Source organism: Oxyura jamaicensis, chromosome 26 (assembly GCF_011077185.1).
Source record: "Oxyura jamaicensis isolate SHBP4307 breed ruddy duck chromosome 26, BPBGC_Ojam_1.0, whole genome shotgun sequence".
NCBI lineage: Eukaryota > Metazoa > Chordata > Aves > Anseriformes > Anatidae > Oxyura > Oxyura jamaicensis.
In genome coordinates this window covers 6,318,232-6,389,886 of record NC_048918.1, presented here as the reverse complement: position 1 = coordinate 6,389,886, position 71,655 = coordinate 6,318,232, and the positions used below count along the sequence as shown (strand labels likewise).

Here is a 71,655-nt window from a genome sequence, read left to right as displayed (position 1 = left end):
AACTTCCAATCTGTATACATTTTTTTCTTTAGATTAAGATTTATTTCAGTGCAGTTCTGCAGTTTCTCCAAGTAGAAGCTCTACTTCCAGTTGAAAATTTCTGCTTACGGAGCAGATGCTGAATGAGACACTTAAAAAATATAATACAATGTAGTCACAGAACTAGCTTTCCTTTTCAGCTAGATGGGGAGATTGTATCCTTAAAACTGTCTCAAGCTATACAGATTATTGTTCTTAAACTCATGAAATGCAGTAGATCTTATTTATTAAGGAAGCTTCTCTTACTGAGGAAAACTGACTTTTTTTTGATAAATATTCTACTGGTTCTAATGCCTTATGTAGGCTGAATCCTGAAAAGCATTTTTTAATTATTCCTAGTGTTAAGCTTAGTGCTTTAGCTCATGGGTAGTTGGGCTCTCATAAAAATTAATTTTCAGTAGATAACTTCTGTATGGAGTCATATTTCTGATGCATGTGAAAAGTTGGCTTATTTTGCAATGAACCTGTCTGATATAGAAATATTTGGACCTTACATGTGGAATGTGAATTGTAGAGGTGCACTATGTAGGTGTTATTACTAGGTGGAAGAAAGGAAAAATATACTGAATATCAAAAATATTTATGGTGTTGTGCTGAAACAGAGTAGTCACTGAGGTAAGATAGGCATTTCTGAGATGCCTTAAAGTAAGACCACAAAAAGCCCTGCGGAGAATACATTATAAGGAATGGCAGGGGCAGTATTTTTCTGTAAAATGTTACCTGAGTTCTGCAATATTTGGGCTATGTTTCTGGCTCTGTGAAGAGGTAAATTGAGGTACGCACGTATACATTTAAAATCTCAACTGCTTCATGAGTACACTAGTAAAGACTGAGGTTAAATACTTCTTAGAACTGTGATGCTGTACGCTGTAATTGCTCACAAGTGTTTGGGACTTTGACACCCCGACTCCCTTATGTCTCTATATATTAGGTGGAGGTTATTGAGCACTGTGGAAGAAGTTGCAATTATGTGAACTTCTCAATCAAGGGAATTAATGAAGCATCTACTGTAGAGGAAAACATGCTGCAGCTCTTAGGGACAAGAGTAAAACAAGGGAGCAAGGACTGATGGGTGTGTTTAAAAAAGGTGTTTCAGACTTGTCTTGCTGTTTGAAATGCTGGCTGATGGCAAAAGATGAGTCACCTTGACCTCTCATAACAATATCAGGTCTAGTGCCTCTAAGCCATATTCACTTAAAAAATAGAAATCAAAGTGGGGTATGCCCCCCAGGAAGGTAGTCTCATGGAACACTTAAATGATAAAACTGAAGTGAGGTTTTTCCACAATAATGTATGGGCAACTTAACTTTATAATGAAGAAAACAGTCATGAGTAGAGTGCAACTTTTAAAATGACTGGGAGCCACTTATTTGTACAGAAGTTATGTGTTTTGTCAAAGGTATATTACCTCATGTCGCCCTCTTAAGACTGTTTTAAACCTGCTTCAACTAAGTTTGAGAACTAAAGTGGTGTAGTCCATAACAAACTGTTTTCTTGTTATGGCTGACTTTAGTCATCCAAGCCTATGCAATCTCATAACTTTAGAAAGGATTATAATTTCATTTTTTTTGACTCTGGTATCCTTTTTAGATGATGAAAGTTGTTCAAGTTTATGCAGAAACACAAGAGATTAATTTGAAGGTAAGCGTTTCAGACCATGCACACTTGGTGAAGGGATGTGCATTTCCAACAGGTGAATATTCCTGTCTTCTTTTATTTACAGGCTGATTCAGAAGTAGCACAGGCAGGGAAGGCAGTTGCATTATACTTTGAAGATAAACTTACAGAGATCTACCCAGACAGGACCTTCCAGCCTTTGCCTGAATTTGAGCAGGAAGAGGATGATGGTGAAATAACTGAGGACTCCGATGAAGATTTTATACAACCACGTAGAAAACGCCTAAAATCAGATGAGAGACCAGTGCATATAAAGTAATCTAATTATATGGACCTCAAATTTATTGTAAAAACTGTTACTTAAGTGTTCCTGGAATATTACCATGCCTACAGTGGCCATCTTGAAGAAGCTGGTAGCTTTTTAAACAGTATTAGACTACAAAAAAAAAAAAAAAAAAAAAAAAAAAAAACTTGTACAGAAAGGCATCAAAAGGGGAAAAACTGTATCGTGAATTTTTGGTGTTTTTTTTTTGTTTGTTTGTTTTTTGTTTTTTTTTTTTCCTTGATTATTTTCAGTTTCCCTTTTTTTCCTGATGGAGGGGACATGCTCATCCTGGTCGCAGATAGAGGTGAATGAATGTTGAAGAGAAGCAGATTTGATAAAGAGATTTTCCATGTACAGATGAGACTGCTTAGTAAAATGATCTGCAGGACTGGACCAATACAGTTACTGTATCTTATTTTCATGCTGAACTACAGTGTAAACTGTAAGCAACGTTCCTGAAATCCCCTCTTTGTGTGAACCTAAGTGTGTGTTGGGTCATTGCTTTTATCATCTCATTTAAGTGGTATTGTGAATAACTGATCTTCTGTGTTGATCCAGTTACCTAAATTTGACTTTCTTTACTACATTTTATGTATAGTAAAAGAAAAAAAAATCATTAAACTGTTCTGAATTGGCAAGTGCAGGAGTGTGAGTTCTTGACAGGTGCAAGACTAAACTGGCTGTTGCAACAATTGCTTTTCAGTAGGCCTAGGTGTATTTATTACAAATCCTGTACACGGAATGTTTTAATAGCATTTGTGGCACAAGTCCACATGTTATATCATCTGTCCCTGATCTCCCTAATGAGGCAGAATGTTATTATCTTCAGTATTTGTTACCGAATTTTCTGTACTCGAAGAGGGAATGAGTAACTGGTTGGGGTGTTTTTCCAGTCTTCCTAAATATCAGTTTCTAATAGACCACTTGGCAAACAATAACCTAGTAACTACCAAATGTGTAAAAATTCCTGTATTCACTTTGTCTTATTTGTAAATAGTGAACTGAGATTTCTTGCAGATCAGCAACATTTGCTGAACTGTTTTTAAGCTAATACGTATTCTTATTGTTCCTATCAAGAAAAGATTTGTAATATATGCTATTTCTAACATTGCATTAATTTTGAGGTTCTATCTTTTTATTAGAGAACTACTCAGAACTTTCTTCAGAAACAACTTGTGAGCAAAATGTCTAGAAAGATTGGAATAAACCTGCTGAGATTGAGTAACTTGTCCTTCTATGGAAAAAAGCACTTGCACAGGCCAGGATTTGGCGTTGAGTGGTTTCTGGTCAAATACTGAAAACAGGTCAATTTCCCTATTCCTCTAAACCCTGTGGCAGGCATCTCTGCTGTGCCTTCCCACTGCATGCTCTGTTCAATCTAGCATTTCTGGTTGGAAATGAGGTCATCACAAAGTAATTACACTTCGAACAGTTATTTCCTTCTTTACTGACGGAAATCAATACTAGAACTAAAATGTAATTTCTGGCCATCATATAGATCTTGTTAAAAGCAAAAAAAAAAAAAAAAAAAAAGTGTAATCAAATGAGGTCAAGCTGGTAGACTAAATTTGCCATTAAGATTTTGTATGAAGCATGGGCAATTCCTGTGACTGTTCATTGTCTGTACTTTACTATAGTAATGGTAAAGATCAGTATTTTTAGCACAATGTGTCAAATTGAGATATGCTCTCAGCAATGTTTATGCAAACCACTTGAGACTGATTTCTTTTTATAGCAACAAAGTAGATGTACATTGTGACTTTACCTCTCTTACAATAAATAAGGGGACTGAAGGTATTTGAAACTTCAATCTCACTTCTTTAAATAAAACAAACAATACAGTTGAGGCAAACTTTTTTTTTAAATTTCTAAGACATTGTTATAGTGTCAGCTTCAGTTTAGTTCTTACCAGTTGGGTTCAAAAGGAAGTTATCCTACTAAACATGTATTATATTAACATATAGCCCATAGAAAAGGATGTGTGAATAGGACACTAATCGTAACAAGGGATCATTTAATGGCTCTGTGTATTGCCTACTTACGCATTTCTAGTTTCTCATTTTCATTTTGGAAAAGAATATTATTAAAATTAAAATAAGATACTTGTGAATTTTCTTCAATTGGGGTTACTATTTTTATGGTGCTTATGCACTCCAGGTTCAGTACCTTCAGGCGTCAACTTCTTAACTGTTCACTTTGAGAGGCACCAGTTATCGACTGCAGATACCTACTGCCTGAACTGAAGCATAGGACAAGCGTGATGGCATCCTAGACTCGGTCACAGAGTGGGAGAAGGACCACAGCACAAAACTGTTGTTCAGGGGAAGCATGTGCACCCTGGCTGCTGCAAGGCTGGTAGCATACTTTTTTTCCCAAGTACCAGACCCCAGACCAGTTGTTTAAATGTTTTTAAGATAGCCTCTTCGATAATTCTTCGGCCTTCTCATTGAGGGTGAAACAAACTTTGTAATCTTGCAAAAGTCCTGCAAAACCACATGTGATGCTAAGCTTCAACCTTGATGAAAGTTGACACAATTCTCTTGCACATAATCCAGTGAACTTCTAGAACCGGTCCTTCCATTGAGCTCATTAGTCTTCAGTATGTTACGTGGAATTTTGACCTGTGTGCAAGAAACTTTAAGCATTTATTTTAAATGAAGGAACATAACATTCCGAACTCCAAACAAGGTTGTTTTGAAATTAGCTACGTTCCATTCATAAATACTCAAAAGTATAGATAAGCTCTGCTAGTACATTTCCTGATCCTATGGTCAATAAATGGTCATCACATAACTGATCAGGGTTTGCTCAGTCAAAGCAATGTTTTGGTGCCACATTGTATGTAACTTGTTCAAGAGCAAATTAGTGAGTTTTGTATTAATAGGCCATTGTTACTCTGAGCATCTTTTTTATGCCAGATGATGTGAGTGCAATATGTGCAAGTGACAGTGTTACTCTGGGAATTAGCATAATTTCCATAATTTATTGCAGATAAAAGATGTGGTGGGTGCACTGTCCTTGCCAGCTGCTTTATCTGCTTGGTTGTAGTGTTTTAACATGATAGCAAGAAGGTAGTCTGGCATATGATGTAACTGTATGTTCTCATTTAAGGCATTTCTGCAAAAAGACCATTTGTGTCTTAATTTTTGTTGTAAATGACCCTGAAGTTTAAGTTAATCCAAAGAAGTAAAAGGCAATTTGCTTTTGAAATAGGAATGAGAAGTGTACAGTATGCTACTTGTGGATTTCTCTATTACCTCAGCAGGTATCCTGCCATGTAATTACTAGTGATTAGTGCTAACTTAACCAGCTAAATAGGTTCAGGTCATAAGTGGCCTATAGTATACAAAGGCTGAGTTACTATCCAAAAAAAGGATATTCCCCAAATGTTCAAAAATGGAAACGCTCTGTTATATGTACATAGCTTTTTTTTTTTTTTTTTTTTTTTGAATGTCACCATTGCTATTACTTGTGACATTTGACTGTGTCAGCATACTCAACACTGGATCAGTGAAATGTTTTATAAACATTTCTGCAAGCCACTGGAATGGAAGCTTAAATTTATCATTCTCTTATATAACCTAGTGTATTGGCTGACCTCTGTAAGTTTAGGTAATGGCAACAGTGTTTTAAAGCTGTGTGTATGATGTACTGAAGTAGGCTTTTTCTTGTTTTTCTTACTCTCTTCCTTGGAAAAAGCAATAAAACTGCTTTATCTGTTGCCTATTAGCATGACAGGAATCCTTTCCTTTGGATAGTGATTTTATAGGAAAGTTTGTATGCATATCACCAAGCCTAGCTTTTAAAAACAGAGTGTGCAGGAGTTATTGACAATATAGTGTGGCATTTTATTTTAAAAATTGGGGAAAGTTACATATTTTTTTAAAAAGTAGGTGTTTGAGTAAATAATGAAGGTACTTTTTTAAAAATAATTTAAAAAAATGTATATGCCACAGTTTACATAGACATATTTCAGATTGAACGTATGCATTGTATCTTCAGATATGACAATTTCTTTTATTTTCTCAAAATGCATGTGCAGTAACTCTTCCATCTCGTTCCTGTGTTAGCTTACAGGGATTCAACTTTATACGCTTTCTAAGGTAATGGAATTGGTTATCAAAAATTGCAGTTAATTTGGAAGTCTTTATTATAATTATTAAATGTCTGAAATGCAGTTTTGGCCTTTTCTATTGAGTGATCTAAGCAGCTCAAGGCTGCTTTCTTTAGAATTTATTGAATTTGTATAAGGGAAGATACTAAAATAATTTTGTAAGTTTGACCAGTTGAAGCATTCACTCTAGAGTGAGTGCAACATTAAAAAATTTTAAAAGTGCATGTCTGCTAATGGCCTGCAAATAGGGGAATTTCTTCAGAACACCATATATGAATATATATCTATGAAGATTTGTGCAGCTGAAAGCCTGTTTTTACATGTAAATGTATTAATGGAAGGGTTAAATTCATGCCATTCTTCGATTATTTCTTGCTTCTAGTAATTAAATTGCTACGTTTTTGCACATAGTAAACTTTGCTCATCTTTTAATATGATTATCAAGAAAAGTGCTGTTTCTGTGGTATTGTATTATCTAAATAATCATATTTAACTTTTTTTTTTTGAACAACCTTACAGTTCCTAATTGTTCTGTTTCTGTTTTTTTTTTTTTTTTTTACTTTTTTTTTGCTGGTGTGTAATAATAATAATAAAAAAGTTTTTCTTTAAATAGTTATTTAATACATTAGTTGCCTGTAAATATTTCTTGTTAAGTGCTCTGGAATGTGCTGTAGAAGTTGTATTAGATCAGTTTAAAGCATTGTTTGAAAACCATTTTGTTTTGGTTATTTCTATTAAATTAGAAAAATGAATCTTTCAATTTGAGTTTCTTTTTTGCAAATCAGGGTTAGGTCATTAGGTTACTAATTCACATCTGGCAGAAGAATTTTCTGATAATTGTAGTGAGAAAGTACAGATAAATATCTGGATAAAATTTTAAGTGTGGCAATTAAAATATGACCACCTGGGGCTACGTTGTGTGCAGCAGCAAGCAGCAGTTAGCAGTTCCAAGACTGAAAATACTCAAGTCTAACAAGCACTCTTGTATGGTATGAGTCAGCAGATGGTGCTCTAGCACAGCTGTTCATACACTGATCTCGATGAACAAGCAATGTTCCCCATTTACTTGATGCTAAAAGTTGTATATCAGAGTCCTTTTTATGATCAGAGCAAGCAACCAAGCTAGTAGCCACTGCAGGTGCACTAGGCTTACTGAGTGCTCCCCAAAGCAGCAAGGTCTGAGGAGCCCTGTGCCCTGGCCCTGCAGCTGATCCTGCTTCGGGCTATTGTATTCTTGGTGCTGAGCCAGGGGTTAAGACTAGAGGAGATCTGAGCCTGTCGTTCAGTTTAGCCCTGGATTTTTCATGTCAAATCAGGCAGCAGATACTGGTTAAATTCAGCCTGCTTTGAGCTCTGGTACAGCTGTACTGCAATAGCAAATGTTAACAACAGTCGTGGTACTGACTGGTTTTTCATAGGCAAGCAAGCAAGCAAGGCCTATACTACCCTGAATGAGTTAGGAACAGTATTTAATCCTAGAAAGATGGGCAGTTCCAAAGGTAGTAAGACTGAGGCATATCATTTCTTCCTTTAGAAACAACTGGAAGAGCTGACTGGGGCTGTAGAAGAGCTGCGTGTAGTCTGCCTCCTGCTGGTGCTGCAGTTTCTTTCTGATTTTACCACCCTTGTGCAACTCTCCTGAAAAACATGATTAATCAGAATGTCATGTGTTTGATAATCTGCTTTGATATTTGGAAGGAGATTTCTCCCCCTATCTTGGTGCCTTGGATCCTTGCTTTAATTCTGCATTCTCTGAGCTCCCTTTCTCAGCAAGTGATCTAATACTTAGTGTGCTGCTGATCATGGTGGGGGACTGTGGACATGTCAAAACAAGTGTGCTGCTGATCATGGTGGGGGACTGTGGACATGTCAAAACAATTTAAATCTTCTGCCCAATTATAATTGATCTAAACTTTATCTTGATTGACACAGAAGCAGTATCTTTTTAATGTCTAAGCGGAACGTAAATGTGTCATGCCATCTTATGTGCTGCTGGCTGTTGAAAACTAAGTTATGTAGAAAGTAATCCAATCATGTTATTGTTGGGCTCTGTCCTACCCTCTCCTCCCAAGGAGGCCTCTCTTGCCTCTACTACACACAGTGACTGACTTCACAGAGACAAATTTCTGGTTGCATGTGTCTGAGATGTTTTATGGAGGCCACACTTTAGGTAGTGTAAGATGGCAGAGCTTCACCAAAGTCAACAGAAAAACTTATACTCTTGTTCACTTGATGAGTGAATTCTTCTCTTAAAATAAGCACTGTTTTTTCTCATTTGTTCCTGAGTTCTAGTAATAATGTGCAGAAGTGTTTTTTTTTGCAGTGTGATTCTAGGCAGGACTGCTTGGGCAGAGCAATTGTGAGAGTCTGGGCAATTCTGGATCTGGGACCCCTGGTGTGCTTCTTGGGGCCAGTGCAATGCAGGCACTGGGCTGTCATCCTCTGCACATCTGGGCTGCCCCCAATGGGGATTACTACCTTTGCTGTGACAATATAGGGCACTTTACTGGTGAACAGTGGTGGAGAAGATGTTTGAATATTATCCAAGTAAACCTACTAAGTAATTGACTTGTCAGTGCTAATAGCTCTGTGTCCTTGCCTTGTAATTTTAGAGCCTCATAAAATAATTTTATCAGTAAGTAACTAAATAGATTTTAAAACAAACAAACAGTGAAGTCTTTTGGCCCTGAGATTTGAGGTGAGCTGGAGCAGCAAGCACCCTGCAATGAGGCAGGCACAATCCTTTTCTCTGCTGTCCCAGACATCTCCCCAGAGTGAGCACTCAGGCACCAGTGCTGGGCTGTGATACCAAACATCTTGGGCCTGGTGCAAGCAGCCTGTTACTTTTCTTCTGTTGCATAGCTCTCCTGCTCTTTCTACAGGCAACTGGCAAGGCTTATTCCAGACTGCTGGACCTGATGCTCTTCTTGCTGGGGGTTATGAAGCTGTGGGGAGGTAGATGAATCAGAAACCACCATCTTGGGAAAGTCCTGTATACTGTCTCATGGCTGATAGATGAAGCTGGTCATGTTTCTCTATGAAGATCCTTGTTACTGAGAAAATTGCCATTTTGGATTAACTCTTCTGTTTACTGTCACCTGTGGAAGGAAACTATGTAGTGAAGTGATTGGCAAGGGTTTTCTTTTTCATTTTGCGTTAATAAGAGCAAAAGTCCTGTTGTGCTCCTAGGAAAGAATGTCACAGACAGTGCTCTGAAAGTAATCTGTGCATAAAACAGAGATGCCTGGTGCAGATCTGTATGCGTCTAGCCAGTAAATCACTTGGCTTGCTGTTTGTGGGTCTTGTGGAAGAGGCTGGCATCACAGTCCCAGATGTGTTGGGATTGTCTGTGGCAGACAGGCCTGGCAGCAGGGCCCCTGACCCTGCTGTGGTGTCCCTGGGGGCAGGGATGCATCTGCATGAGTAGGAGAGATTTAGTGTCCAAAGACCTGATGCTAAGCTCAAGTCAGATGGACTGGCTACCACAGAGCAAGGTAGATAAGAAGCTGTCAGTCCCTGGAGGAAAACTTTGGGAAAGGCAGGTGCTCTCTTGTAGAGGTGCATCAGGCCCATAGGTTGTCATGGCAGCCCCATGAGTATAGGATATGCCCATCTGAAAAGCATTATTTGAGACAAGCTTGTGTCCTCTGAGAAGTGCTGAATGAGAAACACTGGAACTATGGGGGGAAGTGGATACTGTGGTTCTGTGATGCTAGCTAGAGAATGATTGAGCAGGTTAATCAAGGATCTCTCAGGTTTCTTTTCACATGTTAATTTCTCTTGTAATAAAATATTACTGCACTTTTTCTCAAAGGCACCATTGTTTCTGCTTTCTCTATTATAGAAATACTGCCATTTTTATTACATATATTTCCACTGGGAGTGATAAAAATAATGAGAATATGGAAAATATTTTGTAAGCACCTTGGGAATAAACAGCTTATAACTCCTTTTTTTTTCCATTACTGATATCAATTTAGCCTGTTTCTTTCTGAAGGTTGAGACTAATATTTTTTTCATAGTTTTTCTGTTTCCATGAAAACAATTATGATTTAAAGTCAGTACAAACTCCAGGGAGGGCTGGGCTTGCAACCTCCTGCAGTCTCTCTTCTACCAGTTGATATTGCCCTAAGTGTTGGGGCATGATAGTGGCAGGTGGATGTGCTCAGTCTCTTTCTGTGCCTTGCAGAAACATGGCATTTTTATGGATTCTTTTATCCAGCTCCTCTGTGCCTAGCTTTTTGCTTTGTTTTGTTTTGTTTTGTTTTTTACTTTGATATAAATTTTGCTACGACAAACCTGTATGTACTACAGTCCAGGGCTGTTTCAAATCTAAAGACTACTCACCTCATAGCTGCTAGAGCTACCTGTGTACAGAGGTTTAGACATAAACTGTCAGTGGAAATCCTTGACCAAAACCCTTGTTGTGGTCTGGAAACACTCTGTGCCACCAGGGAAGACCAGGAGACAACTGCAGTTATGCTTAGAAAGGCTACCTTCTGCTTACTGAGTTACAGTGGCTGAGGAGTGTATCGGAGCCAAGGCTTCTTGGCAATCTTTAGCACTTTATTACTGAATACAAATTTTAATCTGTCTTCTGAATTTTGACACCAGCATTTTATTGGACTTTGAAGAAAGTACAATCTTTCAAAAATAAATTATGCAGTGATACTGGCAATCCGTCCACTGGACAGAGGGTTGAAATGAGACCCTAAAAGCAGCAGCTTGTAATCTGTTCTCAGAAAAAAGAATGTTAAAATCTGTTGTTAATTTTTATACAAAGGCCATCTTAATCCATCTCATACTGCACATCAAGCAGCAGCCACATTTGGGGCTTTCACAACATCACAGAAACATGCTTTTGACCTGGGAGGAGAGAGTGGCTAACTATAAATCAGGTTCAGGAACAGAAATAGGTCTGATTCCAAGTTAAATGTCATTCTTATGGGGTGATGCCGTGTCTGGGAAAAAGGATTTGCTGCCATAATATTCCTAAAGCTTAGGTCCTAAATAACCCTAAGTGGAAAATAGCTGGCAGGCCTTTGTGGCATGATGTTGTCACCAGGAATGTGCACACAAGCATTCTTGGCTTGGGTGCAGCCAGGATGTCATGTCCTTGGGCAGGTACCCCACTGTGACCCCAGGCTCTCATTTGATTCATTTTATGGAGATTGTGCCTGTGTTAACTGCAGATGTTTGGAGGATGGAAGGACAGAGCTGCCCCAGCTATTTAGCTAATGGCTTTTGGTCATGGGTGATAACAATTGCAATACTCATGACCTTATCTGACCTCACAGTTGTCCAGATCCTGCCTGAGCAGAAATAGCTTTTTAGAGCTTCCAGCCCTGCCATACCATGCTGTGACTGTTCACCGTGAGGATATGCAAATATTCCAGGTCATTAAAATATGTTTCAGAAATCCCATCACCAGAAAATAGTTTTTGATGATAGTGCTGCCCCCAGAAAGCTTCTTGTTAGGATGCAGTTGGCTTCAAAGAAGGTCTGCAGTGCAATAAGCTGAAATGCTTCTTGGAAGCAGTGCTTTTCAAGACACTGAGCCACATTGTCTTGCCATTAAACCAATGAAGCTAGCACCAGAGAGCAGTACCTCCCTGACAATATAAGGCAGAAATACTGTGTACCTCTTGTTGCTGTGGCCTTTACCACTATGTAGATTCATCATGTGCTGTGCTGAGGAAGTGAATTAATTGTGAATTAATGTGAATCTTTAAACTCTCACAGTTTGCTCACAGTGCAAGTCCAGATAATGTCTCTTTAGGATACAACTTGGAGGAACAAATTGTGGACATTTTTTTTTTTTTTCCTTCCTTCTTCCTTGTGGTGCCAGGATATTCAAGGAGAGATATGTCTAGAACTGAGTAAGTGCTCCCAAGAAAGCTGATATGGGTTGAGCAGACACTGCGCAGCCAGGAGAGACTTGGTATGCAGAAGTAGGGAAGCAGTGTTTCCTTTGTTTCTTGTACTGCTTTGTGCAATAAAGGGTGCCTTCACAAGTTTTATTGCTCAGCAGCATGAAGGACCAGGGTACTGGAGAGCTTTGCTTTGGGAAATTGGGAAATATTATGCTTAAGAGGAACAGAGAAGTGATCTGAGTTTTTTGTGCAAAGAAGTGTAAATCATTGCTCTTTGGGGAACACACAGTTCAGCCTAACTGCCCTCTCCACTATGGGAGGTGCTTCCTTTTTTCCTGTACAAAATTTTGGCTGCTCCACAAGCTCCCTGGGGTTGAGGCAGGAGAATGTTGCTGGCTGGCAGTTGTGTACAACATGCAGTTCTGTATGCATTTAATACTTCAAGGAGAGCTTGTTTTATTTTCTACAAATAATTTGAACGCCAATTCCTGCTACTAGTATTGTATTTCTTTTTCTTAAAGCCTGTGTCTGTTATGGCAAACAATATTTTCTTCTTCTCTGTGCATAGAGATTAGGTGAAGATGTTCTTTTAGCTTGCCACTTTCATAGTCTGCCACCACAGAAGATCTGCATATCAAAGCAGTGCGTGAAGGTGCACAGCAATATGTGTTATGTTTATACACAGATGGCACACTGATGTTGCCAAAGGATCCAGATCAGAGTCATTTTTCCTGGCAAGAAGCTCTGAATCTTTTACTAGCTGTTTCCAATTATCATATTAACTGGGAGAGTAAACAATGTCATACTATTAGTTATAACCGACATAAATAAATGCTGCTGCTCTCTCTCCAGTCTTGATTATCTAAAAAACAAAACAAAACAAACAAACAAAAACATACAAAAAAAAGAAAGAAAAAAAAAAAAGAAAAAAACTTCAAATACATCCTAATCCAAATTAAAAACGTGTTCTACTGAGTTCTCAGTTGGACAAATATATTTGCAATTCTCCCTTAGAAACACATGCTCCCATAGATGTGACCAGAGGCATTGAACAGAAAAAAAAATAAAAAAAAAATTGTACATATACTGAGCAAGTTTCTGACTACAAGCATAAATAGCCTAAGATTAGATGTGTATTGAATGTACTCTCATTAATACAATTGAAGTGTGATACAAAGCTTCCTACTTCAAATGCTAGGTGTAATATTTTCTTTGGTACTTGTCTTCCACTTTACTGATTAGAAAACCATTATTCTTTCTCAATCTGCTCACTCTTGAATCATTATGAGGGTTGCTGCTTTTAATCTTGTTTACTGAGTGGTATGTGCAGTCCTCTAACTAATGCAAACTATATCCAGTATTTTCATTCTTTCATTCTATTTTTTTTTTGTCTCGTCTGAGGTGATTATTTCAAACTTAGCTGAAGAACTGCATTCTTGCATATAATACATTTCTCTGTGTAATCCAAGTACTTGAAGTCATTTTCCCCTAACATTTGCACAGCGGAATTATTCAAGGCTAAGCGCTTCTGGACTAACTACAGATTCAGCATTTTCTATTCAGCTATTAGCTCTGCCTCTTTAAACATAACATCAGGCCACTGGACAAGAAGATAAATGCTACCACGTAAGAGGAAGGCATGCCACATTTTCCTAAATGCCACATGAATGCAGCTGCAGGGAAAAACTTACTAGACATGAGAAACACAAATGCCAGGGTGGATGCAGGCAAGACAAAACTGCTGAACCCATTCTGAGATCATCAGCTCTGCCCAAATCCCCATGACCTGGGAGCACAGTGGGGGCACTTGCCTTCACTTTTCATGCTGGGGGGCAATTTCATGACTTAGGGGGGCAATTTGGCATCTGAGTGCAGTGCAGCCTGGAGACAGTTGCCAAAAGGATGCTATGCTATGCAGTGGTCTAGGAGTCACACTCGCAGGCCTGTTCTATGGTCGTGCCTCTCTGCTGTGCTTTGACAGTGAGGGAGGGGAGAGGGGGCTGGCAGCAGCAGCAGTTGGAGGGTGGTGAGAGCAGCACCTGGGGAGAGGGCTCTGGCTCCTCCAGAGCTTTCCCTGTGCTGATGCTCGTGGCAAAGTGGGTGCTTCTCAGCCAGAGATGAGGAAAAATCCCGTACCTTTGTAACACATACGTCTATATGAGCAAGAAGAGCTAGGAGAGAGGGGTCTTACTTGGGAAAAGCAATGGTTGGATTTTTGGACATAGCAACTCAGGGTAGTAAAAGCTGTTTTCCAGCCTCCTTTGCCAGACAATAAAAGGTGTGAATGACATAAATGCAAAGGAGTCTGCATTTTTTTATTCTGAAGAAATAATTGTTGAGAAGATGAACACTAATACCAGGATCTCCTGTTAGTGTTACCCAGCAAGCCTGAAATCCTCCTATTTGTAAATGAAGGTGAACAATTGACCCAAGGTGACTTTAAAAAGGAAAATGTTCTTGGCATTTTCTTTGAAATAAAATTAGGTGGTTTTTTGTTTTGTTTTGTTTTTCCACCCAAATAATTGAATTTTGCTATTGATCTCTGTATTACAAGCTCTCAATTGGACATTAACCTTTTTCTTGTGGGTTTGTGTTTGTTTGTTTTGTCATTTTTGTCTACTGAAATATCTTCAAGGTAAATTCAAATTTCAACTGCAGTACTTCACTGATGTATTCCAGGAATTCCACTCTTGGTGCCAGTTTGGGTGGCTTAGGAAAAAGCTGTTACTGTGCTGGGGAGAAGTAGTGATGGTATAATTAGCCAGGAGTTCACGTGGATCCCCTTGGGTCTCACTGTACTCTGGTTTTGGGAGTCTAGGCCACCGGTGCCCCAGAGGAGGCAAAGAAAGCAGGAGCAGGTAAGAGGTGCTGCTTCTTCACCAGATCCTGGTTGGCTCCTTTCTTGCCAGGCCATGAGCAAAGCAGAAGCAACTGCAGAGGTGCTGGCAGGCGTGGGCTGAGTGCCAGCAGTTCTTGTGAAGCACCCTCTGAGGCACTTGTGCAGGTGCCAAGGCTGACCACGTGTATCACTTATTGGTTTCAGTAAAGCAGGAGATGAAACTGCTCCATTTAGAAAAACCTCAGAAGGCTGTGATGAGTGTTGATGTACCTATTCCTTGCTGCTTAGTGTCATTATCTCTTTCTTATTTTGGAGCTGGCTCCCAAGCCTGGGACTCTGTTGCCTCTGAACAGTGCTCACTAAGCACAGCTGTTTATCACTATTTTCCACTTTTTGTGAACACCATTGAAATATCAGGACACGGTGTGTGCAAGCCATAGATGTTTGCCCCACTGTGTTGCTGAAGTACATTGTGTACACTGTTAGGGGAGGTGACACTAACAAATGTAAATTCCATTACTATCAGGGCTGCTTCAGGACCCTTTGCTAGAGACTGTGTGATCCTAGTTTGGGATAGTCCAGTGCTCTGTATGCATTTTCCACACCTTATATTGAAGTACAGATGGCTTTTAGGATATATGGTGTTTCATGGACTACAGAAGCTGTAACAAGGCTGGATTTGCAGTGCACTAAAATTTAGAGTGGCTTCTGTCCTGACTTGCAAATCAATCTTCCCTGACACTGAGAAATCAACTGCTGAAGTGTTCTTTTCCTGCCCTGCAGTGGCCTCCAAGACACTGCATATATTTTAATTTTCCCAGAGAAGTGTAGTGTGGTCCTGAAGGGCAGGGGATGTTGCACTGATCCATCTGTAATCACTTCTGCATTTGCTACTCCATTTCAGACTACTAATGAAGAGAGATCAAATGTATGGGATCTGGTCACCCCGGGGAAGACTAACAGGGAGGAAGCAGTACCATGCACAAACTGGTTGTAACTTAATCCATGCAGTCTCTGCTGGTTTTACTTCCTTTGTGTGCTGATGCGTTACTAATCTGCCCAGGTAAAGAGTACTCTAATTAAAGTAAACCACTTAAGCTTTGTCACAGTTGCTGAATTAACATCACCTCTGATCCTTCCTGCCTCCCCCAGTTATGGAATTCATTTGGATAGGCTCTTGCAGTCTGTTCTTGGGGCTGCATCATGATTGTATCTGCAGGGTGGATTTCAGCTCAGTTCATTTCACATTCGTCTTGCACCTTCCCAGTCAAAGACAAATAGAAAAAAATGTTTTGTAGAACCTTCCACAGTGACATCAAAGTTATTTGCAATTTCTCCTAGGGTGCAGGAAACAGAAGAAACCAAATGGTCAGCTTTGGAAAAGGTCCTTAAACTCATGTTGAAGCAAACCATCATTAACTCCTCCGTACTTCAGTTCACTGAGGAGACTGCAGTAGGTTAGGGCCTAGCTCCTGAGAGATGTTGTATGGACCTAAATGAGGGACAAAAAGGCCCTTCTCTAAGGCTGTGTTGCCTAAGGAAAAGTACTGTGCAATGAATGAGGAAAAGAAGAAGGATGAAGGTGTCAGTAAAGGAAATGTTTGGTTCAAAAACAAGTTTTGGGAACACATATATATATATATTTAAAGATAAATAAGTTTTAGGGAGCTTGTCACAGAAATGTTATGCAAAACTGTACCTGAATTTGAATTCCTTGTAAGTTACTGGTTAAGTTTCCAATCTTGCAAAGATCGGAATCTCTACTCAGTAAACATAGATCTGTGTAAGCCATGGTGCTGGCAGCAAGCAGTTGGAGATGATGGTGTTTGTCCTTGCATATGGCAAACATTTTCAGAAGTACTTCCAAGTTTGCAGGTATATCTCAAACTGTTTGCTGCAAAAGGTGATAGAACACTGACCGGGAGGTAGTAGTGTCTGATTAAAAGTGTCTCTGTGACCAGTTGCAGGATATTACTGTCTTAATAAAAGATTTCAAATGTTGTTATAGCATCAGAAGTTTTTTTTGGAAGAAGAATTGCTTAGTAGGTAAGTTGCTCTTGCCAGACAGAGGTTGCTGTGCTGACTAAAGCACTGTGGTAGAAACCTGCAGCCAGATAGCAATGGTGAGATGCCCCAGATACATCAGTCTAGGCAAGGAGTCAGGAAGGACTGGTGTAACCAGGACGGTCCTGTCTGCAGCTTCACATGGATGTTGGAGCCAATGTCTTCACATGTATGGGTGGCATGTGCACCTCAGCTGCTCCTGGTGGAAGGGGATGCTGGTCCTGCCCAACGTGTGGGAGAGGCACGGGGCAGCGGTGGAGCAATCCTGAGGTGCTGGGTGGCACCAGCTTCCTGGTGCCTTGTGCCTGTCATGTGGTGCTTGCCCCCAGGCTGGTCACAAGACAGTGGAAACGGGCAGGGACCTGGCAGGAGAAGGCTGCAAAAGGGACATTTGGGGTAGATCCTGGTGTTCCCTGCCTGGAATTTCAGGACTGAGCACCTGGAAGATTTGCTGACTTGCATGAGCCTGTGTGGCTGGGCTGGAGTATCTGTGCTCCTAGTGATGCATGGGTGCTTGTATAACTCCTGGGACTCATACAGTATGATAGCTCAAAGTACTTCAGCAAGTAATTAACAGAGAAAATAAACACAACAGCATTAATCTTAAACATATCCTCTTGTGATGTGGGGCTGAGGGACCTGTGTAGCTTTAGCTCTCTCTCTCCAGTGCCCTCATTATATTTGTACGAGCTACTCTGCTCCAGAGACTGCAAGAAATCATTCTGCTGAATGTAATTGTAATTGCCTGTTATACAGTTTCTTCTTTTCTCATGCCTGTCAAATGCTCTGTTGTGTGGCATGACCTGTCTGCTAAGTTACAACAGAAATATATTTTATTTTTTTAAAAAAAAAAGTTACAGAAAATACATTAAAGAAAAACAAACAACAAAGTATGAAATACAATAGCATTCTCAATCTTTATGGCCATCTGCAGCCTGTCATGCTATGACTGGTACAAACAAATTAATAAAACCTACTGCTTTTGTTATCTTTAGCAGTTCTAATAGTTTGTGCAATGTTTGTGGGAACACTTGTTTCTCTGGTCTGACGATGTGCTGTCCTCAGAGCATTCACTCTTTTGTAAAATTGCTCTGGGGCTGGGATTTGAAACTCTGCCTCTGGAGAACTGAGAAAAAGAGAGGCCAGCAATTGAAGGGTTAAAAGGAATTATCTGGGCTGCAGCTTTAAAAACGTAGTATGGAGGGTATGAAACTGAATTTAGTAGGAGGTTCTTTGTCTGGAACACGCCTTGGCAGTAAACAGATATCTGATCTCAGAGGCAATAGGACTGTCAGGAGCATGGCAGGGCTGCAGCGAGCTGGGATTTCTGGAGTCTGACCAGAGGCTCGCTGGTCTGAATGCTGAGGAGGGTTTGTAGAGCTGGAGATGCGCAGGGTGTCTCTTGAAGTGCTGCCATGCCAAAGGGTGGGACTGGTGTGATTAAAAATAAGCAAACCTTCTTCTCTTAGTTTGACTTTCTTAGACAGCCAGGGGGGACAGCAGAGGATGCAGCCTGGGAGATGAGCGGTACCAAGGATGACAGCCGCTGTCAGAAGGCAGTTCACATTGTCAGCAGGCTATGCCGGAAGAAAAGCCTGCCTAGCTTGGACCTGGATGCTTGCAGGGAATTCCTCCTTCTGCCTTCAGACCAGAGCCTGAGTATCTCCGAGCCAGGTACAGTACTCTGGTCCTGTGTGCTTGAGCAATGCTTGTGACTGCAAACAGCCCAAGGCAGGAAGACTCTTGCAAAGGGTAGGAAATGTTTGCAAGCTCACTGTTGGAACCTGGGGGGAAATGGTCTCAGCACACATATCTGTGTCATTATTTTCCTTTACATGTTCCACAGCTGAGCTTTTGGTGCAAGTACTACTTAACCTGTTGATGTGAACCAGTGTAACCTGGGAATAGCTGTACTGAGAAGACAGACAGGGGAAGTGCTGGTAGAGAGATGGTTAATGATACAAAGTTCTGTGAAAGTTCCTCATTTTATTAAAAACCTAGACTCCTGTCCTATATAAAGCAAAAAGTAATAAAAAGCTTATTTAAGAAACAGACAGGAACCATTTGTTGTTACCCCAGCTTGAGAAAAGCAATGATTTGCATGGACTTTTTTTTTTTTTTTTTTTTTAAGTCAAATAAGGAATCTTAATGTACTTTCATGTATTTCTTTTAGTGTCCCCACCTGAAGGTTGTCCTCATCAGCTTGTAAAGCTAGGGAGACACGCTGGCTTTTCAGCAATGGACTAAGAGCAAGTATAGGGCTCTAAAAGTAAAGAGGCATTTCTTTATTGGAATATGGTTAATTTTCTGTAAGCTTCTGATCACAGCTCCTTGTTCCTGAGAGGTCTGCTCCTGCCTGTAACTTAAAGACATTTGCAGAGGGAACTTACATCCCAGGGTCACACTCTGAGGAGCAAAAACCAAATAAACAAAATGCTTTTTAGCATTATTGATAACATTCTCTAAGTTGTTTGTGTATTAGATCATTTGTGCAGAGCGCTTATTTATTTATTTACTTTTGTAATTAGCTGACACTTATTTTAAGGTTTCTGTAGATAATAATTTACTAATCTGGCCTGATTTCATGGCATAAGTTTTCAGAAACCTTTCATCTCCCCACCTGAGGACACCTGTGCAGAGCCCAGGGGTAGCCCATCAGTTCCTGCCCAAGGCTCGTTGTGTCACCTTGCTTCAGGTCCTTCCTGCCAGTGTCTCACACACCAGGACATGACTGGCACCAGGACACACTGACAGCTCTCTGCTTTCTCTGGGGTTCTGCCATCTGTTTGCTTGTAGCACTGCTTCCTCTACTGTTTTGCCAGTATGTTAGGCCTAACACCTTCATTTCACATTCCACTCCTCCTATAACTTGTCATCTTAAAATGTCTTTGCTTTATATCTGCTTCTTCTGGAGGCCTCTTATCTCTGCTGGTACTATGTGTTGCATCCAGTGAAACTGCTTTCTCAATTGCAAATATCTTTATGCATTGTTACCTAATTTTTTACCTTGGTACCCTAATTAATGTTTTCTTGACTGTATGCAGCAGGAATGTCTGTACTGCTGTTGCTCTGCCTACACTGTTAAGACAGATAGGGGCCTGCAATTGTTTATGCAGCCTATTAAGGATCTCATTAGTCTATTTTCAGGTCACAATCACATAATCATATCCCTTTAACAGCTCCAAACATTTGTCTGCTCTGATCTAGTTTAAGTACCAGCCTCTATCCCAGTGCTCTGTGCAAGCTATGCTGGGCTGACTGACTGCACTGGGTGCATTGACAGCTAGTGCTGCTGTCTCTGCTCTGCATGACTGGGACCATTTTTATTTCTAGACAGCACTGAGGACACTGTTTAGGCCCAATAGGTACTAATATTTCTGAGATGCCTAAATGTAAAACTGCTCCAGCAAGCGGAAACACATCTGTTTGCACGAAGCATTAACTAATGTTGTTGACTGTGGTGGTAAGACAACCTCTCCCATTAGTGTCTGTATGTGTATCAAATTATCTGCATTTGTGCTTTGTCCCTTTTCCACTAAAGGCTTATGTTAAGCAAATTTGCTATCAGCCACCTAGACTCCTATGTTCAGATCTGGTGAGCTCTTATGCATAAAGATGTGCAAATAAAAACTGATGTGCAAAGATGAGCAGTGATAAGACTTTGAGATAAGGTGCCATATCAATCCCAACAGGAAAGTCAGAGGAGGAGCAGTGCAGCACAAGTGCTGGATCCTGCTGAGGTGCTCCCAGTGTTGGACTGCACAATCTTGGTAACCTGGGTGCAATGTTTTCTGGTGTAAAATTGACCCTCTCTGTCATCATTGTGTGAATTCAAGGACTTTTCCATCAGTTTGTTACCTCCTGGATAAATCTATTAGCTGATGGATAAATCAGCTCAGGTTGGCAACTGTCCCCGAGAAGTTTGCATTGCTGGCGAGCAGGCAGAGGAAAGCACTAATGCTCCCCAGTCAGGGAGACAGGGCTGCTTCTGCACAGCTGTTTGCCATTAGACCCTGCAAGGTGATCTGCTTTTTTGATATCTTTCAAGTTTTGAGAGAGAGCATTATCTTCTGGGAATGCTGTGGAGTTGCAAAGAAACTAACTGAGTATCAGTAGCCTTCTTGAACTGTATCTGACTGTGGATAAGAAGTGTGAATACAAAAATAATATGTAATGGTTTATGTGAGAATATGTTGAAATGTGCAACTCTGGTTTTATGCAGTGACAGTTCTGTTGAAAGCATTTTAAATTGGATCTGAAAAGTGATACTGTGTATAAAGTAGATGCTTCCCTACTCTCTGTAGTTCAGGTTATGTAATAGCTGATTCCCCTACTTGGTCAATAACAGAAATACAGCTGCAGCATTTCTCTAGCATGCCGTATGGTATTGTATACCAACAAAGGAGCATTGCAGGCTGCTGCTGGCTAGTAATCCAGTAGCTAAGTATGTCAGAAAAATAAGGTATTTGGATGAAGAAGGTACTGGTCATGATGTATCAGTGGCATGTGAGGGTGAGTGTTTACCTGCAGTTTGGCCGGTGGCAGTGCCAGGAATAGAACTGATCTCCTGGCTGTGGGCCCTGAGATTGAGCAAGAGGCATCATCCTTTTGTTGTGCTTATCTAAAATCCCCCCTGTAGCTCACCCCATCTGATAGCTCTCTTCCCTGCCAGTCCTCAGCTGTTGTGCAGCGATGCTGTGAGTGTGACTAGCACACAGGCATAAGCTGTAGGCAAAGGAGATGCCTGTGATATAGAGACAACATTTACCACTGCAGTGATGTGCCTTAAATAAATGGATACATCAGTTCTCTGCCCTGGAGCTGCAGCAAGTGCTCTAGGTTTGCAGAGCTCACCGAGATCATTCGTGGAAAAGCCCTGTTGAAGGGTGAAGTACTTGGACAACCCTGCAGGGGAACCCATGCTCCAAACCCCAGGGCAGTGCTGTGCTGGGCACGGTGAGCTACTGTATGTGGCCTGATGCCCCTGCCTGTAGGAAAGGAGCTGCTTGCTGGAGTGCAGCAGATTCCAGGGGCTTTGGGGAGCAGGGTGCCAAATCCCACTCTCCAGGGCCTGCTAGGAGCCCCTGTGACAGCGCATGTGCTCTGCTGAGTGCTCACGTCTGGGGTTGCTCCCAAGGGATGGAGCCCATGGCCTCTCCTGCAAGCAGCCCTGCTCCAGCCTGCCAGTACCCCTGGGCAGTGGGCATGGCATCCCTCCTTGCCATCTCTTGTCACTGTGAAGGGTGCTATGGACTCATCTACATGGTCAGGCTGCCACTGAATTTGGGCTGAATCAAGGTACTAGTTCACTCCCAGTGTTTGCTGGAACCAGATCCTGCTCCCCATGGGTGCGTGGTGCTGTGTCTGGCTGCAGACAGAGACTGCCCACCCATGCTGGGAGATCATGCCAGGCAGGGGACAGCACACAAGGTGGGAGCTTGAGTCCACAGAGGGATTTAAAAACAAAATGATAATTCTGAAGTGAACATGCAGAGCTGGTGGAGCATGACTGGAGTCTGTGACTTGTGATGCTTGCTGACTTTAAAGGAGGGAATGTGGGTGTGATGTGGAAAGGAATTTACACCAGGACCTGAGCACATCCAGCACTTTTTTTTTTTTTTTTTTTTTTTTCATTTATTTGTTTGTTTTCCCTCATTGTATCCATTTGTCAAAAGCTTCGATGTCCTGTACAATAAGTATAGTCTACACTATGTAGGTGCTGTGCAGAAGTGTTGCAGTCTTTACCCAGAGAGTCACTGTGGGGTTGTGTGCACAACCCCAGCTGATGCCAGCACTGAGTGTGTACCCTCCTCAAACACTTCCTTATGCATTGATTCTCCTCAGAAAAATGCCCTAGTGCTTTCCTAGCACAGGGTACTAGAGATGAAGCTAGAGGAAGAAAAAGGACAACGGGGGAAAATGAAAAAACAGAAGAGTCTTTAAGATAACATTTCCCAGCACACTTTGTCAGATATCCTTCTGAGCTCTAATCCTGCAATAATTCAGTGCATATTTAGCATTCTGCCCTTTGTGTGAACTGCTCTTTTTTAAACTTCATGATGCAGACAGTACACCTGGTACAGCAATGAATACCTTCCTGGCACTTTACAAATACTATTAAAATGTTAAACCCACATGTACATAAATGTTCCTGCTGCAGGCAGAAAAAAGGCTGAATTTTTGTGCAATACAGGGTTTTTCATTGCAGGAATGTTGATGGCAAATGAACATTTTTATATGGAGAAATTGCTTCTGAAGTATTTTTCTTGGAAAACATTATCTCTTGATAGGATGCTTTGACTAATGGGAAAATTGATGGCATGCCCATTCACTGATGTGGGATGCCTATGGCCACTAGCTATAAAATATGGGCAATTTTTGAATTTACTTATTGGCTGTAATAACACACTTCTCTGAATCACTGCTAAAGTGTATTTTAAGTAAATACGGTGCCATAAATGTGAGCATGTTTGAAGTCACCCAGGCAAAACTAATATTAATCACTGAAGCTTATGTTTCCAGAGGCCAAGCATGGAAGTAGAAGCACCTACAGGCAAAGATCTTTCTTATCACAGAGTAATGCACTTGCAAAATTAATTTTGCTTTCCTCTGTGAGTGCCTGGTCCACCAGCAGAAATGGAAACAGCAAGAGCTACATGCAGCACATTTGCTCTTTAGCTCAAGTAAAACATCTTTGTGCTCTGCTCCTGAAGGTGTCAAGTTCAAACCTTGCTACCAGTGGGAAGTTTACAACTATATTAAAATAAGGTCAAAACGAGCAGCAAAAATATAGAAAAAATTATTATATATCCAGTCTATGAATATATGTTTATGTATAGTGTGTATATTTATGACTTTACAGCTGGTTCTATGTGCTGCGATGGTCCTGATAAATAAAATGCACCTATAGAGCTGTGTGGAGTGTGTGTGTTTAGGAGCTTTGTAAGTACATCTCTGCATAGCTGCAGGTTTGAATCTGCTTAATTGCTGTTGGTTGATTCATTCTTGAAGCAGTACAGGGAGGCTGATTATGTTTATAGGTTTTTTTGCGGACCTCAGAGCCTATTCCTGTGCAGCTGCAGTAGCCTCATGCATAGTCAGGGATCAGAATCTAAAACTCCATAGAAACAGGCAGCCAGATTGCTGCTGGTGTTAATTGTGTATGCGAGCAGGCTGAGGACAGTGACCACGGATTGAGCTGAAGAACAGATACCTCTCTGGTAAGTCCACATTTCTGAAGTTACTTTATTATTTTTTCCCCTTTTTCATAATATGGAGCTTCTTTTCCTTAGCAAAGATTTGCTACAGAGGTTTCTGTCTTTGCCATTGAAACATTTTCTTTTGCTTTCAGTGTTTTCCCTGTTTCACCAAGACCAAGCATGTGCTTTTAGCTAGTTCAAATCAGGGCATATTCTTACTCTGATCTTCTCCACTGTTTTGCAGGATGATTCTGAGTAGCTGGTATTTTTATGTTTGCAGGTGTTTGTTGCTTGACATCTTTGCTTTGCTGAAGTCTTAACAGTGCAATGTGTACAGCCTGCTGCATACACCATGTATTCACTTAAATTCACATGGTTTCACATGTGCTCATTCATTGTTCAGAGGCAAAACTAGAACCACACCTGGATCTCAGTTCTGATATAATTTTTCATTTAAGTGTAGTTTCAGCTATCATTGTTTTTCTTACCTGTTTTTTCTTCTTACTGTTCACATTTCTAGGTATGCTCATATTCTTCTTTAGGACCCCGTGTTTCCATCTCATGTTGGTTAAGCAGCTTTTTCTAGCTTTAATATTTATTTCTTATTCAGAGGTGATAATATATGTTTTTATTCCTCTCTGTATAATGTAGAAAGGAGAAGCTTGTCTGTAACAGCCCTTATTGTTTCACTCCAGTAGACTCACTAATATAACAGTCACTTATGATGGCAGTTATTTGAGAAAGATGTGATTTGTCTCTCTACCATGCATTGTCCTTAATTATACTTGTGCACAGCAAAATGGCATCCTAGAAGGACAGAGGAGGGATATTTGGAGTGACTGTACATTAAATTTTCCATGGAGGAAAAAAAAAAAAAAAAAGTTATCCTGAAGGGTGTCTTGTGCATAGTGAAACTGCAGATAATAATTAAGGCCGCTTATATTTTAGTTCAGTTTGTTATGCTGTAGCAGGGCAGTGTTTGACAACATCACAGGAAAATATGTAACAAAGACTAAAGGCAGGATGCCTGAAGCTCAGTTCATAGAAGCCCTTTCAGAGACATCAAAGCATCATACACTTCCAGAGTATTTGGTTCCATTGGATAATAATTGACCAGAAATTCTAGCACACTGGTATCTTTGGTAATATAAGTATTACTCTGTTTTTCTATGCATGTTTGTAATTGCTGCAAAGAAATGCATGTACACTTGTAACAATACAGCATTAGATAGATACAGCAAGCACCTCTTTAAATGTATTTTTTCCACACGCACTACTTTATCTCTTGGACATCTGTGCGTATTTGCTCAGATATCTGAGCTTGATTCTGAATCTGCTCTCTGGTCAAAATGATCATGCTAAAAAGATTTTATGGTGCATGGCACGGAATGACACAAGTCGTTGGAGAAGGGAAAAAGAAGCTCAGAATCCATTTAAAAAATTTGAGGGATCACACAGTCCAGCCTGCATGGTGACTGCCGTGTGGTACATTTTAGGGGTTAAAGATCGCTGTCTTTGTTACAAGCTAATGGAAGCAGCAGCAGCAGCTAATAACAGGAGCAGAGCCATTCAGGGAGGAAGTTCCCTGATCATTCAGCACAGCCAAGAGTCAGCTCCTCTGTCTCTTGAATAAAGCAGTGCTGCTTCCATCACTGCTGCATTATGAACAGGGCAGCACGGGTCTCTGCACGGAGCAGCTGGTCCCAAGAAGGGAGGTGACTGGGGGATCCTCTTGGCTGCTCTGTGTCTTGCAGACACTGTTCCAAACAGGTCACTGCTCTTCTGCCATGCAGACCATGCTGTCTGTCATCTGCCAGGTGTTAACAGCAGTGACACGTTGAGAGAGGGGGAAAGAGGTAAGACATAGGCTTACACGCTCATGCTGGGTATGGATGTAACTGGCAACCTGACCTCTTGGGAACATGGATGGAACATGGAACATATTTTCCAGGCTTTTCAGCACTTGTGGCCAGGGGAGTTTGCATGAGTCCTGCATCCCTCCTGCTCTGAAGAGGTTTACTATGGGATGGGTCCACGTAATTAAAGCTCTTCCAGGTGTGTTCAGGTAGTTGAGGAGTGCCTTTGCTCTGGAGGGGCTCTGTGTCCCTGGGGAAAGTGGCAGTGCTCACAGTGCTGAAGCAAAGTCTCCAAAGCCTCCAGACAGCTTTCCAGGCTACCTTGTCCCAGGCTTAGGGTCAGTGCTTTGTGAGCCGTAGATCTCTGCTTCTTCTGATGCTCGGGCTGTGTCTCCCTGTGTGGCCCCAGGTCCTGCTGGAGGGTCTGTGCTGCACTGGCGATCAGTGTATGCTCCCTGCTGGGCAGGATTCATGTTCTGAGGCTGCAGAGTGGGATGAAGGAGACCCTGATTCTCTTTCTGATCACACTTTTGTTGAGATGTTTCAGGACAGCCTGGCTTTGTGTTTTTTCCTTTTTGAATCAAAATGGAGTCAGAGCATGCCTGCTGCTGTGAGCCTGGGCAATGAGCACAGCTGTGTTCCCAGCCTCTCTGATGTTACCTCACAACAGCTGTGGCTTTGACCAAGGCTTTGAAGAGTAATTTTAATGTCCAGGGTCTTCAGTCGCTTATGGGAGAGAGAGTGATAGTGAAAACCTTTTGCTTATTTTATTTACATTACATCTTGAAATGAAGCCATATTTCTGCATCTCAGAAGGGTCCATAAGATGGTATTTTGCTGTCTGCTTAGCTCTGCTAAGCTTCAGGTCTGGACAAAGATGCACCCCATATTGAACAGCCTCCCTGGCACTCCCCTGCTCAGTTCAGGTCCTCTTTAGAGAGGTCACATCATGGGGGGAAGATAACATTCAAGGTTGGACATGTAACCTCAGCCCAGGGGATCATGTGTGTGTTCAGCACTACTGAGTCATTTACAGGTGTTGCTACAGCATATTGTGATAAAATGTCATGGGATTAGCACACAGCTATGTACTATAATTATATGCAGTGTGGCTTATAATAGTTCATTAGATTGTCATCAGTTAGGCATAAAGCGATGACAACTGTTACAATCTCATTTATAATACTGTAGAGAACAGCTGATTAAGACACAAAACGACCAGAATCACTAGGGAATGTTTTCTTCAGTTTGGAACATTTTTTTTTCTATTTTTTTTTTTTTTTTGTCACTTTTGATAATATAAATGAACATTGTTGACATCTCAAAGTTCCCCTTCTGGTTGCACATGTCAAAAAAAGTTTGAGAAACAAGCATGCCTTTGATGCTGTCTGGAGGGAATGTCTGAATCACTTTTGAGTAAGTAAACAGAGAATACCTTTCCTCAGCAGAAAGCAAGGAGGAGGGGAGAAGAGTTGAGGCTTGTGAAGGTTTTGCAAGTTGAGCCTGTGTGGTAGAATGGTTTGACAGTCCCTTTTGTGTAAAACAGCCAGAATCGTGGTGCAGCTGGGGAGAGTACGCAGCACTCCTGACCCATGCTGGTTCCTCTGGAAGGAGTGCTGTTGAGGTCTGCAGTGACTGCATAGGCTGACACTGCTGGTGAGCTCAGGTTGTACTGGACTTCATGACAGGTCACACTGTGCTCTGTCTCCAGCAGATACTTTTGGTCAAGCTAGCCCTCTGCAGGGTGTGAGAAATCCTGTGGGAGAGGAGCCCAAACAAGTATCTTCTGTTTCAGCTAGAATCCCTTGCAATAAACACACAAAAAACAATGCTATGCTGGCATTTGTGGCTGTCTCTCTCCCAGTACAGACAATCAGAACCAAGTGGCATAATGTGGTGTAAACATATGGAAAAGTTGGAGCTGCACCCAAAACAGGGAGGGTGCTGAGAATATTGCAGATTTGTGTCCCTGCCCTTTCAGCATAAAATCAGAGCTTCCTTGCTTTGCTGAGTTGGTTTCATTCAGAATTTATGGGTTTCTTGTTTCTTTGGTCTTCTGGCAGTTCCTCCAAGAAGTGCCCAGGGGTGTGACAGAGGAGGTGATTGGCTCTGCTCCTATATTGTCCCCTTGCCAATGTCCTTGCTGACTTGGAGTGTGGGGGATAAGGAGCCTTGTTGCTGGGGCAGGCACTCTGACAGTCTCCATATGGTTTGGTTGAAGTCTCCTCTTAATGTCACAGTTCCCTTATCTCCCGGGGCATCCATGCTGCAGCATCCAGATTTTCCTTTTGTTCTCGAGCAGAGTTTATTGAACATTTGTCAGCTGGTAAGAGTTACTTATCTGAAGTGAGGAAAGTGCTTCAGCAGGCTCCTCTCTGCTGAAGTATCCATATTCTCATTATTTTGGGTATTTAGGAAGGGATGCCACTTGGAATCTGTCAGTTTTTCTTGCTATTACTGCATTCAGGCTTTATATTGCCTAAAAAAGCACTGTAAATCTCTGCAAACGTGGAAATCGTGGATCTGTAGAGAGAGTGTAGAGAGTATCAACATGGCCTCAAATTCATTCAGGGTTAGAGAATGAACAGAACTTCATTCCATGTGCAATTGCATTATTCAAATGTTTTCTGCTTAATTATAATTGGAACTGGAATTTATAAAATTTGGGGACTTGCAACCACTGTCACTAGTAAGCTGATATCTGACTTCTAGGACAACAATACAGATAACTGCTAAAGCTGCTAAAGCTGCTAATGGAACAAATTTTTGCAAGAAGTTTTCTCACTGTTCTAGTTGTTCTCCCAGATATAGAACCACATCTCCTAAAGAATTATGGTAGATGTTTAGAAAAAAAGGCATTGTTTAATGAATAAAGTTTTGTCTGGACTGGAATTATGAGGTTGCTCTTTGCACTTGGACTTAGTTGCTTGAAACACTGGTTCCCTCCAAGTTTGTCTTTTCAAACAGGTTGTCCTCATACTTAACATGCAATAATGAGATGTTCTGAATTTTATGATCTTATATAATTACTCTCAAAATAGCTTCTGATTCATCCCTGCCTTTGAAGCCTATAGTTTGCATTCCAATAAGCTCTTGTATGGCAGGAACCCTGTGGTAGCAGCAAATTAATTTTTAAGAAGTTTTCTCTATCTGACTGAAACTTCGGCGTAGCTAGTTAGAGCCTTCCTGTTTCTGTCTTCCCATAACCTGATAGGTAGCTGGGACATGCAGAGAAGGGGTTCCCGCGGAGCCCGTAATCGCAGGTGGAAAGTGGTGAAAGCTGATAGAGCTAGACCCAGTGTCCAAGAACTGGGGAAGCAAATGAACAGAATAAATGTCCTTTCAGCTGCCTGCAGGAGGAAGGTTAGGTCTGCAGAGCTTCAAAGGAAGCATTTCAAAGTATATTTCAATGGTTCCTCTCATGACATCTGCAACATTCATCTCATGAAGCTTTCTGCCCCTCTGCCGGTTTGAGAGGGAAGAAATTTACTATTAAACATATAGTGAATTTTGTATGAAGAAAATTTTCAAATTAAATGATCTGAACAGTCTTCTTGCTTTCATGTTATTTTCAGTTGTACTGTCTTTGGATTTACCTGTGATTGACTTGGAGTAACGAAACAAGATTTAGTCATAGTCTGCAACAAACAGCATCAGAAAGCACTGCTTACTTTCACATAGCAAAAGCTTGTAAAATGTACTTGAGGCTTGGGAATGTAAATGGTGTATTAAAGACCTTCCATCCATCCTGTGGGTCTTAGCAATCAACTGTCCTGAAGAGTTGGAACCTCTCAGGGGCTCCGTGGGTATTTCATAACACTGTGCTGCATTGGAGAGACAAGAGGAATAATAAGTTAATCTTTATGTATATGGTCGAGAGACAAGAAGACCCTGATTTCTTTTGTTCTGTATTGGTCACAGGGTCACAGTGCCAAATATTTGTATTGCTTCATGGTCATTCCGCACATATTCTAAGGATGTTGCACTTTCCTCAGGCGGGGTAGTGCTCTCTGTCTCTCTCTAGGGAAACACGATAAGCAACCAAGCTCCTGTTAGTTTCAGCAGGGTGTTTGTAGATGCAGATAGAGCAGTAGGTGACACCTGACTCTTGTTGCTGTTGCTCAGATTTGTCCCAGGATAGAAACAGTTTGGATGGCCTAAGAAAGGAACTTGTAAGCTGTGAATCTGCAGGTGATACCTCCAGTGCCCAGCACTCTCTGGGTGCTGCTGTCTGACTTGCTGCTACATAGGGCTGCTTTGCATCCCTTACTGCTGCTCACAGCATGAGATAATGCCTGAAGGACAAGAGAAGCTCTGCTCATTCCATAATTGTTTTCTGAGCCAGTTCTTTAAAATCTACCGAGAACTCAATGAAATATTTTCCCATCAATGACCACACCTTTGTTCTTTGTGATCTCGTTTAAGCAGGACTCCCTGCTGCAGTGCTTCACATCTAGCTCCTCTGCTGTTAGGCTACCTGTGAAAAGCAAATTGATGGCAGTTAGACTTTCAAGTGACAGCTGTTAATGACCTCTAGTTCAAGAACATTTCAGGACATTCTTCTATAGCTCAAAGCTGCCTAGAGAACATAGCCAGTAAATCAAGACGAGGTGTTACCAAAGTTTCAGATGACAACCAAATGTCAGTGAGTGGACCTGAAGATGTGACAATGAAGATATCAGATAGAGCACTGGCATGTTGGACACTCTCCCAAAAGAGACAATTAGTGAGCGGGTTTGCAATGACTGCCTCTCACAAACGTTTTCTGCAGACCCCTGTGCACACTTAGCTGTGGGCTCTTAAAAAGAGCTGCTTGCTGCTGCAAGAACTGGAGCTGTGCTAGGTGACAGGAACAGCCTGGTCTTTATTATTTACTCTGTCACCATTCCCACGTCTGTGGCATGCTTGCGGAGGGGATAAGGAGCTCTCTGAGAGCTACACACTGCTGCACTGCAGCTGATTTCACTCATCAAATCCATTGATTTGAAGCATTTTACAATAAGCATTTTACATTTACATAAGATAGCCAGTTTCCATCTCAAAATTCCTGTTACAAAGTGCTCTACTTGCTACTTTACTCTGTGGTGTCTTCTGGGTTTTGTTCTGAACTGTATTCCCAAGGGGGTTGTGCCCTTACTCTGTTGCAATTCTTGTTTTGTCTTTGGCTCTGCTTCTGCTAGATGCTGTGTAGCTGTGCTGGTTTAACATTCGGTTTCTGTTCCATCCATTCCCTGTTCCTTTGAAGCTCTGTAAAGCTTCAAAGCTGAACAGTGTTGTTGATTAAGCATGTCTATAGCTAGGATTTAATGTAAACCTCTTCCTTTTCTCCTGCTATTGTCCTGTGTGCCCATCTAGCCTGCCCCCTCCCCCCCCCCAACCAGGTATCTGAGATTCACCACAGTTTTTCATGCCCAATTTCCAGGCCTCAGCTAATCAGACATTGCTCATGCTTCTCAATTTCAAGAAAATTAAATCAGCAATTGGTGGTGCCTCATGTGGTCTGTTGTAGCCCCAGAGTTTCCTGTCTTCTCTAGCAATAACTCTCATACTAATCCATCATTTGAATGCATGATTTCTAACAAAGCCCTACAGAAACGGAGCAATATATGCTCAAAAGCACTGTTCCAAAGAAAAATGTAGCAGAAATGGACACAGAAGCCTGGAAATACCTCCTCACATGGTATAAGCAATGGCTGATATATTATACTGGAAAACCAGGCATGCAGTTAGCAAAAGAAAGGATAAGGCACAACACTGTCCCCTACCTTCCAGGCTTTGTCATGGTCCTTTAACTGCTCCTCCAGGCAGCATTTGCTGTGGCAAGAAATTAAATGTTCCAAGTCATAGTTTGGAATAGCTGAGAGCTGGGTTTTGTTTAATTGTTTTTCAGCTGAAAGAAACTTAGTGGGAAACAAACCAGTCAGAGCTCTCCCTGATGCTGAGATTTTCCATTGGCCGTTCGAAAGCTTACCAGTAAGAAATGCTTGCAGGAAAGTAGTCCATTTCCTCTTGGAAAGATAAGGTCTGAGGCTTTGTCAGGGTCTGTGCGTGGCCAAGGAGCTGTGGGACCAAAACTGTGATGACAGTGTTGCCAGGACCCAAACTCAGTAGAGATCTGAGTTCTTCTAGCATGAGCCTGGCCCCACTCTGGGCCTCAGCGCGGAATATTTTTTTTTCAGCCCCCTTGAACTTTCACTCATGGTATTCAAGCTTTGTTTAGATCCAACAGTTAGCTGGAGTGGTTAATAGATGCTGGAGTGGTGAGAGAGCCATCAAAGGTATTTTGTTTCCTGTATGGCGAGTGGGTAGAAGGAAAGCTAAATTACATCTCCTAAGATATTAAATATAACTCTTCCCATTAAACTCAGAGCTATCTGTGAATCTCTTTAATGATAGTGCAAGCTACTTAAGAGTATTAAAAGTCAATGTTGCCACAATTAGACCAATATTGTCTTGCAGTTAATAGACTGTTGTAATCATGGCTTTGTCATATTATTAATCATTTTCTGTTTGGACTTTACTAATTATCCCCTTTGGTAACTCAGCTGGGTTAGTATGAAGTCATCAGCAACATAAGGTTGATTCATGGTTCCTCCATATTCCCTTAATTATTTCCCATCCAAGATGAAACAAAACACGTAGCTTTTACTGACAAGTTGCTTTCAGAGTGCACTAATATGAGGGGCAAGAGGAGGGGGCTGTATTAAGTGAGAAAGGATCCCCCTTTCTTAAATTTGCATTTAGCTTCAAAATTTAAAATTAATACACTGTCTCTTCAACCTGCCATGGGTTATCTCATCTTTTATTTGGAAGACATAAGGAATGCAGTAAAAAGTAGTGACCTTCTCAGAAGTTTTGTAATTTTGAGTCATCTCATGGACTTTGTTTGAAAGCTCAGTAGCAAGGTTTTCAGATATTACAAAGAGAGTAAAACACAGAACAAGAAGTCAAGGTAAAAGAGAAGTGAAATCATTCTGTGGTAAAGTTTAAAGGTTTCAGCATAGGAGAGGGAGAGTCTTGGGCCACACAGCTCCTGAGCATCACCTAGCCAGCCTCTCACATCCCTCACCTGCTCCTGCTGCAAGAAAATAAAAGTGCACTGTTGGTTTTGTAACAAGTTGGTCTAAGCTGTTCTGTGCTGTCTCTGAAGACTTTGATTCATTGCTTTCCTTATGCCAGGCTGCAGATGTGGGAGACCAGAGTCTCAGTTGACTCAGTTTTCATGTTTAACTGTACCTTCCACTGCATAAGTGGTGATAAGTGATCATTTAGCATTAACCTCCCAGGTATTGTTTCCTTTCTCATGTAAGAGAAACCATTCTCCCGACTCAACAAAGGAAAGCTGAGAAAAATAAATGATCAGTGTGGGCCTTTCTGTGGATGTGCTTGCATATGTCCTGGCAGCAAATGGCTTACTGGTTTAGAAAGCTCTATTTCTCTGTATAAAAAATGCCATTTAACACAGATGGGATGTGCTCTTCAGCAGCAGACTCTTCTAATCACATCCTTCAATTCATCATTGGACTGTTCTGATGGAGAATTTGTGGCACAATTAATGCAGCACTTACTCTTGCCCAAAATGAGCCTTTTCCAAGTTATCCTGGTATGGAAAAACTTTTGGTGAAGGTCTCTGCTTTATAGTGGAGGTCCAGAGCTGCTGGTTGATTATCACTTCTGGGACACTGCTGTAAGATGCAATAGTACTTTGTTTCTGTAGGGATTCAGTCAAATTCTCAGTTCTTTTCAAAGTCCAAGTACACACAGAAATATACAGGGTCACAAATTCACAATTTCTTTTTTGCATTATGTACCATGCTAAACTGCTACCTCAAGAAGACCTTTGTGGGTAAGACAACTCCTGAAGGAGTTGTTTGTGTGTCACCAGGTAAGTAATAACTCAGTGCCTTCTCCTAAGCATATCAGCTCATGCAGGCAAATGTTCATGTCCATGTCTTTCCTGCTGCTTGTTGCACCTCCCTGCCTAGTTAGTCATATGAGAGCTGTCACTAATGCTTTGTAGCAGGGCCTGAAAAAAGCCAAAAGCAGCTTCAAAATGAAGGTTCCTCTGGAAAGTGGCTCCTGCTCCCAGTAGGGGACCGAGACTGGAAAATAGACATGTTAATTTGTACTTGCCACTGTCTCCTTTTACAGAATCACAGAATAGTCTAGGTTGGAAGAGACCTCCAAGATCACCGAGTCCAACCTCTGACCTAACACTAAAAAGTCCTCCACTAAGCCATATCCCTAAGCTCTACATCTAAACGTCTTTTAAAGACCTCCAGGGATGGTGACTCAACCACTTCCCTGGGCAGCCTATTCCAGTGACTAACAACCCGTTCAGTAAAGAAGTTCTTCCTAATATCCAACCTAAACCTCCCCTGGCACAACTTTAACCCATTCCCCCTCGTCCTGTCACCAGGCATGTGGGAGAATAGACCAACCGCCACCTTGCTACAGCCTCCCTTCAGGTACCTGTAGAGTGCAATAAGGTCACCCCTGAGCCTCCTCTTCTCCAGGCTAAACAGTCCCAGCTCCCTCAGCCGCTCCTCGTAAGACTTGTTCTCCAGACCCTTCACCAGCTTCGTTGCCCTTCTCTGGACTCGCTCGAGCACCTCCATGTCCTTCTTGTAGTGAGGGGCCCAAAACTGAACACAGTACTCGAGGTGCGGCCTCACCAGAGCTGAGTACAGGGGGACAATCACTTCCCTGGACCTGCTGGCCACACTGTTTCTAATGCAAGCCAGGATGCTGTTGGCTTTCTTGGCCGCCTGAGCACACTGCTGGCTCATATTCAGCTGACTGTCAACCACTACTCCCAGGTCCTTCTCCGACAGGCAGCTTTCTAACCACACATCTCCCAGTCTGTAGCTCTGTTTGGGGTTGTTGTACCCCAGGTGCAGGACCCGGCACTTGGCCTTGTTGAACTTCATACCGTTGGCCTTGGCCCATCGGTCCAGCCTCTCTAGATCCTCCTGCAGAGCCTTCCTACCCTCGAGCAGATCGACACACGCACCTAACTTGGTGTCGTCTGCAACCTTGCTGAGGGTGCACTCGATCCCCTCATCCAGATCATCAATGAAGATGTTAAAGAGGACTGGTCCCAGTACCGAGCCCTGGGGGACTCCACTAGTGACGGGCCTCCAACTGGATTTGACTCCATTCACCACAACTCTCTGGGCCCGGCCATCCAGCCAGCTCTTAACCCAACGAAGTGTACGCCAGTCCAAGCCATGAGCAGCCAGTTTCCTGAGGAGAATGCTGTGGGGGACAGTGTCAAATGCCTTACTAAAGTCAAGGTAGACCACATCCACAGCCTTTCCCTCATCCACTAAGCGTGTCACCTTGTCATAGAAGGAGATCAGGTTTGTCAAGCAGGACCTGCCCTTCGTAAACCCATGCTGACTAGGCCTGATCGCCTGCTTGCCCTGCAACTGCCGCATGATGACACCCCAGATAATCTGCTCCATGAGCTTCCCTGGCACTGATGTTAAACTAACAGGCCTATAGTTCCCCGGGTCTACCCTCCGGCCCTTCTTGTAGATGGGCATCACGTTTGCTAGCTGCCAGTCAAGTGGGACCTCCCCTGATAGCCAGGACTGCCGATAAATGATGGAAAGCGGCTTGGCCAGCTCCTCTGCCAGTTCCCTCAGTACCCTTGGGTGAATCCCATCCGGCCCCATCGACTTGCGTGCATCCAAATGCTGTAGCAGGTCACCAACCATTTCCTCGTGGATTGTGGGGGCGACATTCTGCTCCTCATCCCCTTCCACCAGCTCAGGGTACTGGGCGTCCAGAGAACAACTGGTTTTGCTGTTAAAGACTGAGGCAAAGAAGGCGTTAAGCACCTCAGCTTTTTCCTCATCTCTGGTTACTAAGTTTTCTCCCGCATCCAGTAAAGGATGGAGATTCTCCTTAGTCCTCCTTTTTGTGTTGATGTATTTATAAAAACATTTTTTGTTATCCTTAACAGCAGTGGCCAGATTGAGCTCCAGATGAGCTTTGGCCTTTCTGATTTTGACCCTGCACCGCCTCGCAGTATCCTTGTAGTCCCCCTGAGTGGCCCGCCCTCTTTTCCAAAGATTATAAACCCTCTTTTTTTTCCTAAGCTCGAGGCACAGCTCTCTGCTCAGCCAGGCTGGTCTTCTTCCACGCCGGCTCGTCTTTGGGCACGTGGGGACAGACCGCTCCTGAGCCATTAAGATTTCTTTCTTGAAGAGCGCCCAGCCCTCCTGGGCTCCTCTGTCTTTCAGTACCGCCTCCCAAGGGACTCTACCAACCAGTGTCTTGAACAGCCCAAAGTCAGCCCTCCGGAAGTCCAAGACAGCAGTTTTACTGATCCCCTTCCTGACTTCGCCGAGTATCGAGAACTCTACCATTTTGTGGTCACTCTGCCCAAGACAGCCCCCGACCAGCACGTCTCCCACCAGTCCTTCTCTGTTAGTGAACAGAAGGTCTAGCGGGGCACCCTCCCCTGGTAGGCTCGCCAACCAGCTGCGTCAGGAAGTTATCTTCCATGCTCTCCATAAACCTCCTGGACTGCTTTCTCTGGGCTGTGTTGTGTTTCCAGGAGATGTCTGGGACCGATTAAGGTTTATCTTTTCAGCTATGAGTTGCAATAAAATCAGTTTTTAATATGGCAATTTCTCCTATGTCTCTTACAAGGATATGAGTTAAAATGAAGTAACAGCAGCCAAGTTAGGTAAAAACGCAAGGAGGAATGGCTAAAGCCATGCTGCAGTTGTACAGTCCTGCTTATCTGATAAAAAAACCAACAAATATTTTACTATTTTTTTGTTTGTTTGTTTTATTTTGTTTTGTTCTAGAGGAAGATAGAATGGAAACATAGTTCTTGTATTTTTCTTTAGATGGGATATTTCTCAGCAGCAACAAATTTCATCTGCCCCTTGCAGAGCATGGCAATGCAGCCAGTCTGGGGGAGGCTGCTGTGTGGAAAAGCAAGGAGTGAGCAATTCCTGTGATGCTCTATGTTAAACAAAGCCCTTTCTCAAATGCAGATACATCCCTCCTTACTTCTGCTCCGGTAACCCCATCTCTGAAAGTTGCATGCAGTGGGATAATATAAATAAACAAGCTAGTCTTTGGACTGATATGTCCTTTTGGTCTTTGGAGAAGTCTTTGGGAAAAATAGGCCTTACCTCCGCTTGATGCAGGAATATTCAAGCAACCTCAGGCCCTAAGGCATTTTCTGTTAGATATGGGATTGTCTTTTTTTTACAGTTGTAAAAATTGTGATATTGTAATTAGTAATAATTGTAAATTAGAGGACATCTAAGACATAATGTTTGGAATACTGGGTATTTTTTAAAGTAACTGATATTTTCACATTCACAAGAGAAAGCTCATTAACTCAATTAAGGTCAACACTGTCCAGCTGATATGTAAGTCTAATAAGTCCAGAAAAGGTCTTGGGGAAATTCAGTGTCATCTTCAGACAAACCAATATTCTTCCCAGGCAGATGCTTAAAAAATGTCTGTAAAATCTTGATTCCTTCCACTTGTGTTTTATGTGAGCTGTCAAATGAAAGAGTAGGAGGTCATGCATAAAAATATCTGTGAATCCTGTCAAATACATTATGAATGCCAGCTCATCAGGAAGTGACATGGACTAAGATCTTTCTCAAGCTGGCATCAGGTTTTTCAGAAAGGATAAGTGATTATTTTGGATGTTTTCCATTAATGAGTCTCGTGTGCCAGCAGATTCCTGCATACTATATAACTCCTTGGAATGGACAGAAGTATCTTTAGAGGAACTTTTCTGCCACATAACTTCCAGCAGTACTAGATTCTGCATTGCCACTATTTCCTTTGGAACAACTTGCACAGTAAATTTAAATAACTGGGAAGAATGCATATCCAAGTGAGGGCTTATGTTATTGGTTATTACTTGCTGACAGTTTAGTAAAGAGTTAGTAAAAGTAAAATCTGCAAAGCAGCTTGGTCCTGAAAACATTCCTGCTGGGCTGTTAGATATTTTTAAAACTATTCCTATGAGAGTCTTAGAATATTCACAAAGCAAGTCTTTAAAGATAAGCTGTGTGCTGATGATAGTCCCCACTTTCACCTGTGTCTTTACAGGCTGATAGAGATATCTATGATACACTTTCTAAAGCTGATGTCACTTCTAGCAGCAGTTCCCATGTATTAGTTCTCTCTTTAAAGCTCATTTTTGTGACTAATCATAGGAGTAATTTTAAGAATTATAAAGATGCTTTCTGGGGACAGACTTTCAGGTAGCTCCTTGTCTGGATAATTGTCTGCGTGTATATGAATATCACCAAGCCTGCTGGAGTTCAAGGAATGTTTGGACAACACTCTCAGACAAAAGGTTTGATTTTTATGGGTTCTGTGTAGAGTCAGGAGTTGAATTCCTGTGGGTCCCTTCCAACTCAGGATATTCTATGGTTCTGTGATTCCATCTAGGCTCAAGCTACGGATTTCTTACAAGGATTTGAAGGAATGGCACTTAGAAATTATTGAATTTCTAAAGGATGCTTGCAGAGGAAAGAGTTGGAACAGGAAGAGCAGACGTAATTGCAAAAGGTCCAGATTCTTGATTTTTATTATGAAACTGTTTGACACTGAGCAACCTGGGCACCATTCCAAGACTTAACCCCAAACATAGGAAAGTGGTACCTTTGTGCTCATTGCTTTTAGTCAAATCTCTAAGGAAGCTTCACTGCTGACTTATACAATCCTATTTATTATTGAATAGCAGTATGTATTTTTATCCTGGAGTTATAGCAGAAAATAAATGGTGCAATCTGACCTGTACAGGAGGATGTTGAGGAAGAGGAAAAGCTGCTTGCAAAAACTTCTGAACAGCATTCATTCTTTCCATCTGTACCTGCTGGTAGCTTCCATCACTTCCTTTCAAGACAAAGAAACTGAGGACATTTGGAAAGATTTGCCTCAAGCTCTTAGTGAATTTGCAAAGCTAGGCAATTTTTTGGAAAAACAGCATCTATCTCTTCTGGGATATCAGAAACAACACATGGTTTCCCAGGTGTTTAGTAGAACTGCCTTGTACCAGAGCAGATGTCGCACTTTGTGTACCTGACACTTCCTTGAGATTTCACTTACAATGATTGATGGAAAAATCCTAACAGAATCTGTTGTGTTCCCAGATAGCACATTAGCAAAGTTTGATGATAAAAATGGGTTCCTTGAACAGTTTGCTTCTATGGTTCAACAACCATTGTTTTGTTTTTGTTTTTAATCATTTTTCAATTCAGCTCTTTTGTCAAGATAAAAAATTAATCTTTCCTCATATTTTATAGATTTTCTCAGCCTTAAACATTAATTGTGTAATTATGGCTGCATGAAACTAAAATATATGATCAAAGGAAACAGAAGGTCTGCTCATGACTTCTCGTTAAGGTAGAACATATTTCAGAAATGACTTTTTTAGTAGATATGATGAAGCACAGATGTGAGTTTCCCAGATTATCTGCTAAAAGCTAAGCTGCTGGCAAGGATGAATTTTGAGAGAGATTGTTTTAAATACAGTTCTTGAGAGAGTCAAGTCTTAGAGCACAAGGAAGGGAGAATCTGCTTGCTTTACGTGCACTTAGACAAAACCCAGAGAGGGGCAGTCAGCCATGGACCAAACAGAAGCACTCGCGCTCGCAGCCGTGAGCTAGGACTTGGCCAGCTCTGACACAGGCCGGGGCCCTGGTTCCTGTGGCTTCTCCCCTCTGTCTCCTGCCAACAGCTGCGGGCTCCCCCCTCACTGCAAAGCGCTGCCCACCCAGCCACCGCTCCTCTCAGCTCACCTGCACACGGGGCAAGCTGCAGGGAGCAGGGGGCCCTGCACAGAGTGGGTGTCAGCAGCCACGACCTGCCACTTACGGCGGTCTTGCTCTTTAGCAGTAGCACCCCTCTGTTCCTCCCCTCAGTTAATTTTACAGAACGCTTGCTGTATGTGCTAAGAATAATTTTAGCTAAGACTATTGATACAGTTCACAAATAAATGCAGCTCTAGGCATGTTTCCCTGGTCTGCGGGTAGTGAATTAAGTAGGTGCTATTTCAAATGTCACAGAAAAACATTCATGGTCCAAGGGTACACATAAACAAAAGTCAACAGGAAGTAATGGTCATGCTGTATAAAATTCTGGAGTGTTTGATATTATTTTGCCTGCCTATCTGTCCTGACTTGCACTTACATAAATTAGGAGTATAGCTTTACTGGTCACTGCAAGTAGTGCAAAAGACAGTGAAGGAATTTTCCTTGAATTCAAACCAGTCTGTGATTGAATCTTCCATAGTCCTGACACTGCAGACACAATTGCAGTACAAAAATTTTCTTCTTCTCCAGGGGATGGTATTTTTAGGTATTTCAAACTCCTGGAATTATGGTTTGAGCAGGGATCTGGGAATTAAAACATGGTAAGAAAGGAATTAAAAATAGCCAATATGTTCTCTTTTTGAATTGCTGTGAATCATTTCACAGCCAAGATCTGATATATATATATACGTATATATATACCTTGAAGGATTTCCTAATTCTTCTCCTATAGGTATGGAAGCTCTTTCCATTCCAGAAAAGACTGAAATACTGAAATACTTATTGTAGGAGATAAAAGTGACTCAGAAAGTCAAAGAACATACATAGCTTCTGTGCTATTCAGAATAAGAAAGCATGTGTATTACTTTCTGTACAGTGTCCTTCTATATTTGGTTTCACTGCATCAGCAACTTGTGGTTTTTATTTATTTATTTTTATTTATTTATTATTTCTCTGTGGGCACAGCTGGGGAAGCAGCTAGTGTTACTATTACAACAAAAATCTGCTTCCAGGATCATGTTTTTGTTTGTTTGTTTGTTTTGTTTTGTCTTGTTTTAATACAGTGTCTGAACACCTGTGTTATGAAGCAAAAAGGCATTTCCTGCCAGTATCGCACTGGAACTTGTTTTTCTATCATTTAGTTCTGCATTTCTGCTCAGACTGAGGCTCAGTCATTTGCCAATGCCACAAAAGAAACCCAGGATGATATTTTATAGCCAAGCTAAGCATCACAGTATAGAAATTCCTAACTCTGGCCATCTGGAGATGCCCTTTTCTCCCCAAATGTGTTTGGGGCAGGCAGTGGTCCTGGGATGCACACTTGGATTTGACTCTCACTGCAGAACCTGCTAAAAGCTCTCCATTAGGCATGATATATGTGGCTTTAGAGCAGTTCTTCCCTTTACTTATGGCTTTCTCACCATCTTTCTTTTCCTTTCTTTTCTTCTTTCCCATTCCTTCCCTCTCCCTGTCACTGTTGCCTTCTCTCCCTCTGTAGAGCTCTCCATCAGCCTCCTCGCGGTGATAGTTGTTGTGTGTGGACTGGCCCTGGTGGCAGTTTTTCTGTTTCTCTTTTGGAAGCTGTGCTGGGTTCCCTGGAGGAATAAGGGCATTTCCTCTAACCTGGCCGTCTTGCAGAGTGAGGCAGCCTGTAACAAGGAGAACATGGCAGACAAGCTGAAGGACATGGGTACCATAAATTTCCTGGAGGCAGCAGTGAAGATCAGCCACACTTCACCAGACATCCCCGCAGAGGTCCAGATGTCCATGAAGGACCACATCATGCGGCGTACACGGATCCAGAGGCAAACAACTGAGCCCGCATCTTCTACCAGGTGTGTGGATGCAGCGCTCTGCAGGAGGTGCTGTGCCTAGGTGAAACTGGCTTTGGGGGGGGAACATTGAATTGAGCCTAATGTTCAGATGTCTTCAGGGAGGCCAAAGAAAGCATGCCCACTCACGTGCTAGATTACTTTCTAAAGATTCAGCATGAACCAATTAATGTATTAAGACTAGTTTACTGTGGGCTGTTTAAATAAATAAAAAAAAAATAATTTTTCAAACCCTATTACCATGACTTGACCTCATTGTGTCAAGCTGTCAGTATGCTTTGGCCACTTTAATTTTGTTACAACATGAACAGCAGACTAGAGTATCAATGATGGTATGTAGTCAGACAGAATCAGACCTTTTTGCTCTCTCTTGTTTATGTGGCTCATTGCAGAAACAATTAGATAAGCAGAATCAATGTATTGCTCACTGTTGAAGCTTAGCACAAGCTGTATTCAGTGCTGGTGATCAATGTGCATCTCTGTCAGACAGGGACAGAGATTACAGCATCATGTTTGTTAAATTTAGGATAAGACTGTATGAACCCTGGGACACCTCTGCAAAAACACTGAGAAATACGGTACCTCTTCCTTGACACAGAAGGCTGTGAATCTAGGACAGGAAACAGTGATTGCCTGGCTGTGTCCCAACACTTCTGCTTTGCTTTGTTGGGCATGACTATGATGTGTAAGAGAGTACATATAATTGTGAAGGCAACCATTGCTCATAAAATTGCAGTACAATAAAATACCTTTTTATTTAAATTGCACTACTTTTTGGACAGCTCATTGTCTCTCTGTCATGCAGACACATTCTGCTTTTTTTTTTTTTTTTTTTTTTTCACCTTTCCAATTTGGGAAGAGAAAACAAAAATCTGTCTGAATCATGACAAATGAAGCGGGACTTGTTTGTACATGGGAAGGTGTCAAACCCACTTTCTCACACAACTGAGCCTGGCATGAGCTACAGGAGATAACCAGACCCAAGGATATTGGGGAACATCCTTGTGCAGTCTGGGCTCAGACTCAGCCCAGCCCAGAATGCCTTTGAGGAACCTGCCAAAAAGGAGTGCGGTCTCTGAGCACCACATATCACCAAAAGCTAATTCTCTGGCTGTACAAGTTATTAGTATGGTTAAATAACTCCATAGATTTATTGTAAACACCAGATAATCTGAAATATTTTAAAGTCCACATAAAGCATTTCTGCTTCACTTAGATAAAGCTTTGCTTGTGTAAAGTTTTACTTGTGCTGAAGGGGAGCTCAAGGCAAGAGACAACTTCCAGATGAGGCTCTGCATTTCTGTCTGTCAAGAGTTAGCTATCATTTTTGGAGGAGAGTCTGTTGGCAAAGTTTGAAAGCAGCAATATCCAGAACAAAACCTAACTTTTTGAGCTGGTAGTGTTTTAAGCTCTACTTTTTGTTGTTGATTGTTTTTTTTCCTGAAAGAAACTTGCTGCCAGTGTCTTGGAATTGTAAGGACTGAGGGAGAGAAAAAATCCCCACACTGGGTTGTCTGTAGCTTGGTTAAGGAGTTGTTTGGTCTCATATATTTAGCTGTGAGCTGTTACTTGTGTAACAGGTGAAAAAATGCAGCTTGCAGCAAATACTGTGACGGGAAATTTGCTGGACTAGTTCCTTTGATGACTGGATGTTGTCATTCAGTGTTCATTCTCCATAACAGAGGTCAAGAGCACCTATTGTACTCATTCTTGTGCTCTCCCTGCTTTCCTACTTTTAGTAGTTTAGGAGAAAAGGAAAGAAAAGTCGTCGGAAAAATATGCAGCTGTCCTCCCTTCCTTCTGCAGGCACATCTCCTTCAAAAGGCACCTTCCTCGGCAAATGCACGTATCCAGCATGGACTATGGCATGGACCCACCTGCTGTCGCTGAGCAGCCAACCAGCATAGGCCGCATTAAGCCTGAACTCTATAAGCAAAAATCTGTTGACTCTGAGGACCCCAAAAAAGAGGCAGCAAAAACCTGTGGAAAAATTAACTTCACACTCAAGTACGACTATGAGAATGAGACACTGACTGTCCGAATTCTCAGGGCTTTTGATTTGCCAGCCAAAGATTTCTGTGGCAGCTCAGATCCCTATGTGAAGATCTACCTCCTGCCTGACAGAAAGCGCAAGTTCCAGACACGAGTGCACAGGAAGACTCTGAACCCCACCTTTGATGAGTCCTTCCACTTCCCTGTGCCCCATGAGGAGCTGGCAAGCAGGAAGCTCCACCTGAGTGTCTTTGACTTTGACAGGTTCTCCAGACACGACATGATAGGAGAAGTTATCTTGGAGAACCTGTTTGAGGCTTCAGACCTCTCCCGGGAGACTTCCATCTGGAAGGACATTCAGTATGCGACAACGGTGAGTATCTGCTATGGGGGTGGTCCCTGCCCCGGCAGTGCTGCAGGGTGGGATGGGTTGGCCTGCTTCTTTTGGCTGAACTGCCTGAAGTGGTAAGTCCTGTGCAACTGCCAGCTGATGGGTGTTTTGCAGATGTTAGTCCTGGGAAATTACAGCAATTGCACACAGGGGTGGAAAAGAATATTGTATGCAGAATACGTAATGCTTGTCAGCATTACCAGATTCCAGGTTTGCTGGAATTTCATCCCCTTATTAGTGACTTGATGTTATCTCACCTACATTGAGTCTCATTGACACCAGGTTTGATAAAAGCCAGAGCCAGAGCCAGAATGAAGGGTTAAGTTCCCTGTTTGGCATCTGTTTGTCATGTGAAGGGTATTGGGGTCTGGATGTCTGCGACATGCACAGGATAAAGAGCAAGAAATAGTTCTGTGGGGGCACTACTAACCCATCAGCTGTACAGGGCTTCACTATACTGAGAGCATTATTCTGATGTGTTACTGGAACTTACGTCAGAGCTTGATGTGGGTCTTTTAGCAGTTCTGTTGAATTCTCTCTGAAAGAGAAACCAAACATCAGAGAAGGAAATGTTCCAGACACTTCCCGTGCTGCAGACTCTGGTTAGAGCTGGCAGGAGAAGTCACCTTCTCACCTTGGTCTCAGTGCAGAAACAATGACATTAACCTCTACATAACAGCTACTTGTCCACTATCCTCCCAGGAAGACTTGGCTGCTTCTGAGGGCAATGATCTGCTTTGCAGTTGGACACCAACTCAGTCATCGCCTTCATGTTGTTATATCTGAAACTGGAATCTGAGGTGTCCTCATCCCTGTGCCTGAAAGCATGGGTCCTGTCAAATCTTTGCTAGTGACTGGCACAGCCCCATGACTTGCAAAATCTGCACTTTTTTTTCTCTGTCCCACAATCCCCACCAGTTGTACCACATGGCCACTGCTATTAGTGCTTGTTCTTTCTTTGCTGGGTGTTCATAACCTTGGCTTGGCTCTTTTCTTAAAGAGCTGCATGTTTGACATGTGTGCACAGCCCTGTCCTGAGCCCTGGTGCCATGGCCAGGACTCACAGTGCTGGGTAGTGCTGGGAGTGTGCAGGGTGCAGGCCCGGTGGGCCCCTAGGGTGACATGTCTCCCCCTGCCTGCAAGCAGCTTCCACAGCTGCATGGTCACCAAGATTCAGGAGAGTGATTTTATTTTATTTTATTTTTATTTTTTCTCCACTAAACCTTTCTAAAAGTTTGCAGGAGTTTCTGGTTTTGATGAGCGCTTGGGATTCCAGCCACCGGGGTCACTTTACTGTTGATGCTACCTTTGTACTGCAGCTCCCCAGCAGCCCATTGGTGTGGCTGGGAGCTGGCTGCAGCCCTGCCTGCAGCTCTTGAACTTCTACAGGCCATGGTGAATGAACTCGCTGTGGTGCATGAAGCTTCACTTTCCTTTCTACACGATCAGCATGTAAGGAGTGCAGTAAGCCTGAAGGCTACAAAAGGAAGAGACCTGTGGGCAGGAGTGAAACTGGGAAGGGGAAACACTTGGTTTCACTAGAGGAAAAACACGTAAAATATAGAATATGTAGCTTTAGGAGAATGTTATGGGATTTTTGACTTGTGCGTGTTCTGTGTTTTTCTGGGATTTTTCAGTAAGAAATAAGCCCATGGTTTCCAAGCTGACCAAGAGAAATCATGCCATGAGGAAAAAAGCTACCAAAAACAGGTGGAGAGACACCAACAGAAGGGCTGTTGAGAGAAAAGCCTCCAAATAAGATATATTGCATGTGAGAAGTGCAGAGCCAACATCACACCCAAGAAGCAATGTGCAAAGGTGCAAGCTTTATGCAAGCTTTGCAAAAGGTGCAAGCAATGTGCAAGCTTTGCAAAAATGTGTTTTGCAAAGCTTCCACAGAAGCATCAGGTGTTGTTTTTGGCTCTGTCCCCTCATTCTCTCTGTACCATTCTTTGGGAATGTGCCAATATTGGTACATCTCAGCCAGTTGTAACACACTCAAGGACATTTGTTTAATCAAAAATGAGAAGGGTAAATACAGTTTTTATAATATCTAAGGAAAGCCTTAGGGTAGCTAATAATATATTAGATCAATCTTGAGGGTAAGAAGATAGGAACACACTTAAGCAATGATATAAACTGTTCAAATAGCTAGCAGTCAACTATTTAATTAATTATTGTACATCTTGTGAATCAGTGAAACATTTTTTGGTTTCAATTCTGCAAAGGTTATTGATTCAGAGCTTCCATTATTTCCTAAGAGCTGCTGATAGAATTTTGGAAATATCCCAATATCTATAATCTGCTAGAAAATAATCACAGAATCACAGAATTTTCTAGGTTGGAAGAGACCTCAAGATCATCAAGTCCAACCTCTGACCTAACACTAACAGTCCCCACTAAACCATATCCCTAAGCTCTACATCTAAACATCTTTTAAAGACCTCCAGGGATGGTGACTCCACCACTTCCCTGGGCAGCCCGTTCCAGTGTCTAACAACCCTTTCGGTAAAGAAGTTCTTCCTAAGATCCAACCTAAAACTCCTCTAGCACAACTTAAGCCCATTCCCCCTCGTCCTGTCACCAGGCACGTGGGAGAACAGACCAACCCCCACCTCGCTACAGCCTCCCTTCAGGTACCTGTAGAGTGCAGTAAGGTCACCCCTGAGCCTCCTTTTCTCCAGGCTGAACAAGCCCAGCTCCCTCAGCCGCTCCTTGTAAGAACTGTTCTCCAGGCCCCTCACCAGCTTCGTAGCCCTTCTCTGGACTCACTCAAGCACCTCCATGTCCTTCTTGTAGCGAGGGGCCCAAAACTGAACACAGTACTCGAGGTGCGGCCTCACCAGAGCCAAGTACAGCGGGACGATCACCTCCCTGGCCCTGCTGGCCACACTGTTTCTTATACAGGCCAGGATGCTGTTGGCCTTCTTGGCCACCTGAGCACACTGCTGGCTCATATTCAGCCGACTATCAACCATCACTCCCAGGTCCTTCTCTGCCTGGCAGCTCTCCAACCACTCATCTCCCAGTCTGTAGCTCTGCTTGGGGTTATTGCGCCCCAGGTGCAGGACCCGGCACTTGGCCTTGTTGAACTTCATGCAGTTGACCTCGGCCCATCGGTCCAGCCTCTCTAGATCCTCCTGCAGAGCCTTCCTACCCTCGAGCAGATCGACACACATACCTAACTTGGTGTCATCTGCAAACTTACTGAGGGTGCACTCAATGCCCTCATCCAGATCATCAATGAAGATATTGAAGAGGACCGGCCCCAGCACCGAGCCCTGGGGAACGCCACTAGTGACCGGCCTCCAACTGGATTTGACTCCATTTACGACGACTCTTTGGGCCCGGCTATCCAGCCAGTTTCTAACCCAATGAAGCATGCGCCAGTCCAAGCCAAGAGCAGCCAGTTTCTTGAGGAGAATGCTGTGGGAAACGGTGTCAAAAGCCTTGCTGAAGTCAAGGTAGACCACATCCACAGCCTTTCCCTCATCCACCCAGCGCATCACTTTGTCATAGGAGATCAGGTTCGTCAAGCAGGACCTGCCCTTCATAAACCCATGCTGACTGGGCCTGATCGCCTGCCTTCCCTGCAAGTGCTGCGTGATGACTCTCGAGATAATCTGCTCCATGAGCTTCCCTGGCACTGAGGTCAAACTGACAGGCCTGTAGTTTCCCGGGTCAGTCCTCCAGCCCTTCTTGTAGATGGGCGTCACATTTGCTAGCCGCCAGTCAAGTGGGACCTCCCCCGATAGCCAGGACTGCCGATAAATGATGGAAAGCGGCTTGGCCAGCTCCTCTGCCAGTTCTCTCAGTACCCTCGGGTGGATCCCATCTGGCCCCATCGACTTGTGCACATCCAAGTGCCGTACCACGTCACCAACCAGTTCTTCGTGGATGGTGAGGGTCACATCCTGCTCCCCATCCCCTTCCACCAGCTCAGGGTACTGGGAATCCAGAGAACAACCGGTATTGCCGCTAAAGACTGAGGCAAAGAAGGCATTGAGCACCTCCACCTTTTCCTCATCTCTTGTAACTAAGTTTCCCCCTGCATCCAGTAAAGGATGGAGATTCTCCTTAGTCCTCCTTTTCGTGTTGATGTATTTATAAAAACATTTTTTGTTATCTTTAACAGCAGTAGCCAGATTGAGCTCCAGATGAGCTTTGGCTTTTCTAATTTTGTCCCTGCACAGCCTCGCGATATCCTTATAGTCCTCCCTAGTGGCCTGCCCACTTTTCCAAATATTATAAACCCTCTTTTTTCTTCTAAGCTCAAGCCACAATTCTCTGTTCAGCCAGGCCAGTCTTCTTCCCCGCCAGCTCGTCTTCGGGCACGTGGGGACAGACCGTTCCTGCGCCATTAAGATTTCCCTCTTGAAGAGCGCCCAGCCTTCCTGGACTCCTCTGCCCTTCAGAACCGCCTCCCAGGGGACTCTACCAACCAGTGTCCTCAGCAGCACAAAGTCAGCCCTCCGAAAGTCCAATACAGTGGTTTTACTGGTCCCCTTCCTGGCCTTGCCAAGAATAGAGAACTCCACCATTTCATAGTCACTCTGCCCAAGACAGCTCCCGACAATCACATCCTCCACCAGTCCTTCTCTGTTTGTGAAGAGAAGGTCTAGCGGGGCGCCACCCCTGGTAGGCTCACTAACCAGCTGTGTCAGGAAGCTATCTTCCACGCTCTCCAGAAACCTCCTTCCTAGACTGCTTTCTCTGGGCTGTGTTGTGCTTCCAGGATATGTCAGGGAAGTTGAAGTCCCCCACGAGAACCAGCGCTGACGATTTCGCAACTTCTGCCAGCTGCCTGTAGGACTCCTCATCCGTCTCCTTGTCCTGGTTCGGCGGTCTGTAACAGACCCCGACCAGGACGCTAGCCTTGTTGGCCCCGCCGATCCTAACCCAAAGGGACTCGACTTTGTCATGCCCAGCCTCGAGTTCTACAACATCGAAACACTCTCTAATATAGAGAGCCACTCCACCACCCCTTCTGTGCTGCCTGTCCCTTCTGAAGAGTTTATAGCCAGTCATTGCAGCACTCCAGTCATGACAGTGGTCCCACCACGTCTCCGTGATGGCAACCAAGTCGTAGCCTGCCTGCTGCACAATGGCTTCCAGCTCCTCCTGTTTGTTACCCATGCTGCGTGCATTGGTGTAGATGCACTTCAGCTGGGCCATTGCCTTATCCCCTGGCCTTGCTACTGTTCCCCCTGGCACAGCTCCAGCAAACCTTGCTTCAGCCCCATCCCCCTTCTTACCTAGTTTAAAGCCCTCTCAATGAGCCCTGCCAGCTCCTGGCCCAGGATCCGTTTTCCCCTAAAAGATAGGAACCCGTCTGCGGCCATCAGGCCGGGTGTCGAGTAAAGTGTCCCATGGTCGAAAAACCCAAGATTTCTGTCTTGGCACCAGCCCCTGAGCCACGTGTTTAACAGGTGGGCTTTTCGTGTCCTCTCTGTACCCCTCCCTGCCACCGTAGGGATGGACGTAAACACCACCTGCACTCCCGCTCCATCCACTAACCGTCCCAGTCCCCTAAAGTCTCGTTTAATAGCCCTCAGGCTTCTCTCTTCAATGTCATCACTACCTGCCTAGACTATCAAAAGAGAATAATAGTCAGAGGGGCGAACCAGGTTGGGAAGCTTCCTGGCAACGTCCCTGACCCTGGCCCCAGGGAGGCAGCAGACTTCCCTACGGGTAGGGTCAGGCCGACAAATAGGGCCCTCTGTCCCCCTGAGGAGAGAGTCTCCCACAACAATCACCCTTCTGTCTTTCTTGGTGGAGGCAGTCCTGAGGCGTGGAGTCGACCTCCTCGCCCTAGGCATCCTCCTGGGTACACTTGCTACCTCTTCCTCACCCACCGGTCTCTCAATCTCCAGGGCCTCAAACCTGTTGCGTAAGGGCACCTGGGAAGGTGGGGCCAGAAGGGGAGGGCATCACCTGCAATGTTGAGCAGGGACCTTTTTCCATTCCTCCTCAACTCCCAGATCCCCTCCCTCTGCCTGACGGCCACAGGGCAGGGGGTCCACCCCCATTTGGGGTGTCTCACCCCGGTACCTCTCCTTGAGGCCCTGCAGGGAGTCGCTCCACCAGTCGATCTCCCGCTCACACTCCCTGATATCCCTCAACATCTCCACCTCCTCCTTGAGCTCCGCCACCATGCAGACCAGGCCATCCACCTGCTCACACCTCACACACACAGTTTCTCCGCCTCCCGCCGAAGGCAGCAACAGGCTCAGACACTCCCTGCATCCGGTGGCCTGAACCGCTGCACTTTTTAACGGGTAGTCGGTCTGGGTGTGTACCGACTTCCTGGAGAGCGCACTGTGCCTGGTGGAGACCATTATCGCCTCGCTAACGGCTGTCGTTGAGGAGGTGTTACGTACAGGCGGGGGAGAGCGCTCCGCCCTTCCTGCTCGCCCTTCCTGCTCGCCCTGCCTGCGCGAACTGCCGCGCCCCGCCCTGTTTGCCCGTCCTGGTCGCTCGCGCTCCCCAGGGGCAGCTTTTGAGCGGCTGTGGGAGGGGGCGCTGCTGGCTCCGCCTACGCCTCGTCAGCCTCCCTCACGAGGGCTGCCGGGTCCTGGCGGCTCCCTCGAGTAGGCTCGATGCCGGAAAAATTAGCCCTGCCTGGCCTGATCCCCCGCTCTGCTGCAGAACGCGTCTGCCCCGGAGCCGATCGCCTCGGCAAATGTACCCACAGGACACATTTTACTTGGTTGTATTTATGGTCACAAAGAAAAAATCTCTTCACCCAATGCAATGGGGTCAAAGAACAATTTACGTTAGTTTTTTACCCTGAATAGATCCTCTCAGTGCAAGGAGAGGAATAGAAGGTTATGTGATGCCCATAGGGTGTTCTCAAGATATAATATGGACCTCTTCTGGCAACTGTGTCCCTTCCTAGCTGCTCCCAAACCAACATAAACCAAATATGCTTGTCTCACCCCAAGATGCTTGTCTCACTTCTCCATGGGAGAATAGGCAGACCCAGCTCCAAGGCACTGAGAGCCATCATTATGAGCACATACTGTAGAGGTGGGGATAGCTGGGTGACCCAAATGTCCTCACTGCTCTCAGGCACACTGCAGTTCATGAACGGCTGGGCTGGTGGTCCTTGCATCCCTTTGCCCCTTCCTGGGCTCCTGCTGGTGGCAGCGTGGGCTGGTCCCAAACCCACTGCCCCGGAGCTGGGTGCAGGCAGCCCCATGACACTGACACTGACACCACCACTGACACCACTGACACTGACTCCTCCATGTATGCAGCCTCAGTCCATCGTGGCCAATGCTGGGCTCATCCAAGGGCCATGGAGAGGAGTCCTTGGGCATGGGACGGGCCAAGATGTGGGTTGGGCAGCAAGGGCAAGGGGCAGCTCAGCTCCTGGGATGCAAAGGACACCAGGGGACAGCTGAAGTAAAAGTGACAGCCACTTCACAGCACTTAGTGGCATCGTTTATTCATGCTCTGCCTCCCAGGCAGCAGTCCAGCTTAGAGCACACAAAGTCTTCAAGCTGTCTGCCTCTATTCCATGAATAGAATTAGCTGGAATTTGATCAAGAATAAGAAAATGCAGTGGTTCCAAAAGCTGTATAGTGTGTGCTGAAAATCATCCTGATACCTTAATAAGATACTTTTAAAATATTTTGTGAGGCAAGAAATTTTGTTCTCAGTATACACATCAAGAGGTACTAAAGGTAGAGGAATAATAACTCTGTATCTGTTTTCATATATTTCATTACTGATCACAGACAATGAGATTGTGACTCAGATAATTTTGTTGCATTGAAAAGAAAGCTGTTTAGGATGCTATTGTTTCTGTTTGTTTGTTTGTTTTGAGGCAAGCAAGAGATCAGACTCTGAGTGGATAAGAGTATTAAATTCATATTTACCAGCAAGCTGTAACCTTCTGGGATGTTTGTTTAGATACTTACAAGTCTAGGCATACATTTCCCTTTACAGAAAACATTTGGGTGCCACTTATTTCTTTTGTACACTCTATGCTTGAGAAGATTTTCAATTTCTTTGAAAGCCAAGTGAAGTCTCTGTCAAGAATCAGAACTTTTATATATCACTCATTTGTATTCTGAATGTCTAAGTGGAATAAATATCTAATCTTTGCCTTAACAGAGAATGAGAAGGAAATAATTTGGCAAAAATCTCATCCATCAACAAGATCTATTCTCCTAATACTTAGCAAAACTTAAAGTGCCTAATACATTTACTTATCTTTGCAGTTCCATCTCTCTGCTACTCACAGCTACAATTTCTTTTCATCAGATCATTATATCACATTGAAATGATGCTCTGCTTCCAGAAATAAATAGGTGGTTTGCTCTACAGATGTGGGATATCTATATACAAAATAAAATCTATTTTTGGAAGGTATTTGGAAATCTTTCTGTTTACTTCAGATGCTAGTGCTTTCCAGTTGCTTAAATAATACCAGTCCTGTTTATAATCTTACTTTTTGGTCTACTTTTTTTCCCAAATTGCCATGAGTAAGGCAATGACAGAAAGGGCTTTTAGGAGATGTAATAGAGAAGGCTGCATATACGAGAGGTGCTAAGGGTTATGTGTGGTATATGTAGAAGTTGTCTCACAGAGAACCAAAAGAGTAAATCATATTGGTCTCTTCATAATCCAGAAAGTACTGAATGTTTCTGAGTGCCATCTGCTGGTTATTTCAGTATTTATACACATATTAATCCTAATGTTTGTTAGCTCTTTGAAGGAATGTCAAAAAGGTTGGTGCTCCAAACTATAGTAAACATGTCAAAACCCAAAAGCCCAGTTTCTACTAAATGGGGTCCTTCACGATTCTCTTCTGAAAGAAAGTGATGTCCCTCTAGTGTTTAACCACCCAGAAATGCATGCTCTACTTCAGAGAAAAGCACCATGTTATTCAGAATTATCACTATCCTCTTCTGAAACATTAGGCATTACCAAAGTCTGTAAATCTCTATTACTAAGTTTCTCTGTGGTGAACCACTGGCACTGGATGTACCTGAAAGTCCCTCATTGCATTTGTTGCATTGTACAAGTAGAAAATTATGGCTCTGCTGCCTGGTAAGGTCTCACCTTTCTGTGATCTTACTCTGTGTTGTCCTTTGTTTTGTATTCCTCTAATTATGGAAATAGATGTTAGTGTCACGCATTTGACACAAAAAGATATATACTGTACATTCCAGCCAAACTTGATACTATTATAATTTCCTTAATGGTCTTTATCTGGTGTCAGTTGCCACTTCTGTGTAGCAATGGAGCAGAAAAAGAGCTGTAAGGTAGTAATGGGAAATGCACACTCCACTGAGGCAGTGGAAGATTATCCTTAACTGTGATTTGAAGCTGTAACATTTGGACACACTTTTTTCCTGTTCCCTATATTTATTTTTAGCCAAATGATGTTGGAATATGCTGAAAAAATAAATTCTGTGGCACCACCATATAGTAAAGTGTAATTTGCTGAAAAATGACAGCATAGAGAAAGACCTGTTTTAGTGTGAATGGTAACATGGATTCTCAACAAAGCATTGTGTTAGGCAGCCTAACTGATTCTTGAACATTTCCAATATAATGTGTTCTCTGTTTTATTGAAGGAAAGCGTGGACCTGGGAGAGATCATGTTTTCCCTTTGTTATTTGCCAACTGCAGGTCGCCTCACCTTAACAGTCATTAAATGCAGGAATCTCAAAGCTATGGATATCACTGGATACTCAGGTAGGTGTTTGATCACTGAGAAGGGCACCATTGCATCCACACTTCCCCCTCCTCTCTTGAGATAGCATCAGTGGACAGTGGGCATATATCTCTCTTGGTGCTAAATGTGTCATCACTGAAATACATGACAAAGCTTTTTGCATGCTTTAAGTATGCACAAAATTTTAAAAGTAGAATTATCTATTCAACCCATTCCCAAGGGCATAAATACAGGGAAGATAATTCTATATCTGAATATGCTGTTCAAGGAGACTGCCAGTGGACTGGAATTCTACATGAAAAGCAGTTTCTTTTCCAGAGATCAATGTTACAGTATTTGAATTTCATCAACAACTTGTGTAAAATACAGAAACAGTACGGTAAAAGATCTTTGCAGAAAACATTTCTGCTTAGCTGGAGCTTGATGCCATTTGAAAAGTCTGAGGATTAAGACTTCAGATAAAGCCAGCTCAGCATTTCTGTGATAATATGCTGCAGGTTTAGTGCCACTTCAAAATGCATTGAAATTTACCAAGCAACCAACATAACAAACAGAAGCTGTTTATATCTAAAGTGCATTCTGCCATGGTCAGCCAGTAGAAAGCATGTGAGGTAGAGCTGCCCTAATACCTTATTTTTCTGCTCTCTAACAGTTGGAAAATGGTTTTTAAAATTCCTCTACTCGCTGTAACTTTGCTCCATGATTTTAACAATTGGATAGAAAAAGATGCCTGTAAAATAACTCCCTCTGCCAGTTTTGACCTTCAAAATTCTTCATTACATTTTGTTTTTAGGCAAATTTTGAAAAAGTTCCAGTTTTGCTTCACAGAAAGCAATGGGTTTGCTTTCTGTCTCCATGTAATTAATGCCTGAGTGCCCAGTACCCACTATCATCATCGGACGAATATTGGCTCTAGGTTTAAGATGTGGCCTTCTTATACTTGCAAACCCTTACCACTGATGGAAACAGCTGATTTTTTTTCTTCTGAGAAATCTGCAGTGATGGTTCTCTAGTGCCTGAACCTCACAGAATTGTAGAATGTTTGGGGTTGGAAGGAACCTTTAAAGAACATCTATTTCAACCCTTCAGCAGGGTTTGTGAGGGTGGGGGTGGTCAGCATTCACACCAGTATGAGGAATTGTGGATTCTATTGGTACAAAAATATACTTTTTTCTAAAAATACATTTGAGGAGTGCCTTTGGTTGACAATAATTTAAAGTTTATCCTTTGAAAGTGCTGTTTATATACCCTAAAGGTAACAAAATACATCTCCATAAACAGAAGGCCTTTTTCTCTCTCTTCTTCTCAGATCCATATGTCAAAGTGTCTTTGCTCTGTGATGGGCGAAGACTGAAAAAGAAGAAAACCACCATAAAGAAAAACACACTTAATCCCACTTACAATGAAGCAATAATCTTTGACATTCCCCCAGAGAATATGGATCAAGTCAGTCTCCTTATCTCCGTCATGGATTATGATAGGTAGGTGGGAGACTCTGGAGAACAGGAGAGGAAAAAAATCCCATTGCGCACAAGTTTTCTGCTCAATAGTAATTTTCCTTACTATCACAACCTTGATTGCACTGCTGTCTGGCATAAATCTGTCTCTAGTGATTTACTGTTAAAGAACCATTTATACTTATGATCATGGATAATTAGCTGCTAAAATACTAACTATGGTAAAACTGATCCTTTGCTTTATGGCATTTTCTTCAGTGAGTAGTGTGTGTCCCTTTGCTATTTACTTATCCTGCAATTCATCATCCAGTTTTAGAAAGCAAATGGTTTCACTCAGAGCAGCGATAGGTGTATCTGTTGATAGGTGTATCTGTTACTGAACTTGTTCTTATTCTTGCTGTACACCACTATGTGACACATGCTTTCAGATTCTGTATCAGGACTGATTTATAGTTGAAATCATTTTAAAGTGGTTATAACTGTTTCTGGTGATGACAGGGACTTGCTGTTCTGAGAGCTGCATGCATAAACAGCATCAGGCCAGATCTTGCTGTTGCAGTGCAGGTATCATGCAGGTCCCATGGTCACTGGCACCATGCCTCATGGAGCTCTGATAGCATGGGTTAGAAGTCTTGGTTTGATTGTGCATGGTGTTCTGAGCAAGAGATAATTGTGTTGCTTTTCTATTTTTCTTCAGAGTGGGTCATAATGAGATCATTGGGGTTTGCCGTGTGGGAGTCAATGCTGAAGGGCTTGGCAGAGACCACTGGAATGAGATGTTGGCATACCCACGCAAGCCCATTGCACACTGGCATCCATTAGTGGAAGTAAAGAAGTCTTTCAAAGAGGTGTGTAGCACTATTTTTTTCTTTTAATGCATATGCTGTGCATGACTGGGCTGTTTCAGGGCTTTCAGAGAGGAGTTACTCTCGCTTGGGAGTTCCTGACAACAGCTGAGGGAATGTTCTCACCAGAAATGAACTCTAGAAAATGAACACCTCTGTATCATCTTGAAATAGTTTCTTGAGCTTGCAAGCAAGAATGAAAGGGATTGTATTTACAGACGTGGCAGTTACTGTGGGGTTTTGTTTCTTTTTTTTTTTTTTTTTTTTTTTTGTTGTTGTTGTTGTTTTATAGAAGACAGAGTGGTAAGGGAAGCAAATGCTGTTCTGATTGCAGAACAAAGTGTCCAGGGATATTATATAATCCAAGTTTCAATTTTTCATCCTAAAAGATTTTTCTGTTGACTCATCTCCAAGCCTTTGAGGGAGAATAAATATAAAAAATATAATTGCTCTAAGCATCTCCAGAGAAAGAGATGCACTTGATGCAGCCTCAGATGATAAAACAGGCCTGAAAAGCCTGAGTGCCATTTGGACCACCTCTAGATTTTTCTTCCTCCTTTTACTCCATTTTCTTACACTCTTATGGAGTTGTCTGCTTTATGTCTTATTTAGCTCATAAATTCTGGAGGAGAGAAATTTGAAGAATGTCACTCATATTATTGACACTTCAGGTAAAGCCAGCATCTGTGACCAGCAGTAGTAAAGGGGTTAAGGAAACATGTATTTCAAAGCCACAGACTAAATTCATAGCAAAGATTACCATATTTTCTCTTTGAAGTTCAGATACTGAGCTCTATTACAAGGCAGATACTAGCCATGGCAGTCCACTATTGTAGTCAAAACCAGTAGGCAGCAACTTTTCTTAGAAATCTGCTCTTTCCTCTAACAAGAATACAGTTTGTGCTCAGTATGCTCCATCTCAACTCTTACTCATCAGACTAGTTTCTGAAATTTGAATTTGCCCCTACCACAGGCAGGTCTGTTTCATGTGCTGGTTTCTTTCTTTCTCCAAGCACTTGTAAGCAGCTACCATGTGAGCAAGAGGCCAGCCAGCACCTAGCAGACCTCTGCAGCAATTTTCATTCTTGCTCTTTCCCTTAGTGGCATTTCTCTATCCCAGCTGAAACATGACTGCAGGGTGCTGCCCAGGGCCATGACTAATCAGAGGAATTTCCTCTCTTCCTGGACCCAGGTCCAGTAACACCCAGTAGGGGAACTTAGCAATTAAATATTTTATTTTAAGACACAGTGGAGAATATCATATAACAGAAATGTGACAATCCATACTCAGTTGTAAGAGATCATTCATGAGCTCATATTGCACCACTGTAAATAAGAAGAAATGACCCAGGATCAGTTGTGTAGAACTGGTATAAATCAAAACAGAACTAAAGCAATGTAGAATTTCTGTATAACAGTAATGTTGCTTTTGGGAGGTGAGCAGTACCAGGCATTCATTAGGCTTTTCATGCTAAAACACTAGCACCTTTCACATGAGTCATAACTGTTTGGACGTGCAGCATATGCTATCTCATGCTGCCACGGAGAGCTGGTGATCAGCAACTGCTGCATTTTAGCATAAATGCTTAGTGATCTATCATTTGACTAGTTAGCTCAATTTCTATATCATCAGTAGCACCTCCTTGGCACATCACCAGCTGGCGACTCTGGCCCAGGGGCAGGAGAGCCTTCTGCCATTTGTCATTTATATGACTTTACTACACTATTTTTCAGATGAAGGCTGGAGCTTGAAAGAAAGACTCCTGTAAATTTTTTGAGAATAAATGGAAATAAAAGGACATCATTATTATGAGAAATTTAGAGAAACTGGAAGACATGAGATGACTCACCACTTAAAATACACTTTAAAAGTCACTGCTGAGCCCCAGTAAAATACAAGTGAATCATTTCACCCCTCAGTGCACAGGTCAGAAGCTCTCCTTAAAAACAAAGAAACAAACAAACAGAAGCACAAACAAACGCTCTGATCATCTGTTGTGGTATCTCTGCCACAAGCCGGTGCACAGAGACAGCAAGCAAATGGTCCCTGTATTTATTTGCTCTTTTCAGCTTTAGCAATGCTGTCTGCAGCTATAGAATGCATTTAAAAATAAATAAATAAATAAATACCTAAAAGGCAGAAAAAGGCACAGTATCCTGGGCAGAAATTACTGGGGAAATGCTGTTTGTTGGTTACAACTAATCTCATCATCTTTTCCATATATGTTTGTGCATATTTTAAAAGTAGTTTTGGCTTTGTATCCTGTACCACTCAGCTCCAGGTTCCTAGCAGCTGAAGGCCACCCAGGCCCACTGGGATAAGCTCCGGGCAGCGGCGGGGTCTGGCACAGCCACCAGCTGCAGCCCTGGTGTGGGCCCAGCAGCCACCATCTCCCCGCACCTGTCCTTGGCCAGTGTGTCTTCACGGTGGGGTGGCTCAGTCTGTGCTGGGATCCCCAGCAGCCATTGTCATCTTCTCCAAGGGTGTTTGGTGCCAGGGACCGGCAAACACAGCCTTCACTTTCTGGCTGATCCTCACTGTCTGCTCTCTGCTTGCTCCAGTGATTAGTAATAGCCTCTTCTGTGAGTCAGTTTCTTTCCTGATTGAGTGCTTAATCTTAAAGTGAAACCAAGAAAACTAGGCTTGAAGTGTCTTTCTAAAGGTGTAAGTTGAGAAACAGATCACTGAAGCTATTAACCCGGAGAATACAAAGCTATTTAGTCCCTCCTTTCTTCTCTCCGATGCCTCTCCACAGTCATATATCCCTCATCCTCTTGAGAGGAGAGGCTTCCATCACATAGTTCAAGACTGCAGGTAGAGGTAGGAAAGAATGGGGAATCTGGACTTTGTTTTGTAATCTAAACACATAGTGCCCTGACAGGTAGTTCTTGGAAAAGCTCTGTCTAAAAAAGGGGTTTCCAGCATATTTTGAATACAGCTCAAAATCACACATGCTAATGAAGTTACAGTTAAGAACAATGTCAACAGGGTGGTGTGTTCCATCATTGAGGACAAACCAGCCCATCCTTTGGTCCCCACTGTTGCTGGTGCCAGGACCTGCCCGACGGACACAGCTGCTCCCCTGCAGCCCTTTTTCTCCAGCCGCTGAGATGTATTAACGCGGTCCCAAAACCCTGCTTCTAGGTGGCAGGAGTTGCTTTTGTCTTTTCTCTGTGAGCCAGTTTTGCTTTTCTTCCATTGCTCGAGTCCTTAGGAAAGCTTTCTTTTGTCACATTTCATGTCTTTGGTTGCTCCATATTTATCAACAGTGAGTAACAAACTTTAATGACCATGCTTCTTTAATGACCATCATCATTAAAAAGGAACATGTGCAAATGAATCATTAATTGCAGGCTTGTAGGTAGTATCCTCCTCCTCCTGACGTTTAGAAGAAGAGTTTGTGAACAGAGATTAGAATTCTACTTGCTTTTGCCTTTTGGAATTACTCTGACAGAAAGCTCTTTCCTTCAGCACCAAACCTGTACCCGTTCCTCAACACCGAGGTGCTGCTGGTGCCTGCTGCTGTGGCCTTGGCCTCACAGCTGCACTTCAGCCATCGCATTTGTTGCTGTTCCCTTCTTCTACATTTATCAATACATCAGTCTGCCAGGTTAAGTGATGTGTTTACAAAAAAAATTATAGGAAATTACAGTGTATCTTTCCAGACTTTGAAGAGGACTTCTGAACACTGGAAATTTCTTTGTTGTATATGAAAGGAACCTCCACCTTATATCAGAGTAGCATCACCAGTGCAATGCAAAACAGGCCTTTGATGTTGCCAGGTACCTCTGACATTTGGCATGGGAGCATTTATTAGTTTAAAGTGTTTCTCCAGATAAAAACTGACAACTTTGCTGAGAGCTGACAACTTTGCTGAGAGTCATGCCCATAACGAAGAACAACCATTTATCTTTAAAGATATGCAAAACCAACCTCTTCCAGACTTTTGGGCATGTTTGACTTCCCATGACCTGTTCCTAGTTTCTGAGTTGTGCTGTCTGCAGCCTGGCTCATTATTGCTCTCCCCTGGCAGAACGAATACCTGGATTTCATGTCTAAGCTACAGTGGTACTCTGGGAGTGTTTGGGCCCCATTTGGGCCACATGCACTATGCATACAGTCTGTAATGTTAACCATTTTCCCTAACAAAATGTGCATGTCACCAGAGAAACAAGTTCCCCAGAATTTATCATGATTCTGAAAAATTCATTTTGCACACCCTTGGGGTGTTCTTCAGAGTAGTTTGGATGCTTTCTGTAGCGCAGTGATATGTGTGCTCAGGACTCGGCAGAAGATGCATTGCTGTGATTTCTCTTTTCCCATGACTAGTTCTACTTGAACTGGTTTGGTGCAATTTGCCTAATGAGTTTTCACCCACAGAAGTGAAATTCATATATGCTAAAGTGTGAATGTTATCTAGCAAAGAGTTTGCTTACATAGGAGAGGAAGGAATTGATCTGAGGGAGAAAGTGGAAGTATTATGCCTCCTGTTGTCTTTAGGAGATGTCTATCATTTGTCATTTGAATATAATAAAACAAGATGGTGAGATGGGCAAGTACTCAAAAGCTTAAGTAGTAATGCTTTTGAATTACAGCAATAGCCCCCAAGACAGATGACTAATAATTAATAATTTGATCTCATATGGAAGAAAAAAAAAAATAATAAAAATAAAAAATCACTATGTCTACTCACTCTGAGATCTGATTTTCATTTTGAGAAATATTGAAATATCTCTGGCACTGTGGACATAGCTTCTATGGAATAATACTACCATTCCAATACTGGTAATAATAAATAATACTTTCCAATACAGGAAAACATTTTTTGCAATTATCCAGTATTTCTTAAAAACAAATAAACAAAACCCACCAACACTAAACCAGGAAACAATGGAAAGGTAAGCTAAGAGCAAACTTTGTCTACAGAATGTATATAGATACTATGTATTTTTCTTTTGGGCAGGGGACATCAGTCCTCACAATTGTGGACTGATTTACAAAGTAATAGAATACAGTGTTCAGTAATTCTTCCTGACTGACTAAATGCAGGCATTCGATGAGGAATGCAGGCATTCAACGCTGTGGAGCAGATGATACTGTAAAAAAAAGGAGACAGGGAACAAGGTAAATGGATGTAAGAGTTTCCGATGATCTCTCCCATCTGCTTAGGCTTGCATTTTTTTTTCTCCCACCAGTGGCAAGGCCGAGCAGCAAGCTTTGACAGCCAGGGGTCTTGTCCCTCTCCTAAACCACCACCCACACCCTGATACAGCAGAACAAGAAAAACAGGACTAAACCAAGTTATTTTTGCACTTGGCCTACAGTCTCAGTAGTTTGTTGCTGAGTGGCAGTGGCTGCAGTGAGACCTTCCAGCCTAGTTGTTCCCGCATAAGTAAAGGCAGAAACCCGTTTTGTGGTCAAATACGTCTTTGTCTAATATGTCTCCCAGGGTGATGTGTTTCTTTTTGTGGCTTTTACTGTACAGACCTGTTTCCAGAGGAAGAAATTGTACTGAGTGATGAGCTGGAAATGTGGTCTGTAAAATAAAATGTAAAATAGTTTTTAGTGTGTATGAAGGCTGGAAAATTGCAAAGATGTTTTGAGTTTCTACAGACAGCACACTTTGCCAGGAAAGGAGACATCTGGACCAGCTGTGCTACACTGTCTGTGCCTGCTTAGAAGAACTGAACTGGAAGACTTGAGAAGACTTCTTCTGGTCTGTGAGCAGCTCTTTACTGTTGTGATCAGCCCAAATTCAGCAATGTGTTTACAGGTTTCCTGTTCACGTAGAGGTGTTCATGAGCTGTTAGAAGTGTGTGCAGTGTATATCCCAAATTCCTTTTGTCATATATAAAAAGAAAAATCTGTTGGTTCCTTGGGGAGGGGGGGAGGGGGGGGGAGGGGGAGAACTGTATTTCTGTATTTCAATTCTCCCTAGAGCTACTTGCATTAACAGTTTCTTAAGACTCCATTTGTAACTGCTGCTCATTACCCCCTGTAACATCACCACATCATGTGGAGCACTGGAGTTGTCATGAGTGGAGCTCAGACATGAAGGAGGAAAAGAAGTTACAGAAATAGGTGAAAGTCTTGCATGAACACTAGATCTTTATTTCTAATATCATCCTAGTAATAAAGGGTGAACAAAAGGGTAAAGGGAAATATAGAAAAACAACTAATAGTAGAAAAACTTCCACACTTTTGTCTTGAATGATCAGCACTTCCTTAATGAATAAAGTTTCTAAGGCCCAAGACTCGGAGGATGATCAAATTGTGAAAAATGAAACTACACTGGCTTGTTGGCTGCAGAGACCAAAAATGAAGTTACAACGCTATGTACTAGCTTTGCAAGCACAGCTAATTCAGCTGATCTTTATCAGACAGATGCAGATTCTGGACACTTTCACATCTTGGATTTTTTCTGAGTAGCTGTGTTAGTGCTATTTGTTCCATTGTGATTAAATTAATTAAATTAATAAAATTAAATTAAAATATTTAGGTTTTGAGTCAAGACAAAATTTGCTAGAGACAGCCATTCCTTCTCACATCAGGTTAGCAGGAACTGCATCCATCAGCCACAATTTTCAGGTCAACTTCAGTTTTCATTTTCCTAAATGTCACAGCATCAGCCTTCACTGAACATCAGAACTATTGTGAATGCAGAGAAGGATATTCATTTGCATTGATCTTCTGGGTAAGATGAGTTCAGTGATGGACAAATACGTACCTTCTAGTCACACCTTGTGTCTTAATTCTCTTTTTGTGCCACGTGCTATAGAAGCAGAAACAATAAAATCATTTTATTTGTAACTCTTGCCTTGCCTTGTGAAATGCTTCCTCTCATAAAAGCAGTAGTCATGTGCTACGTGATTTCAGATGGTTACAGTAATCATAGCAGATGTTACTGAAGGTGATGATAACACATCCTCACTTGGTAAGGGATGCTGCAAAGGCAGACCACACTTTTTGAAGCAGACACTCCTTAGGCAGTTCTTGATTGTCCTGGGACAGGCTGTGCACATTCCTTGAGGATCTGCTGGCAATGGTCACAGAAGAAATATATATATATATATATATATATATACATATATAAAAATCAGGAGCTTACAGTCCATTTAAACAGAAAGGTGGTAAAACTAGTAAAAGTAGTACCAGAAAAACTGGTGAAAGTAGTTTTCCAGCATAAAGAGAACTACTGTATACTTCTACCAAGGGACATCACTGAGTACTTCCAGGGTAACTCATCCTTTCTGGGAACATTCCTGTCTTATTATAGGAAAGAGTTCTAACCATCCCAAATAATTGGTTTACAGTGGATAGTTCAAAAGCTGATGACAGGCCCCCTGAAACTTGATCTGAGCTGGGCTGAACCTTCAGGTTTTTAATGTCATGAATGGGAAGTGGCCTCTTACAGGTTTGTAGATCAAAGCACCTGTAACGCAAGTACAGAGTGGAAGATGTGCCCAGAGCAAACTGTTGCAGTCCCAGCTGGATATGAGAATGGCACTTGACAGTCTCTAATTGCACTAACCCACTCTTTTTTTTTTTTTTTTCCTTTTTTTTTCTTTAATCCTGGCTTCTTGTTTTTTTTTGGTGGTCTCCGCATATTCTCTGTCTTTTATCCATTCTTCTTGTTATCTAGGATTTAATCAAAACATACGTGGGGTTTGACACAAAGCTTCTATTTTTAATCCTTGCTTCACACAGATAATCAATTTCCACTCAATACTGACTGTCGCTTGCATTACTGGAAAACTGGATCTCTTGCTAGTAAAAAACACCCACTCCTGGATGGCTCAAAAACCCCTACATTTATATTTTAAATGCTGAGATTTTGCCTCATCCCTCTAAAAGGGGATAATCAAACCATTGTGTGTTTGTCATCGCCTCAGCACAGCCACTCCAGAAGATTGGTCACACTAATGGAAACTAGATACACTGTACAAGCACAAATATTTCTCTTTCATCTAAAGAAGGATTATAACTCTGAAAACAGCTGAAGCTGGCACAATCCCTATCCCAGAATTCAATCAGATGTTATTACTCCTTCTGTCTTTCCATACTACTCTTAATTATATAATAAATCACAGAGGAGTGATATGATTATTGAGCAAAATGAGGCGGACCACCTCGGGGCCATATACCATGGAACAGCCTGCACAAACACTGGTTGTTGGTCTCTTTTCAAAGTCTGCAAGCAGCCACAAACAAATAGTTTATGTTGAGTAGTGCAAACAAAATAAACACACGATAGCATTCCCAGACCTTCCTTTTCTTTTTGATTTTAGTCTCACAGTCTCCAGTTTCATAGAACAATGACTGACTGTAGGAAAAGCAAGAGACACTGCAGTGAGGTCTGCCACTTGATTACTGCTAGTTTAATGATGGGGACACAGGGCAATGTGAAATCCCATGGGTATGTTAGACTGCTCATTACAAGGGAACAGAGGTGGGGCCAAGGAACTGTCCACAGCCAAGTTCCCACACACTGATTTGAGAACAAAATAACTTGGTATATGAGAAAAATGTGAGAAACACACAGTGAAAAGTGAGGTCAGCTGCTGTGAAGCTCTGCTGTCTGCACTGAGAAGAAAGCTGTGATGGAAAAGGAGCTGGGCAGGAGCTGTAGCCTGTTTTTTTTGCCAGGATGAACATCACCCCAAATTCAGGGCTGTCAAGAGGCCAGTGCTACAGGTGAGACTGTGAGAAGCAGAGCTTAGCTCTTCTTTGCAGATGCACAAACCTAGAAAAAATTGATTTTGTCCAAGTGCTGGAGGCATCCCTGGTAACGCTGCTTGGTTAATGACACCTCTGCTGCAGTCAGCCTTCAGTGGCAATGCCACTTGAATGTTCAAGAAATGTTTTCTTTTGTTTTCCTGGACTTAACACAATGATAATTTGTAATTACATTTTACTGTTTTATATAAAAACATTTTCAAAACAGTGCATTAGTAATGCAATTATAGTTATGTATATTATGTTCCCATGATGTTTGTAATTAAAAATAAGGAATTTACTGCACATATATTTCAAGAACCCAGTGTAGGTTTCTATTAAAAAGACAGTTCATTAAAGCTAATAAAATACCTTTGAATGGCTCAACACAAATCCTAGAACATATTCTGTTGCCACGGAAACAGTCGGCACCAAAGCCAAGTGGAGACAAGAGTAGCTACAGCACCAGAAATAAAATGCAAAAATGGGATTAGGCAGAAAAAGAGCCCACTGAGCCTGGGGTGCCATCCTCCTGGCTCCTCCCTGCCCAGGGTCCTCACAGCTCTTCCTGTATCACCTGGGCACTGCTGTGACATGGGGCAGGGCTGGGGTTCCAGCGCTGCACCCCATGGGGAATGGGGGTGTGTGGCAGAGAGGACAGAGAGCCCCCTGGGCTGGGGGCAGGGGCAGTCAGAGGAGCAGAGCATCCCATAGTGAACTGGTGACTGGGAAATGTAGCCCAGTCATCAGAGGCACATAGGCAAATTCCTTCTGACCCCCTCCTAACCTTCTGGTCGCAGCTGCACATCCCTCTCCATTTCAAACTGCCTAAGAATTTATTTATTTATTTGTTTGTTGGTTGGTTGGTTTGTTTGTTTGTTTCTGCCAGAAGGAATGAAGTGGAAGTGCAGTAATGACTTTATTTATTTATTTATTTATTTATTTATTTATTTATTTATTTTTAATCAAGTCAGCTTGCCAGCACTGCTCTTGGAGAGCTCACATAAATTAAGTAGGATGCTGCTCATTGCTCTGCTCGTGGTGCTCTGGGACCCTCAGCAGGGCTGCCCTGCCCACCACTCCGGCCCCTCGGCCCTGAGCACAAAGCAATGTGCCCCCTTCCCAGCCCCAGCAGCACCACCCGGGACTGCTTGGTGCTGCCACAGGCCCTGGTTTCTTCGTCCCTTTGAGCATGTCTGCACCACGCGTGGCAATGCAGTCTGGCTGTTGGGTATGGCCCCTGCCTTCCAAAGATGTGCAGTCTGCCAGGCCATAGCAGTTACAGAAACCAGGAGGAGCTTACTGCCTGTTGTGTAGCTTCAGCTTTATCTAATGAACCTCTAATTGCTGCACACTGTGTGTGTCCCGCAAGGCTGCTGGCATTGCTCTGCCTGCCCCCAGCCTTAGCGTGATCCCTGCCAGAGTGTGGGGGATTGTTTGCCATGGCCGGGGGCACATCAAGGGAAGCAGACTGTGCTCAGGGGCTGAAGGACACGATTGCATCAGGCTTTTGTTTGCAGCACCATCTGCTTTCCAGCACAATGTCCGGCTGCCCAAAGGCTTGTCACACTTTGCAAAGCCATGGGGGGTGAACCAGCAAAAACATCATGTTTCTACAGATGCAGCTGTGAAAGGAGTTTGTGAATTCATGCCATGCCCATCCGGTCCCAGAGGGTGGGCAGTGTTCTCCCTTGCCATGGAGAAAAAAACATCACTGGGCCCCCTAATGGTGTTGTATAAGCAGATGCTGAGGTTGCTTGTATTCCAAGTAAATAGGATGAGCTGGTGCTGGCCCAGGAGAGGGCCTTGGAAGCTCATTCCTCAAAGGTAACGCCACCAGTCAGGGGTGGGCTGTGCATGATCCTGGAGCTGTAGCACCAAGGCAGCATCTGATGTTATTTTTCTGCACTGGGTACTCAAAAGCTTCCCCAGCAGCATCTCCTGCCCTGCAGCACTCGCAGTCACCGCAGCAAATTACAGAACACCTTAACACAGGGCTGTCTGCACTGCCATTTGTGCTTGATTGGAGTGGTGATTTCAGGCATTTTTTTGGATCCCTCACTCCAAAAAGAATGGCTTAAAATTCTCCCAGTATGGTATGAGCTGCCCTTGGCTTGCTGCAGAGGGTAATGGTGCTGGGTGCTGCAAAGGAGCCAGGTTGGTCCTGCTGCCATCACTCACCAAGGCAGCAACAGCCTGCCAGCACAGGCTTCTTTCTCATGGACAATCAAAAATATCAAAAATGTTAAAGGTCTTCATTATTTTCTATCATAAATCCACAGAACTTAAAAATCAATCTTCTTTCTGAAATGTGGAATTTGTCTGGTGTGTCTGAATGACCAGCAAAAAATAAAATGTTTTCCAGAGAAAAGGGCATTTGTGCTGCCAGGTGCAGGATCATCAGGTACCTCAGCAACAAACTCCCTTTGGGGCGAACCATGGCTGCCTGGAGACTGAATTTAATGAGATGAGAATTTGTTTAGCTAGAGGATGTTTTAAATCTCTGAGGACTGAAATCCAAAATGCCCTCCTTCACACCCGGAGCAATATCCCATCTGCCCTGGGAAGGTGCCAGGACCAGTGGCTCCATTCAGAAAAGTTGGTGCCAGGTCACCCAGCCGAGGGCAGCAGTTGTGTTTCTGCCCCATGGCAAGCGCCGGGGGCTGGAGTGGCAGGGGCCCCACCCCAGGAAAACTTGCCTAGGTGTCCAGGTCAGTTCCAAGGACCCCAGCAGATTTGGTTTCTTTGGCCCAAAACAAGAGTTCCTGGAAGCAGGAATAGAGTGGACAATGTGGTAAAAATAGTTATTTCCTGAAACTGCATGTTTCTCTAAGCCTGTGGAAGCAGCTTTTGGAATGAAGGGAGAAATGGAAGATACAGGAATTAAAATCAATGGCACGTAATTGCGTGGTTTGCCTGAACACAGCCCAGCATTGCAAAGGGATATTGCAAAATTGACACACAGCATGAGTATGCTGCACCCTAGCTGTGCCAAATTTCATGGGGTTTATTGGTACTGATGTCCCTTGATTAAATTATATTTCTTTCTTGCTGTATTCTGCAGCAACCTGAACATTTCAATTTCTCAGGCAAGCTTGGATAAGGAATGGAAGGAAGATGGCAGATTACTCTGACATCAGAGATGGCTCCACTGTGGAAAACTGCTTTTCATTTAAAACCTTGCTTTTATAGGAAAAAAAAATGCAGTCAAGGAAGCACTGAGAATTTAGAACAAAGCAGTGAAGAGCAATCTCCTCCAGGAGCTGATTACAAAGCATAACTCTGGTCTGTGGGCTGCCTGCTCATCTTTTGGAGTTCTCCAGGTTGCAAGGCTTGGAGCACTTTGAGGTTAAATAGGTGATGGAAAGTGACTGAAGGGCTGCAGCTGCTCAGCAGGCAGTAGCTACATTGAGGTCAGGGACTGCCTTTCTATTGCAAATTAATTGATACATTAATATGCATTTCTTTGTTCTCTTTTTCCTCTCCGTTGCATGGTCTCATAACACATAAAAAATCTTGCTTTCCCACTGGGAGCTAACCCACCTGCCCCACAGCTGCTACCTCTGCTCCCTGGGTGCCTGGCAGGCTCCTGCCACCACCTCCATGCCACAGGAACAGCTCTCTGCCCCAGCTTCCCCCGCCACGTAGAGCCCTGTCACAGACCTGCTCTTCCTGCCCCAGCCAGTGGCTCGGTCATCTGAGATGCTCCATGGCTCTAAAAGAGCATTAAAATGTCTCCACACCCATTGCAAGCATGCAGCGTGGAGTGAGAGGTGCCAAGCGCTGCAGCTTGGCAAAGGAACAAGGAAGGAAGCATGTCACTTTGGTGGGGTGAGGGTGATGAGCCATGGCCCCTCGGAGCAGCCGGGACAAGGAGGCAGCCCCGCCCCACCGAGCTGCACAGGCTCCTGGCCTCTGGTCCCCTCCACAGACGCCTGCCCTGGCGGCTTTGCCTCGTGGATTTAGTCAGACCTCACAATTTTTCTTACTGGAGCAATTCCAGGGAAAGTTCTAATCTTCACTGCACTTGCAAGGGCTAGTAGGCAATTTTGGAGAAATTCATGTAACTAAGATATTAGGTGAGTCAATAATACACTTCTGTATTTTATAAGAAACAGAAGAAAAAAAAAAAAAAAAAGAAAAAAAAAAGAAAAAAAAAGTGTTTGTTTTGACCCTACCCGTGTAGCCACGACATCAATTTTCCATAATATAAGTTACCATGTTTATATGTCCTTCCAGGGTGCCAGATGCCTGCAGCAGAGAGGCACCATCTCGGCCCCAGCACCGGGGTGCTGTGCCACACAGGGGCAGCCACTTCAGCCCCCTGGGGTCCCACATCCCTGAGCACAACCACGGGTGCTCGCTGCACTGAGCAGGGCACCTGCCCCTGCCCATGCCTCGGGTCTGGAGCTGCCATTCACCCAACCTCAGCTGCAGGAGAGGGGCCAGAGGCAAACAGATGAGGAAAACCCTTCTGGGGGTCTTTGGAACTGGTCCACGACCCCCGGGCTGTAGCCGGTGCCAGAGCAAAGCACAGGAGAGGGAAACCCAAGCTCTCCTTTGCCACAGGAAGGACCACTGCACTTTTGCCTTGGGAGAACGTGTTGAGCAGAAAATTTGGATCTATTCCAGACAGGCTCTGGGAGCTGATTTTCAGAGAGCAGAGGAATTAAAGAACTGCTTAGATGAATAGCTGAGCTAATATTTTTGTGTCCTCAGGAAACATCTTTCATAATAATAGAATTAGTAATAATAACACCCCAGAGAAGATCCCACTGAAATCATGTAGACTGCAGGATGCATGAAATCCTGAGGATGGTGTGAGCTGCCTGCGTGGGTCCTCCTTGTGTCAGCAATGTCCTTGTTGACTGGAGACAAACCTTTTACTGTGAATCAGGAGCAATGCATGCAGCATAATCCAGTCTGATCAAAGTACCGAGGTAAATGCAAATTCTGTTCATAACGGAAACTGTCCTGAAAATAATGAAACTTTTTATGTTGCAAACCACAGCTTCTCTGACAGGGCTGTGAGCTCTGAATCCAAAGATTTTGTTTTTAATCTTCTTATCAAGAGGAAAGGATGGTACAGATGCCCCAGCACTAGGAAGGATGAGCAGAGCACGACTGCTTCCCTCCAGCAGACCTGTCTGCTCCGCAGTGAGCCCCATCTTTTTGCAGAATCCACTTCTTTAATGAAATCCCAGTTTCTGTCTCTCCCTTTGTCTCTGCCAGCAAGGCACATGTGAAGAGGAGAGTGCAGAGGGAACAAGAGCACCATGGTGGGGCCGGAGCTGGTGGTGGGAGGCAGCTGGGTGCCGCAGAGGGCACAGCAGGAGCCGCATCCACTGCTAGAGGAGGAAACACAGGGCTGGGGAAGGTAGAGGCAAGCTGAACAGAGCCTCATCCCAGCATGCTGATCCCTGGATCTCTCATCACCATCATCTCCCCCAGGCAGAAGTGGCTGCAGACGAGGGGTCCCAGACACATTACTCACCAGACTGATGTGCCCCAGGCTGGATGGGGCAGCACAGGGCTCAGCAGGACACTGGGAAAGGGTCAGCATCCCATGAAAGCATCCCGTAGCACCTTTTGGCTCCTGCCCCTGCAGCCCCCCCTTACCTTCCCCTCCCATTACACCCACTGCCCAGGGGCCCTTCTGTCCCCAAATCTGCAAGACTGCCTTGTATATCCCTGAGAGCACTGACTATACAAAAAACAGAAGTATGATTAAGCACGTGCTTTAACCTTGCTTTATCCCTGCTGTTATTTGGAAGATCCTACTTTGAGAGGAAGGAGACTGCCTCAGCCAGCCAGCCCCATCACCAAGACCTGCCTGGGCACCAGAAGGTTCAGTTCCAGCTCCAGTCCAGCCCACACCAGCATGAAGCCATAGGCCAGGGCTCTGCCTCTCTGCCACAAGGCTCTCAGCAAACAATACTGGCGAATTTGGTTTTGCTTATTCTACACTTCCACTGCAAAGCACAAAGAACCGTAAGCAAGTTGCTGCCATCTTCTTTCCTTCCTGACACTAAGATCCTCCCAAGCTCCTACATCCTCCCACTTCTGTGAAGTCCTGGACAGAGAGCATGATTGCTTCCCAATTCATGTGTGATGAGTTAGACCTCAACCAGATGTTATGTGGGCAGAAATACCTATTTGAAGTTAAAAGCCTGTGATTATACTTGCCAACCAGGCATTAAGAAAGTATTAAATGGAGAAGTTATTCTCCCCTTCTTGTTTCAATACAATAGTATATCTACAATACACTTGTTTAAGTTGCCTACTTTTAATTTGGTTTCCTAGGTTCTAATACTACATGAAAAATCATTTCACTTTATCAACAGTTCTCATGAGCTGGAAAAGAGCAAGAAAAAAAGCCAGTGTTCTTGAGAATTAGACAAAGAGGAAAAAATAGTTGTGGGAGATCTTGCTTTCTCTTTCCTAGTGTTAACATAACTTCTCAATTTACTTTATCAGATTGACTTCCAAAGGGAAGTATTTTTCAAGAGGAACAGAGATGAAAGGAATTATTACTTACACAGATTCTTTTTTAAAGAGATAAAATATTTGGCAATTAAAGTATGAGAAACTGTAGACTCACAAGGAAAGCAGTGACTTCACCAGAAAAGGCATATTAACATATTTTCCACTAATCTCTCATTATAGAAAGCGATAACACTGCTGTGAAGCACTGCCTCTGTGGAGGTGCTCTCTGCCCCCTGTGGAGTTGCGGCAGCTCTAGGTCAGGGACAAGTACCGCAAGGCATTGTGCATGCTGCAGCCAATGGCCCAGAGAGCAGGGAGACACGAGTGAGTCCCTGCTCTTGTGCTGGAGCCACTTTCATCAGCAGGGTGAGCCAAGGACACACTTAGAAAAAAAGCTTTAAAGAAAATCTGGTAGGGGGAAAGGGCCTGGCCACACAAGCTAAGGAAAACCCTGTTCCCAATAGGGGCAGGGGGCTTAAGGAAGCTCTGGGAGGGAGAAGCACAGAGGGCGTGA

The 71,655-nt window shown here is 43.1% G+C and overlaps 2 protein-coding genes across 2 annotated transcripts in view; both read left to right on the top strand.

Annotated features, from left to right (window-relative positions):
- TRIM33 (tripartite motif containing 33) overlaps positions 1-2,869 on the top strand; it is a gene marked incomplete at its 5' end in the record, with an annotated part of 37,141 nt that extends 34,272 nt beyond the window's left edge. Inside the window, 2 exons of the mRNA XM_035347395.1 lie at positions 1,630-1,680; positions 1,763-2,869. Of these exons, the coding sequence (XP_035203286.1) occupies positions 1,630-1,680; positions 1,763-1,975 (264 nt within the window). The remainder of the gene's footprint in view (positions 1-1,629; positions 1,681-1,762) is intronic.
- Positions 2,870-18,125: 15,256 nt separating this feature from the next.
- On the top strand, positions 18,126-62,750 carry SYT6 (synaptotagmin 6). The gene is made up of 7 exons (XM_035346902.1): positions 18,126-18,545; positions 41,230-41,566; positions 43,370-43,928; positions 53,537-53,657; positions 54,947-55,118; positions 55,792-55,942; positions 61,136-62,750. Exons 1-7 carry the CDS (start codon positions 18,392-18,394, stop codon positions 61,205-61,207), a joined length of 1,566 nt encoding a protein of 521 aa, XP_035202793.1. The 5' UTR covers positions 18,126-18,391; the 3' UTR covers positions 61,208-62,750.
- The last annotated feature ends 8,905 nt before the right edge of the window (positions 62,751-71,655 follow it).

What these genes read in the sequence shown, in the direction of transcription:
- SYT6 (XM_035346902.1), top strand. Translation starts at nt 18,392, where the DNA reads ATGAGCGGTACCAAGGATGACAGCCGCTGTCAGAAGGCAGTTCACATT. An exon ending in CCTGAGTATCTCCGAGCCAG is followed by an intron (nt 18,546 to 41,229) that starts GTACAGTACTCT and finishes CTCCCTCTGTAG; the next exon opens with AGCTCTCCATCAGCCTCCTC. An exon ending in GGATATCACTGGATACTCAG is followed by an intron (nt 53,658 to 54,946) that starts GTAGGTGTTTGA and finishes TCTTCTTCTCAG; the next exon opens with ATCCATATGTCAAAGTGTCT.